General features: G+C 43.3%; 3 protein-coding genes and 1 long non-coding RNA gene across 6 annotated transcripts in view; 3 read left to right on the top strand and 1 right to left on the bottom strand.

The window, feature by feature from the left end:
- LOC109892947 (protein Jade-1) overlaps positions 1 to 15,980 on the top strand; it is a 144,731-nt gene extending 128,751 nt beyond the window's left edge. For both annotated transcript variants that reach the window (XM_031826889.1, XM_020485873.2), the window contains 2 exons: positions 3,107 to 3,238; positions 9,308 to 15,980. In XM_031826889.1, coding sequence (XP_031682749.1) covers positions 3,107 to 3,238; positions 9,308 to 10,263 — 1,088 coding nt within the window. In that variant the 3' untranslated portion in view covers positions 10,264 to 15,980. The remainder of the gene's footprint in view (positions 1 to 3,106; positions 3,239 to 9,307) is intronic.
- Positions 15,981 to 32,793: 16,813 nt separating this feature from the next.
- On the bottom strand, positions 32,794 to 47,284 carry LOC109892946 (GTP-binding protein SAR1a). The gene is made up of 7 exons (XM_020485872.2): positions 47,092 to 47,284; positions 37,352 to 37,427; positions 36,492 to 36,611; positions 35,345 to 35,410; positions 35,130 to 35,233; positions 34,691 to 34,822; positions 32,794 to 34,397 (listed from the first exon to the last, which is right to left on the bottom strand). Exons 2-7 carry the CDS (start codon positions 37,407 to 37,409, stop codon positions 34,281 to 34,283), a joined length of 597 nt encoding a protein of 198 aa, XP_020341461.1. The 5' UTR covers positions 37,410 to 37,427; positions 47,092 to 47,284; the 3' UTR covers positions 32,794 to 34,280.
- Positions 47,285 to 47,638: 354 nt separating this feature from the next.
- Positions 47,639 to 67,870, top strand: LOC109892945 (protein transport protein Sec24A-like). 2 transcript variants are annotated; one of them, XM_020485871.2, is made up of 23 exons: positions 47,639 to 47,744; positions 51,326 to 51,871; positions 54,801 to 54,932; positions 55,767 to 55,841; positions 55,969 to 56,141; positions 57,892 to 58,073; positions 58,222 to 58,324; positions 58,685 to 58,811; positions 59,144 to 59,253; positions 59,529 to 59,641; positions 59,886 to 60,004; positions 60,207 to 60,262; positions 60,457 to 60,663; positions 60,929 to 61,052; positions 61,284 to 61,442; positions 61,710 to 61,883; positions 62,255 to 62,365; positions 62,909 to 63,084; positions 63,743 to 63,880; positions 65,520 to 65,624; positions 65,884 to 65,976; positions 66,213 to 66,316; positions 66,690 to 67,870. In XM_020485871.2, the coding sequence occupies exons 1-23, from the start codon at positions 47,741 to 47,743 to the stop codon at positions 66,802 to 66,804; spliced, it is 3,246 nt and encodes a 1,081-aa protein (XP_020341460.1). In that variant the 5' UTR covers positions 47,639 to 47,740; the 3' UTR covers positions 66,805 to 67,870. The 2 variants fall into 2 exon arrangements, with proteins under 2 accessions (XP_020341460.1, XP_020341458.1); XM_020485869.2 differs by lacking the exon at positions 47,639 to 47,744 and adding an exon at positions 47,847 to 48,278.
- Positions 67,871 to 69,684: 1,814 nt separating this feature from the next.
- LOC116374408 (uncharacterized) lies at positions 69,685 to 71,417 on the top strand. Its single transcript, XR_004210329.1, has 2 exons — positions 69,685 to 70,019; positions 71,176 to 71,417. It is a non-coding gene; the product is annotated as an uncharacterized LOC116374408 (long non-coding RNA).
- The last annotated feature ends 316 nt before the right edge of the window (positions 71,418 to 71,733 follow it).

The following is a 71,733-nucleotide window of genomic DNA, read 5'->3' as shown; positions in this document are numbered from 1 at the left end:
TGAGAGCGAGAAGTGTGAGAGGGGGAGAAGTGTGATAGGGGGGAAGAGGGAAAAGTGTGAGAGGGGAAAGAGGGAGAAGTGTGAGAGTGGGTTAAGAGGGAGAAGTGTGAGAGGGGTTAAGAGGGAGAAGTGTGAGAGGGGGAAAAGAGGGAGAAGTGAGAGGGGGGAAAGAGGGAGAAGTGTGAGGGGGGGAAAGAGGGAGAAGTGTGAGGGGGGTAAGAGGGAGAAGTGTGAGGGGGGTAAGAGGGAGAAGTGTGAGAGGGGGGAAAGAGGGAGAAGTGTGAGAGGGGGGGAGAGGGAGAAGTGTGAGAGGGAAAGAGGGAGAAGTGTGAGAGGGGGTTAAGAGGGAGAAGTGTGAGAGGGGGTTAAGAGGGAGAAGTGTGAGAGGGGGTTAAGAGGGAGAAGTGTGAGAGGGGTTAAGAGGGAGAAGTGTGAGAGGGGGTTAAGAGGGAGAAGTGTGAGAGGGGGTTAAGAGGGAGAAGTGTGAGAGGGGGTTAAGAGGGAGAAGTGTGAGAGGGGGTTAAGAGGGGAGAAGTGTGAGAGGGGGTTAAGAGGGAGAAGTGTGAGAGGGGGTTAAGAGGGAGAAGTGTGAGAGGGGGTTAAGAGGGAGAAGTGTGAGAGGGGGGAAAGAGGAGAAGTGAGCGGGGGGAGAGGGAGAAGTGAGAGGGGGAGAGGGAGAAGTGAGAGAGGGGGGGAAAGAGAAAAAACTGATCTGACTACAACGTTTCCAAATGTCTCTCCAAGTTGGTCCGTTGCAGAAAATGAGTTTTTTTTCTTCTTTCCGACAGCACACATATTCACAAAAATAGCTAATACATCACTCATACATATGACCTTCTATCCTACACACACTTACCGGCAGTGTTCACGCACGCACACACCCACACAACAGATTTGTTGGAAACACCATGGACACATGTATACACACACACACCCAGGGTAGACTCCGTGTGAAGACACAGTAAGGTACCACTCAGCCCCCCCCCCCCCCCCCCCCTCCCCATGCATGTCCTGCTCCTCCATCAAGGGGAAGCGTGATGGAGGGAGACCCTCAGTGCCCCCACAACTCAACTCGGCCTCTATTATAACCAGCATGAGATGAAGTCAGGCGTGCACACCACCCGCTCCACTGTTGGTCTAAGCAGCGGGAGCGTGTTCAAACATGTCCCCCAACAATAAGTGTGGAAGGGGGGCGCCAACCCAACCGCACAGCTAGTGGGACGGTTCCTCAGCGGTGTGCTCTCCCTCTGTGTTATGTGTGTCCAAAGAGATGCTGCTGCAGATGTACAGTACCAGTCAACAGTTTTGACACACCTACTTGTTCAAGGGTTTTTCTTTGTTTTCTACGTTGTGGAATAATAGTGACATATGGAACCATGTAGTAGCCAACAACAACAACAAACATTAAACAAATCAAAATAGATTTTATATTTGAGATTCTTCAAAGTAGCCACCTTTTGCCTTTGACAGCTTTGCACACTCTTGGCATTCTCTCAACCAGCTTCATGAGGTAGTCACCTGGAATGCATTTCAATTAACAGGTGTGCATTGTTAAATAGTGGGTTTTCTTTCCTTCTTACTAATGGGGAATTCGTTTGTGTATTTCATTTCCTCTACATCATTGTATGACTCCTTTGAGCCAATTAGTTGTGTTGTAACAAGGTAGGGGCGGTATACAGAAGATAGCCCTATTTGGTAAAATACCAAATCCATATTATGGCAAGAACAACTCAAATAAGCAAAGAGAAACAACAGTCCATCATTACTTTAAAAGATGAAGGTCAGTCAAACCGGAAAATGGCAAGAACATTGGACGTTTCTTCTAAGTGCAGTCGAAAAACCATCAAGCGCTATGATGAAACTGGCTCTCATGACGACCACCACAGGAAAGGAATACCCAGAGTTACTGTGCTGCAGAGGATCAGTTCATTAGTTACCAGCCTCAGAAATCGCAGCCAAATAAATGCGACACAGAGTTCAAGTAACAGACATATCGCAACATCATTGTTCAGAGGATACTGTGTGAATCAGGCCTCCATGGTCAAATTGCTGCAAAGAAACCGCTACTAAAGGACACCAATAAGAATACGACTTGCTTGAGCCAAGAAACACAAGCAATATACATTAGACCAGTGGAGATCTGTCCTTTGTCTGAGTCCAAATTTGAGATTTTTGGTTCCAACTGCCATGTCTTTGTGAGACACAGAGTGGCTACTTTGAAGAATACAGTATAACATTTGTTTAACACTTTTTTTTTTGGTTACTACATGATTCCATATGTGTTACTTCATAGTTTTGATGTCTTCACTATTATTATACAATGTAGAAAATAGTAAAAATAAAGAAATTATTGAATGAGTAGCTGTCCAATTTTTTAAAACTGGTACTGTGTATTTACTGTAAGTGTGCTTGTTTGTGAGCATATTTGTAGTTGTGAGTGTGGGTGGGTGGGTTTCCTGTGCCTCATAGTCCCCAATGACTATATTCAAGAGCTGTGAATAGAGATGGTGAAGGTTTTGACTGTGAGGGAGTTCTTTGGTCTGAGCTTTTCTGAGAAGTGGGACAGTTTCTCAGTTTGGTCATGGTTCATTTCTCTCATCACAACGATTAGTCCAGCTGGTGGGGTAAAAGGTGCCATTCTGGGGTCAGATTGCTCAGTCTCTCGGTGTAAAGTTCACTCTGACTGGAGGAGAGGGAAACTTAAGCAGGAGGGAGACGAGGAGCCTCAGGGTACTGTTCACTGCTTAGTACTGACCCCCAATTTAGTTTAGGATAATGAAATCAAACATTGACTGCTACATAGCCTCCTCAGTATTTGACTGTGTTAACATTATGCAGCTGTATTTAACTGCTACACCGCATGTGTTCCAAATGGCACCCTATTCCCTATATAGTGCACTACCTTTGACTGCAGCCCTGCAGAATATAGGGAATAGGCTGCCATTTGGGGCGCACGCGGTATGTCCCCAAGGGCACAGCCAATCAGTTTAAAAACACCAGTAGTTGATCTAGCGCACACGAGAAGAAATATCCCGGTCTTGACCTGCCTCTCCCTGACTTCCTGCTTGTCTGGCTCCTCTGCAATGTTGCTCTATTTCCTCTGCAGAGGAAACCATGAAGGGCCATAAGGGAAGACAGAACGGCGTGAAGGAGAAGGGGAAGGAGCGGCGGAAAAGCAGTCCGGAGAAGAAGAAAGAGAGGTGGAAGTCTGACAACGGCTCCCTCCTCAAACAGCTAGGTAGGTCTGACACACCACGGGGGTTTGTGTTATGCGCTGTGAGTTTCCAGTCGAGTCGATGACGTGTAAGACCCCCCCCCCCCCCCCCCCCCCCCCCCCTGAGTTGCTATCACACCTCCCCCGACTTGTCCAGGCTCGCACCATCTAGATCTGGGTGCTGATTCTACCCCCTTCTTCTGAAGGGTGCACTTGCACAACACTCCCTGTCATGGATTTAATCATGTTGGAGAGCCAATGCCTACACCAATCCAAAGCATTCAGATCGATTACTGGGAGTGTGCAAGTGCACACTTTGGGCGAAGTGTGGTGAATCAGGATGCAGCTTAGGTCTCCTCTGTGGATACCATCTCTGGAGAATGTGTCATTGCTGAGCGATTAGTACATTTTGAAGTTGTTTCGGTGTGATTTTATATTTTTTAAATCGCGTTTTTCGGTTTCGATTATTTTGGTTGAATGCTGTAACACAGAATAAAATACTTTTAATAAAAGTCCCATGATGTTAGTGATGCCCATTACTGCTTATCACTTATTAACCATCATTTATTCACATGACTTTTTCAGCAAATATTTAATTTATGTATATATCTTTATTTTTTTGGTGACTTTATTATTTCATTCTAAGTCATCTCATCTCTACAGAGCTGCTGCCTGGGGGAAAAAATCACTATTTTAGTAGTTCTTCAAAGTAAATAAGGCATACTTTTTTATAACTACTGAATACCAACTATCAATCACTTAGATCATGTATTTTCAGGTAGAGAAACCTCCCGAAGCAACAGCTGCTCTCTATATCACCTCACGATCGCATGTTCTTCTGTTTCTTGAGTAGCAGACCTAAAAGAAACAAAGCCCGGACAAGTAGATGTGCAATGGATTGTGGTCATTGTAGTTAGTTTAGCACATAAAATGTAATTATGTCAAATATTATCCTGTTGGAAACTACAACTCCCTACTACATTGCACAGTTCAGGCTGGATCTGATTTATATCTAAGGAAACTGCATTGAGCTTAGAGAGAAAACCGAATTAAATGGAATACAAATAATTGAACCGACGTCGGTCAATTAGTTTTAAAAAATTATAAATAACCGACATTTCGGTTAATCCCTCGGCACTAATCAGTGTCCAAACTCTCTCCAGATCATGATGAAGATGCTTACAGTATCAACATTCAGGAGGAAAAGTCTTCCCACGGTTACACATACTCAACTAGAAGCATCCTTTATCCCCAGACAATCTGTAGAACCATTAACAGGGAATCGACTAGGAAACTGTTAGCCACTGTTGACGTCTGTGGTTGTCCTGCAATATTTCCCTTTCTGCGTCAATACTGATCTTTTAGCGGACATGACTACGACGCCGATGTGAGGCGAGTGGCTTGGCCCCTGTATTGGAGCTGAGAAGCGACATATGGACAGGGCCTGGAGGAGCCTTTATGTCCCCAGCCTTGGTGACAGTACCAAAGAAGAATTGTATCCCACGTGTGTCCACCGAGCCCTCGGCTCTCTTCAGAGCTCCCGTAGGACCGGTGCTTCCCAATGCCTGTCCTTATACTTCACTTTCAGCTTTTCGTTGTGTTACCCACTCCAAAACCAGTGAGCAGGTGGACCTGGTGGCGAACTTGCACATGGGAATCTATTGTTTACATTATAAGCAGTGCAGTATAGCACTACGGTGGTGCAAACACACACTTCAGGGTCCACCTATAGTAAGCCACACAGCGACGATAGAGGGTAACATCACGAGCGCTGACCTTTTTTGAGGTCAAGGTAAATAATAAGTCTAACAGTGGCTAGCTGGGGGTTTCTTCCTGAATGTCCTTCAGTTATGTCAATGCTCCACAGTGCTGTGATAACAGAACATGTAACAGAGGGCTGTTTTGTTTTTTCCCCTCCGCCTGACTGGTTCCTCAGATGTTATCTCCTCAGCCTACCTCATCGTGTTTTGTGTGTGACGGGCCTTTTTGCGGGCGACTGAGGACGGTGTGTGTTTTGAGTCCATCTCCTCTCTGTCAGACTGCTCAGTAGTGCTCTGACGACTCACAGGGCTGACTGCATGTGTACCATGTAGGTGCAGGTTGATATACACTCCAACTCTACCTTTTAAGCACTTAACCCCAAGTGTGTGTGTGTTTCTCAACAGAAATGGATGTTGTAGTAGTGCTGTTATTCTATTGTTCTTCTCGGACACTGTTTGCACTCTCCTGTTGGCTGGTGTGATATACCGTGCCATTGAGAGATGCCAGTTGAGTCCTTGGTGATGCCAGATGAGATTTGGCCAGGCAGAGTGTTACTGAGAGGAGGTGCAACTATAGCCATGGAAACGCATCTGTTTGCATGGCTTGGTGCAGGTGTAGCTTCTCAGGTGTACATAAAAACTCATTTAAAAAACAATGTCCATATTATTTTCAGGGTAAAAGGGGTAGAGGTTAATCCTCATGGTGTGGGCCCAGTGTCCCTGCCCGCCACCTTGTTTTTCTGAGCGCTGTGGGTGGGGTGCGTGGCGTTGCCTGCCCCCCTACTAAGGCAGAGCTGCTCTCTTAAATCCCCGGGCTTTAGCGTGTGTGACCTTCCCTCACGGAACAGGATAACCCAGGGGGTCAGAGGTTAGGGGAGAGCATCTCCTGATAAGGCAGCGGGACAGAGGCTGGGAGAGTCGTAAATAGCACCCCTTTCTCTATATAGTGCACTAGTTTTGACCAGAGCCCTTTGGGAATAGGGTGCCAATTGGGACGCGGACGGATACGGGCATCTGGCCACCGTGATAAGCCTGTCGTAACGTGACCCCTGGGTGGCAGACAGAGTGGAGTAGAGTACCTCTGAGTGTTGTAGTGGTGAAATAGACTGCAAGACCTTCTGGGTGTTGATATTGAGAGGGCTGGATAATTACTAACTCTCTCCCCAGACTGATACTTTGGGCATCATTTTAACACTTAATTTGTGTTTCCGCCTCTAAGTTCTTCAGGCATGGAGTTTACAGTGCTCTCCGTCGCTGACTCGCACTGCTCACTCCCCTCTCTTTCCCTCGCTCCGTGCGTATGCGGGGTTGTCAGGGCGACAGTTGGCACCTGAGAACAATTGGCACACTGTACCGGGGCCTGCACAAACACAAGTCTGGCTCTGCCCCAGCCAGCGCATTCCTGGCTCTTTCTAGCCTAGCTCAGCCTCCCTCCCTCCTGTCCCTGCCTATCCTAGCCTTGCTTAGCCTCCCTCCCTCCTGTCTAGTCTAGCTTAGCCTACCTCCCTCCCTGGCCCTACTTAGCGTAGCTTAGCCTGGTCTGGCCCTGTCCCAGCCAGCGCATTCCTAGCCCTACCGGGTCTCACCTAGCCTAGCGTGGGCTGCCACCATACCACATCAGCCTAGGCCCCGGGGCTGCTTTCACCGGGTCCACGGAGCAGAGCCAGGAGAGGGGCTGCAGCCAGCAGACATGCGCAGCGGGGTGGGTTGGAGATGAAGAGGAGAGGTGGAGCAGAGTGGGTCACGACCAGCCCCCGCCCTCCCTTCTCTTTTCCAACTCTGCTCCCTCCCTCCCTTTCTGTTCCCCCCTCCCTCCCTTCTCTCTGTTCCACCACCTCTCATTCCCTCCTCCCCTCTCTAGTCTCCTGTCTCCAGCAGAGGCGCTGGTGCTGTTGCTGCGTCATGGAAACGGCTGGCCTGGGGATGCTGATCCAATCACAGCAGCTCCTCCTGACCTCCTGGTGGGCACAGTGCCTTATGGACTGAAGGGGGAGGAGGGGGGTGACTGGGTAGAGGATGCATCCCAAATAGCACCCTAGTACCTATTTAGTGCACTACTGTGCCATTTCGGATGGACCCAGTGCCTTTCCAATCCAATGGGAGAGTAATCTGTTGCCGGGTGAATGACAACGGTGATGCATTGTCCAACAAAAACACCCAAACCGTCTGTCTTTTTACATAAGCAACTCGTCAGAGAATACTTGACTTTAGTTGTACTTTTGATGGACAAAAAAAATTGACAATGATGTCAGTCATAGACGCATGAACACGGATGAAATCGTTAGAGTGTGGCCATAGCCTTAGACGGGGGGCTAACAGGAAGATTTAACAGGTGATGACTCGGTCAGGAATGTTGAGGGTTGTGTTGGTGTGACCGCCTGGGCCCTATGTGGTCTATAGGAATCTGGTGCAGTTGATGGTAGTGGGGAGGGAAGATGTGCTGACTAGCATCTCAGTTTGCGGGGAGAAGTACACTTGTTTTCCAATCTTCTCTCCCTCCGTCCCCACACCCCTACCTCGTGTCTCTGTGGTAAGATGTTGACATGCCCAGCAGAGAGCGTCTCTCAAGTTGATCCTCCCTGCCTCCTCTCCTCCCTCTATCCCTCCCTGCCTCCTCTCCTCCCTCTATCCCTCCCTGCCTCCTCTCCTCCCTCTATCCCTCCCTGCCGCCTCTCCTCCCTCTATCCCTCCCTGCCGCCTCTCCTCCCTCTATCCCTCCCTGCCTCCTCTCCTCCCTCTATCCCTCCCTGCCTCCTCTCCTCGGTTGTGTTCCTCCCATACTTCAATAGGGGCTGTGGTGGAATTAGCCCTCTGTTAATGACTGTGATTTAAAAATGCTATTCTAAGTAGGAGCTTCATCTCATTAAACAGGCAGGCTGGGTGTGTGGAGCTGGAGCCAATTGCACCACTGCTAATACTCTGTCCCTATGCCAGCCAGCACCTTACTCATCACCTGAGGAGATAGACACCACTTCACACCAGACAGAGAGACACACATTTAAGGAGGTTATTGTAGCTCATTGAAACAACACCACACCTATAGGGTTTAAATGTATTTTCAGCAGGTCTACCTTTTTAAAGAGGTGTGTGTGTGTGTGTGTGTGCACGTTCAAGCGCCGTTGTTGGAAGGTGTGTGTAGGTGTGTGAAATCCTTTGTGAACAGTGGCTCATGATGTTTTGGGTTGACAGGAACCCAGTGTGTTTCTGGTTTAGGGGCAGGGTTCGGGGAGTGGGAGAGTGTTACCCAGCGTACTGTCCCCTGATGCATCTCCCAGACCGTGGGAGAGGGACTTCATGGGATTGGAATACGGGTGGTGGATGGAGCTCTGTCTCTAGGTGTGTTCTGAATAGCGCCCTATCCCCAGGCCTATGTAATGCAACCCTACGGGCCCTGGTCAAAAGTAGTGCACTACATAAGGAATAGGGTCCCATTTGCGACACCGCCTGGCACCAGTGTGTTTCCCTCCCCCTCTCCCGCCTTCTCTCTATTTCCTGTGAGAATCGGTGTTCCCGAGCTGCAGAGAGGCTCTGGCAGCCAACTCTGGGCCTTAATGACAGACAAGGAGCCATGCAAATCTCGTAATTATATACACACACAGCATGCATTGTCTCTAAAAGCTGCGTTTGACAGTGAACGTCCCTGGTGGTGGTGGTGACAAAGCACAGACAGACAGACCGACGCAGAACGGGGCTAATGCATTGTTTAAACTCACACAGGAAGTGGGGTAGATAGGGGGTTTGAGTCCCAAATGTGCCCTTTTCCCTATGTACTGCCCTACTTTTGACCTGGGCCCATAGGGGACTGGTTAAAAGTAGTGCAACATATAGGGAATATGTTGATATTTGGGACGCACACCCTACCGCCTGTTAAATGATTGATTCGTTGAAGGAAAGTCTGGTCAGGTTTAGCATCACGACTCCGACCACATATCCCCCGTACTGTACTTTGTCACCCAGCCCTACGCTGTGTCTTCCTATGTTTTACAGGTTTGTTCCAGACTTCCTCCCAGAAGGCTTTATGTTTTGGACGGAACAGTTGATCCTACTATCCATCAACAGACATTCATGAGATTTCAGAATCGTCTGTATAACAAGGGCGTCAAACTCTATTCCTGGGAGTGCCGTGTGCCTGCAGGTTTTCAGTCCTCCCTTGTTACTTAAGTGATCAGTTAAGGTCAAGGATTCATCAAGAACTCCCATTTACCTGGTTCTCTAGGTCTTCATTGGGCACAAATTGAAAGGAAATAACACGGCCCTCCTGGAGTTGAGTTTGACCCCCTCGCTCTAGACTGGTCCTCTATGGTCCTCTCACCTGTCAATCTCTTCCCCCCAGGTTTCCCCAAGACCTTCCCTCTGGACAACTCGCTGTTTGACAGCTGGCTGGCCCAGTCGGTGCAGATCACGGCTGACGACATGCTGAGCCAGTGGGCCCTGGACGCCGGGCAGCACCGTGACAAGACGGCCAGCTTGCTGTCTGACCAGCTGCTGCAGGGAGAGGAGAGCCTGCTCAGCCTTATGATGGACCACTCCATGAAGTCCACCTGGAAAACCCCTCAGCTGGGCCGCAAGACCCGGGGCAAGCCCAGAGCCCGGGCCCAACACTCCCCCGCCGCAGCAACCACCCCGCCTTCTGCCACTGCTGTCAGTCCCGCTGCTGCTGCCACCGCCTCTTCCACAGCCACAGCCAAGGGGACTCTGCTGGCAGATGACAGGCCAGGCCACGGGGCCCGTAGAGGGGAGAGGTCCCGGGGCTCCAAGGCTCTCCACCACCACCACCACCACCCCCAGACCAGGAGCACTGAGGCACCACTGGACCCGCCGCCGCAGCCGCCCACCTCCAAAATGGACTCCTGTCACATCTCGGAGGAGCGCGGCCCCTGGGACAGCCTCACTGGTACAGGGGCAGCGTCCGCCCCCACGCCGGCCCCTCTGGCCTCCTGCTCCCCCACACAGCCCTGCATTAGTCCCGGGACAGTGCCTGAGGGGAGGTCAGGGGGGGGTCTCGGTCACCGCACGGCCCTGCGTCTCCGCCTGCCCCGGCAGGGTAAGTCCCGGGGGAAGGGCGGGGGTGGAGGGGGGAAGGAGGTGGTAGAGCGTCCCCTGGAGAGAGAGAGGGACCCCCACCCAGTGAAGGAGACGTCGTCGCTGCTGGACCCCGAGACGGATGGCTACTTCTCTGACGCCGAGCAGAGCGACTCGGACACGCACTCCAGCGGCCGCAAGCTCCGCCTGGCCCAGTTGCATTCTGGGAGCGAGGACCTGCTGAGGAGGAGCGTGCTGGCGTTGTAGAAAAAAAACTGAGACGCTCTCTCACACACACACACACACACACTCACACACCATCGTCCAGAAGACACACTGATTTCTCAGACTGACCGGAGCTCCATCCCAGCTCCCGCTACCATGGCTACTGTCTGTCTGTCTGTCCGTCTGTGCTTTTGATATTATACATGCCGTTCTTTTCTCTCTAGATCGCTTTAATGAACCAAATCTCTGTACTTCACTAGTCCTAAATCAGTCTCTCTGCTCTGTTCTGGGGATTTGAACGTAGCTGTTAGTCAGATAGCTACATACACAACGAGACCCTAGATGTTAGTAGTGCTTGTTAAAGTAACAAATGCTGTATGATGACGTAAGAAGACAAAGAGGAAATGGATTTTGGACAATGTTACATTTGAGGTTTTATTTTGAAGTATAGCATGGCGGTGATCCATGCCATCAACCCTTCCTAGTGGTGTGGTCAGTGGTGACTAAGCCGCTAGCATTGGGGTGAATACTTTGTGGGCATTATAAGCTGGTTCAGACGAATCTCTTCCTTTCTCTTGACGTAAGATGGATCCCGCGAGGCGATTCCTGGGATCTGATGTTTTTAAAAAGCCTTTCAGTTCAGCATCATTCTGAGAAATGTACAGAAAATATCAAACAAATATTAGCCTTTTAAAAGCACAAATAGCTAACGGGAACTGTAACACAAACATTGTGGCATAAACACGCACACTCTTTCAGACATGCACACCAGACACATTACACACACACGCACACCAGACACATTACACACACACACACACACACACACATACTCTAAACGACTCTGTCTGCATCCAGCCGTTGTAGAAACACACTGGTTGATAATTACGTCAGCTCTTCACTGACTCCTCCCTCATCTTCCGTTTGGGCCTGAATCATTGGAGAAACAGTATTTTATTGTGTGCCTTCTGTCGCTCCCCCAAAATAAGTTTATCAATCACTTCTATAATCAGATTTGTTACAATCAAAAAAGGAACATCTGTTGTATTGGCCATCAAGCGTACTGAAACAGAGGGCTTCTCGGACCTTAATTGTAGTGCCTAAAAAAGATATGTAAATGCAGCTTTTGCCATTTAATCAACCCAACCGCATGCAAAGCCACACAGTTCTACCATATTTGTGCAAAGTGCTGCCCCAACAAAGCAACTTCTGGAGTCGTTGTTGCTCCATTCAGACGAATCGTATAGTCAGCTACAGCACAGAGTTCTGGATTCTGACTACTTTTTTGAGTTCTTTGTAAATTAATGTTTTTTTTTTTTTTTTTCGTCTCAGAGTTGTATTTTGTACTAAAAAGCGGTCCACAGTATTTTCTCAGGGTTTAAAAAAAAAAAAAAAAAAATCTAATAAAAAAAATGTTTTTGACGGCGACGAAAAGAAGGGTTGAAAATGTATTGAAATCAAAGTTAATCCGTAAATATATAAAACCATATACAGCCTTTTCTACATATGATGGGTATGTATAGAAAAGGTTCCTTTGGCAATGCTCACTGTTTAAACTCTGACTACTACTGTGCTGAGAGCTTTTCTCATGTCTCAGTCAGTACACTACTACTACCCACCTGGCTGTCTCCTGAGTTGATAATGCCAAAGAACAGTGTGTATAACAGACAGGGCACCATGCACTTACTCTGTCTGCGTCCCAAAATGGCACCCTATTCCCTGCTTAGTGCATAAGGTGCCATTTGTGACGCAGCCTCACTTGGGAGTTGTGCATTGCTCAGGCCTGCGCTGGCATGGTGTGACTCGGCCTTTTTAAAGGGGGTGGGGGGGGGGGGGGCGTCCTGACACCCACCACCACTATTCCACCTTGGACTCTCCCATTCCCTGCTCCCACAAGTGTGTTACTTACTGGCCCTCTGTGCCACTGACCTACTCTGGATGGAGTGGCCTACGTCCCCGTCCCCCAACCTGGAGAGAGTTGAATGCTGCTGAACCGTGTGTGGATGGGCGGCTGATGGCTGAGCCCGCTGACAACCCCCAGCGCTGGTATAACAGGGTCGTAATATAGAAGATGACTCGTTTTGTATGTTTGTTTTCCTGTCCCAGAGGGGACATAAGGATTCAGGATGAAACTTCCTAAAGCAGCGTATTGGTCAGGTGACACTGTCTGTCTACAGCCAGTCTGGCTCCTTCCTTTCCATCCACCGTAACCCTTGGAGGCAGACCATTACAACCATAGAAACAGAATGAGTAGCACATTATTCATTCGTATTCTACAATCACAATACCATAAGAACAACAGTGCTCATCGTTGTCTGCAGATAGGGGTGGGTGAGTGGGGTTCAGCACTGTAGCAAAACCCACAGAATCCACCCCACCACCTAACCATTTACGTGTTGCTAAGACAATGAAATGTAAACTTGGTTTCAATATTCAATATATACACAGATTTAGACTAGGCTGTGTTTTAGATGGGACCCTTCATATACGGCCCCCAACGTAGTAGAAAACAGGTTGTTATTATTATTATTGGAGAGGGGTGTCTACGCCCTCTTCCTCCGCTTCTTTTCAGAAACAGTAGGCTGGAGTTCTAGTGAGGTATTTCGGTCCAGCAGGCAGCAGGTGACAGCACTTTTCATGCAGACGTATGGATGGATGGTATTATCCTAGAGTATGGATGGATGTTATTATCCTACAGAGTATGGATGGATGGTATTATCCTACAGAGTATGGATGGATGGTATTATCCTACAGAGTATGGATGGATGGTATTATTATTATTATCCTCCCCAAGCAGGGTTTCTTTGCCCCATTCCCGACGACCCACCTGGTTTGCATGTTTTATTCCAGCCCTACACTAACGCCCATTATTCTGCTAATCAAATTGATGATCAGTTGAATAGGTTGCGTTAGTGCTGGGCTGGAACAAAACGTGCATTCAGACGGCGGGGCGGGTCCCCTGGAATTGGGTTGAGAAATGCTGCTTTGGCGTTTGCTGTGGATGAATGTCCTCGTGCTGTCTCCGTACCACCCAGCTGCTGCTGCTGTTGTCTGTAGCGCGACAAAGCCGTCGGCACACTAACAACACAACGGCGACGTCATTGAAAAGGATCTCCTCTTCTGTGTTAGTTGCTTTATCCCTTAGGGAACTGGTTCACGGCTGTAGTAGTTTGACTGCCGTTTACTTATGTTTGTTTATTTTTATGCACCAACAATAATGTAGAATACTGTACTAGAAACCCTTTTTGTTTCCGTGTTAAAAGCCTTCGCAAGCTGTTTTTGTAACGCTTCAGCCGCGGCTCATATAACTAGAATGCTGACTCATAATCAGACCGACTGCTTCCTTACTAGCGCTTCTCCGACCGTCGACTGACTGCTTCCACACTGGGAAGTATGGTTCCAATCCAACACCCGCCCCGCAGACCAGTGCTCTGTCTCACTTCCCTCCCCTTCTTCAGTGTTTCCGACGGCCCGCCTCAGCTCCTTCAGGGTTTTGAAGCATGGGCGGGTCAAAGGAAGAAGCTTTCAGGACAAATAATGACGTGCATGTGTTGTGTAATGGAGAGAGCGTTTGTCACTGCTACCGCTCTGGGCAGAAGAGGGGGAGAGAGAGAGAGAGAGAGAGGACAGTTTGTTCTTTCCTCTTAGTGTTTGCACCCTGTCCACAGTGAACTTAACAGACAGGGAATCTAAACAACACCCCTCCCTCTCTCTCTCTCTGTCCCTCCCTCCCTCTGTCCCTCCCTCCCTCTCTGTCCCTCCCTCCCTCTCTGTCCCTCCCTCCCTCTCTGTCCCTCCCTCCCTCTGTCCCTCCCTCGCTCTCTGTCCCTCCCTCGCTCTCTGTCCCTCCCTCGCTCTCTGTCCCTCCCTCCCTCTCTGTCCCTCCCTCCCTCTCTGTCCCTCTCTGTCCCTCTCTCTGTCCCTCTCTGTCCCTCCCTCTGTCCCTCTCTGTCCCTCCCTCTGTCCCTCTCTGTCCCTCCCTCTGTCCCTCCCTCTCTCCCTCCCTCTCTGTCCCTCCCTCCCTCCCTGTCCCTCCCTCCCTCCCTGTCCCTCCCTCCCTCTCTGTCTCACTCTCTCTGTCCCTCCCTCTGTGGGGTTCACAAACGTAAAGAGCAAACACTTCTCTGTTTTCACTGGAGCTGGGGATTATTTACTTTCTCTGGTCTCTGTTTTATATGCAGAACCAGAGAAGTTGATTTGATAGGTGGGAACTGCATAGCCAGTAGTGAGTGTGTTTGTTTTAGTGTCTGTCCGAGTCAATGCTTGTGTCTGCGTGCATGTTTGTCTGTGTCTGTCGAGTCACGAGTGTGTATTTGTGTGTGTGTGTGTTGGCTAATTGAAGTTAAAATGGTCAGGCCGGCTCCCCAGTGTGCTGATCAGCGTGCAGCTGAAGCCTGGGAGAGACCTTTTGTTCTCTCACTTCCTCCATAGAGAACACTCACAGAAACTAACCGCTGCTCTCTGGCAACACAGCGTCTGTATCTCAAATGGCATCCTATTCCCTATTATAGTACCTACGGCCCTGGTCAAAGGTAGTGCACTATGAAGGAAAAAGGGTGCCATTTAGGATGTACTCGAGCTATTTATGACCAGCAGGGTCACAGAATGTGTTCCTCTCATTAAATTCAATAGCATTTCAAAATGTTCAAGTTCCACAGTTCAAACAACTTGCTCCCATGTTTGTTTGCGACTGTCGTTCCGTGACTTGTATGAATACACGTATGAATCCATTTCCAGGAGAGAAGGTTTATCCATGACCATCGCTGCTCCTCCTAAGGTCGGGCTAATTTACCGGTTGTGTCTCTGCAACAGAGCCGAGCTCTGATGCTTAGCAGGTTTAGTTTTTTTGTAGTTGATCTGGCATCACTTTGCTGCCTCCAAATTCAGGCTACATCACAAACGGTGCCCACTTCCCCATATAGTGCGCTACTTTTGACCAGGGCCCCATAGGGCTGTGGTCAAAATTAGTGCATTATGTAGGGAATGGGGTGCCTTTTCTGCCGTTGACTTACACCGGCACTAATTGGTCTTTTGACCAATCACATCAGATCTTTTTTCAGAGCTGATCTGATTGGTCAGAAGACCAATTAGTGAAAAATATATATCAGAATCGGACTGCCTGTAAACGCAGCCAATATGCCTGTCCTGTATCTCCTAATGGTCACATTCATAATTTTGATAGGAGTACGTGATCGCTCTGATCAAAGCAGACTCTGACATGGTTCCTCCTCCCTCCACCACGTGGCTGTCTTATTTGTCCTTAAAAGGCGCTGAAATCTCTGCTGCCGTATACAATTCAATTCCACACCCAATTAGGCTCGATCTGCATCAGTTCTACAATACGATAATATGAATGTTGCAGGAGTTTATCCTTCTGTATTCTTTGTTTCAAAGAATGTTGTGCCATTTGTTAATAGCAAAGAGAAATATTGAACATATATTAAAAAGAAGAGCTATTTTAAATTATTTTTTGGCTTTTTTTGCAATATTTATTTTCTTGTATTAGAGTCTTTGTAGGAGGAAAAACAAAAAATGTATTTTTCATTAGTGCAAAAAACTATTTTTTTCCTTTTTGTACACTTTCAATGTTAAGCAAAACGTTAAAAAGCAATATTATGATGTTCCATGTGACTGTATCTGCATGCTGTTTGTGTTGCCTTAAAGACGGCTGCGTCCACTATGACCCCCCCCTCCCCTCCTCCCCCCGGCACTATGGTGTGGTTGACCAGTGTAGTCAATAAAGCAGTGCTTTCTGTGTACCCATGCTCTGGACCGTCTCTCTGTTCAGTTCACCATCCCAGGAGCTCATTTTTAAGGCAATCTGGGATTCAAATAACAACAAATATACTCTGCCACTTTTTGGTGAACAGTTGAGGGATGGGGTACGACAGTTGAGGGATGGGGTACGACAGTTGAACTAAGATCATTTCTAAGTGATATTCTTAAAGAATCAATGGCTGTTAATCATTGAATTAAAAGTATGTACTAATCCCAGATTACCTCTTATTTTTTAAGCTCTGTTCAAGGGTTGATTGATTCAGTCACACTGTGTTGAATCATTCTGGGTCTCTACAGACGGACCCAGAGGTAACTAGGCTAGATACTCCATTTTACATGTACTGTAGGTTGAGAGATAAAGGGACAGTAAAAGGTGACGCTTGTGCCATCAAACCCTTGAAATTTAACCAGAAGGTCGCAGCCTGGATTTAAACCTCCCCAAGTTCTCCCATGTCACCCTGCTCCTCCGCCTACTCCATCAGCTTCCAGTTGAAGCTCGCATCCCCTGGTGTTTGCCTACGGACCTGCAAGGGGAATGCCCCTCCCTACCTTCAGGCTAGGCTCAAATCCTACTCCCCAACCCGGGCCCTCCAACCTCTACAGGGGTCACCTCTGCCCAGTTAAAGCTTTTCTCTGTCCTAGCTGCCCCCCCCCAGTAGTGGAACAAGCTTCCCCTTAACATCAGGACAGCGGAGTCCCTGCCAACCTTCCTAAAACCCTACCTCTTCAAAGAGGATCTGAAACCCCAAGTCACCCCTGCCCCCTTCACCTAGCTATCTTAAGAGGAATGTACTAATTGTAAAACGCTCTATTATATATGAAACGTCCCAAGTTGTAGCTGAAGGCGATGAATAAATTGCTGTTAACACATTCATCTTCAGGTGAACATAACCAAAGTATCCTTATACAGCTAGTTCCTCTGTGTTTTGATAGCTCATACTGTAGCTCACTATATACCATGTGCCTATGTCAACCGTTAACATTTCCAAGTAACATCAAAACCAAAAACATGGCGTACTTTAAAGACTTGACGAAGCAGAGAGAATCTTTCTAACAAAATGTTAATGGACTGCTGCCGTGTTCCTGTCAAATGTACACCACTTTCAGACACTTTTACAACTCATTTCCCAGGACATCCAGTAAGCAGAATAACTGGGTAGGAAACATTTTCATCCCAAATGGCACCCTATTCCCTTTGCACTACTTTTGACCAGACCCCTATGCGCCACTGCACTATATAGGGAATAGGGTGCCATTTGGGAAGGACCCAAAGGGTAGTTTATCCAAATCATCCTTAAAGTATCCGACATCGTCTGTTCCCCTCCTCAAATGCCGAATGTTAAGAGCGTGACCTTCTGTGTTCTCTGGGAAGAATTAGGGTCTCCCGCTGCTCTTAAAGAAACAAGTGTTGACTTTGTGGAGGACTTGTTTAAAGTGTCCTACCCACCGGCCCGCAGGAAATGAAAGATAGTTTATTGTTGTTCATGGCTTGGGTCCAGGGCACTTTGCTGTAAGTGACGTACTGTATTACTTCCCAAGTAAATATCCACCATGACAGGACAGTGCTGTCGATCAAATCTACATTTTGAAAACTAGTAGTAGAGTAGAGCAGCTATGTTGGGGGTAAACTTGTGTGTGAATTGAAAAGACCAATTTAAAAGTTGGTTGATTTTAAAAAGTAGTGGTATCTTGATAGTCGCCCAAACGCATAAGGCCACCATTTAAATATTGTTTTTTCTTTTTAAATAATTATTTGATACCATCACTGCTAGCTAGACTCATTGCTACCTCTTAGCTATATCTGTCTATATGAACAAACAGTTGGTAAATGTGATATGATTATGTCACTGTAATGTGGACAGTTGCCATGTTGGTGAATAATCCCCCATGACCTCTTCTAACTCGTCTGTAACGTTCTGTCCAATACAGAAACAGATTGCAGTTGAGTCATCCTGCCACACGAGGGGGCAGCTGTCATTTTGTCTCCTGCAGGTGGACAGCTGGGAAAAAAAGTCACTTCTGAGGGGCATTAGTTGCCAATTTATGTCAATGCTATGGCTGGGCATCCCTTAACATGGCAGTGTGGGAGGAAGGGGCTGCTACCATGATAGGATGTCTACATCAACCGGCCTGACTTTATGGCCCAGCATATTAAACCATTTTGGAGGAGACGAGGCAACTAGAGAACACTGTTCTGCCAGAGCGGATCTGCAGAGTGGAAACCGGACAGGAGGAGTTGACAGTGAAACACTCAACGAGTGACCTCTTGTGGCCATATTAAATTACATCAAAATCAATTACTCACTAGGCCACAGTAACAGTACACGATTGAGTACAATTACAATCTTGTCCTAATTTTGAGTTGGGCTCTATTGACAATCACATCTGATACTGGATCTATATTGTTAACCCAAACTAACACTTTCAAAGATGGCTGTCCCTGTAGACTTAAGTTAAAGTGTTTATTAAGCTGTAGAGTAGTAGGTTAACAGGTCGTTCCACGAAGAGTGCCTTTTGAGTCCATTTTATATTTACGGGTTCAAGCAGTGAAGCTGGGTGAAACCCTATTTGTTGGTGTTTATTATTCTGGTTCTCCACAGATTTTGTGGGGGGAAAAAATGCTAATTCCTGTGAGATGGTAAGGCCTAGAAGGGTGCAACTTGGCCTGATGGTAAAGGCCCACGGGCCACAGCCTCTCATGCCGTTTGGCCAGATGGTGGTGCTATAACAAGCAATTTAAAGCAAACTATGAAAGGTCATGTATTCACCCCGTTTGACCTAGAGTCATGAAATTCGGTACATGGATCCCTCTCCTCACAAGAAACAAATTTCCCTCGTGGACCCATAAGGTCTGCCAAGATGGATCTTCTGCCATTAAACATTTTGTGAAAAGCACTTAAAACAGTACTATTCTGTCACTGAATGACCGATCTACACAAAACTTAACATATAGCATCTGTGGTCCAAGGTCTCTCACCACATCATTTTCCAGGTTAGCATCTCAAACAACATGGCCACTACATATGAATAACCACTCACGTGGGTGTGGTCGAGCACACAAACGCATATAAATCACACAGATATATAACAACACTAGATACACATGTTCCAAACGGTGTCAAGACTCAACATATGCAAGTACTTTCAGATCGATCACATGCTGGCGCTATAACTGGCACATGTTTATATCTCTTGATCGGTTTGACTCCGAGTGATTACATTTGGCACACATGTTCGATGATGTGTCTAGCTAACCTGTAGAGTGTCTTTCATTTTGGCCTTTTGGTGGCGATGTTAGACATAAAAATAAATCCTACAGACTCATTGGTTTGTAGCGGCCATCTTGGTTGAGCAAGAACATTGGAAGATATTGTGTTTAAAGACATGCATCCGTAGGTTAAACACACCTAATTAGGTCCAGCGGTTCTGAAAAAGAAGACGTTTAAAGTAGTCCACATCATAACATATTTAATGAAGTGCCCTTTAATATAGACCACATAGAGGATTCTGTTTTTTTTTACAGGAATAAAGACTTGCTTCAGTGCCAAAATTCAGCATTCTGACTTGTCCCTCCATGACATCTAGGAAAATGTTAACCCACTTAACCCCAAGAAGCCCTAGTTATTTTTTGGCTTTGACAAAGTCATTTCTGAAGATTATCATTTATGTTATTAGCGATTCATTTACGTCTGTCCCTCATTTTAAGGTCAACCCTGTTACGTGAACTGAACTCTCATTTTATTATGGTGACCCTATTCCTTTTTACATACGAAAGAAATATTGAACATTAATAGTAAAATCAATGTCAGTAAAATCATTGTGAAGGAAAAAGGAAACCGCACATTGCTCTTGACAGTGTCACTGATCTTTAATAAGCTTATGTATCTGCCTCACGGCCTTCAGAGCTTTTGTGAGTAAAATCAGTGGAAAAGCAGGTTTAACTGGTTCTACTCTTTTTGGCCTATTTTCTGGTGTTTTGCGAAGATTGAGCCGGAGGGTAGGGCTGGATGGAGCCGGAGGGTAGGGCTGCCATCTTATCGGCTCTTAACCAACTGTGCTATTTGTTTGTTTTCTCGCATTGTTTGTAACTTGTTTTGTACATAATGTAGCTGCTACCGTCTCTTGTGATCGAAAAGAGCTTTTGGACATCAGAACTGGGATTACTCACCTCAAATTAGACACAGAGTTTTTCATCAACGAGTTGGGCGTGAAGGATATACTACGGACACCCGACCAGGCCCAGATCCCCGTGATTCGCTGGAAAAGGAAACGTAGGTGTCGCGGAAAGAGATCAGGATGCCTTGTGAGGATCAGGCGAAGCGTGGCTATCTGCCCTTGCCTTCCGTTCTGCTAGCTAACGTTCAATCACTGGAAAGTAATTGGGACGAACTGAAAGCACTTATATCCTACCAATTGGACATTTGAAAACTGTGATATCTTATGTTTCACCGAGTCATGGCTGAACGACGACATTAAGAACAGACAGCTGGCGGGTTATACACTATCGGCAGGATAGAACAGCAGCCTCTGGTAAGACACGGGGCGGGGCCCTATGCATATTTGTAAACAATAGCTGGTGCACAATATCTAAGGAAGTCTCAGGGTTTTGCTTGCCTGAGGTAGTGTGGTCTACAGCGATAGAGATAGAGATACTCTATCTACCTAGAGAGTTTTCATCTGTATTTTTCGTAGCTGTCTACATACCACCACAGACCGAGGCTGGCATTAAAACCACATTCAATAAGCTATATTCCATCACAAGCAAAGCGGAAAATGCTCATCCAGAGGCGGCGCTCCTAGTGGCCGGGGACTTTAATGCAGGGAAACTTAAATCAGTTTTACCTCATTTCTATCAGCATGTTAAATGTGCAACTAGAGGGGGAAACAAATCTAGACCACCTTTACTCCACACACAGAGACTCGTACAAAGCTCTCCCTCGCCCTCCATTTGGCAAATCTGACCATAACTCTATTCTCCTGATTCCTGTTTACAAACAAAAATGAGAGCAGGAAGCACCAGTGACACGGTCTAAAAAAAAAATGTGGTCAGATGAAGCAGATGCTAAACTACAGGACTGTTTTGCTAATACAGACTGGAACAGGTTCTGGGATTCATTGTTCATCTCAGTTACGTCTGAGTTACTCAGTTACACCACATCAGTCACTGGCTTTATCAATAAGTGCATCGAGGACGTCGTCCCCACAGTGACTGTACGTACATACAGTTGAAGTTGGAAGTTTACATACACTTACAGTGCCTTGCGAAAGTATTCGGCCCCCTTGAACTTTGTGACCTTTTGCCACATTTCAGGCTTCAAACATAAAGATATAAAACTGTATTTTTTTGTGAAGAATCAACAACAAGTGGGACACAATCATGAAGTGGAACGACATTTATTGGATATTTCAAACTTTTTTAACAAATCAAAAACTGAAAAATTGGGCGTGCAAAATTATTCAGCCCCTTTAAGTTAATACTTTGTAGCGCCACCTTTTGCTGCGATTACAGCTGTATGTCGCTTGGGGTATGTCTCTATCAGTTTTGCACATCGAGAGACTGACATTTTTTCCCATTCCTTCTTGCAAAACAGCTCGAGCTCAGTGAGGTTGGATGGAGAGCATTTGTGAACAGCAGTTTTCAGTTCTTTCCACAGATTCTCGATTGGATTCAGGTCTGGACTTTGACTTGGCCATTCTAACACCTGGATATGTTTATTTTTGAACCATTCCATTGTAGATTTTGCTTTATGTTTTGGATCATTGTCTTGTTGGAAGACAAATCTCCGTCCCAGTCTCAGGTCTTTTGCAGACTCCATCAGGTTTTATTCCAGAATGGTCCTGTATTTGGCTCCATCCATCTTCCCATCAATTTTAACCATCTTCAAGTTCAAGGGGGCCGAATACTTTCGCAAGGCACTGTAGGTTGTCATTAAAACTCATTTTTCAACCACTCCACAGATTTCTTGTTATTAAACTATAGTTTTGGCAAGTCATATAGGACATCTACTTTGTGCATGACACAAGTAATTTATCCAACAATTGTTTACAGACAGATTATTTCACTTATAATTCACAATTCCAGTGGGTCAGAAATGTACATACACTAAGTTGAATGTGCCTTTAAACAGCTTGGGAAAATTCCAGAAAATGATGTCATGGTGTTAGAAGCTTCTGATAGGCTAATTGACATAATTTGAGTCAATTGGAGGTGTACCTGTGGATGTATTTCAAGGCCTACCTTTCAAAGTCAGTGCCTCTTTGCTTGACATCATTGGAAAATCAAAAGAAATCAGCCAAGACCAATTTCCAAAAGCCTGAACCACATTCATCTGTACAAACAATAGTACGCAAGTATTAACATCATGGGACCACACAGCCGTCATACCGCTCAGGAAGGAGACGCGTTCTGTCTCCTAGAGATGAACGTACTTTGGTGCGAAAAGTCCAAATCAATTCCAGAAAAACAGCAAAGGAACTTATGAAGATGCTGGAGGAAACTGGTACAAAAGCATCTATATCCACAGTAAAACGAGTCCTATATCGACATAACCTGAAAGGCCGCTCAGCAAGCATGAAGCCACTGCTCCAAAACCGCCATAAAAAAGCCAGACTACGGTTTGCAACTGCACATGAGGACAAAGATTGTACTTTTTGGAGAAATGTCCTCTGGTCTGATAAAACAAAAATAGAACTACTTGGCCATAATGACCATCGTTATGTTTGGAGGAAAAAGGGGAGGCTTGCAAGCCGAAGAACACTATCCCAACCGTGAAGCACAGGGGTGGCAGCATCCTGTTGTGGGGTTGCTTTGCTGCAGGAGGGACTGGTGCACTTCACAAAATAGATGGCATCATGAGACAGGACAATTATGTGGATATATTGAAGTGAAATCAGTCAGGAGATAAAGCTTGGTCTCAAATGGGTATTCCAAATGGACCCCAAGCATACATCCAAAGTTGTGGCAAAATGGCTTAAGAACAAAAAAGTCAAGGTATTGGAGTGACCATCACAAAGACCTGACCTCAATCCTATAGAAAATTTGTGGGCAGAACTGAAAAAGCGCATGTGAGCAAGGAGGCCTACAAACCTGACTCAGTTACACCAGCTCTGTCAGGGGGATGGGCCAAAATTCACCCAACTTATTGTGGGAAGCTTGTGGAAGGCTATCCGAAACGTTTGACCCAAGTTAAACAATTTTGAAGGCAATGCTACCAAATACTAATTGAGTGTATGTAAACTTCTGACCCACTGGGAATGTGATGAAAGAAATAAAATATTAAATTAATAATTCTCTCTAGTATTATTCTGACGTTTCACATTCTTGAAATAAAGTGGTGATCCTAATTTTTACTAGGATTAAATGTCAGGTATTGTGAAAAACAAAGTTTAAATGTATTTGGCTAAGGTGTATGTAAACTTCCAACTTCAACTGTACATTCATATTATTAAGTTGTTTTGTGACAGAATGTTATTAGGTGAAATTAAGTTAACATTTTTACACTTCTAAAAGTTAATGAATTGGTGGAACGACCTTTAACAATGAACAACAGTGTCTCTTCTTCTCAGGTTATTATCAGGGGAGGGTGTTTCAGCCGGTTGCATTATCCTATGTCATAGCCGGGGGCTTTCTCCTTCTTTTCGGCTCTTTTTGAAGTGTGTCTGAGCTGACAGAGCTCCGAGTCCCCCTCCACTATCACTGACTCCACTGTTTAAGTTTGTATATTTAGGGGCTGTGTCCTCTGGGAGTGTGTGAGTGCGTGTGTTTATTATTTTTTTTAATTTTACCTTTATTTAACCAGGTAGGCAAGTTGAGAACAAGTTCTCATTTACAATTGCGACCTGGCCAAGATAAAGCAAAGCAGTTCGACAGATAAAACGACACAGAGTTACACATGGAGTAAAAACAAACATACAGTCAATAATGCAGTATAAACAAGTCTATATACAATGTGAGCAAATGAGGTGAGAAGGGAGGTAAAGGCAAAAAAGGCCATGATGGCAAAGTAAATACAATATAGCAAGTAAAATACTGGAATGGTAGTTTTGCAATGGAAGAATGTGCAAAGTAGAAATAAAAAATAATGGGGTGCAAAGGAGCAAAATAAATAAATAAATTAAAATTAAATACAGTTGGGAAAGAGGTAGTTGTTTGGGCTAAATTATAGGTGGGCTATGTACAGGTGCAGTAATCTGTGAGCTGCTCTGACAGTTGGTGCTTAAAGCTAGTGAGGGAGATAAGTGTTTCCAGTTTCAGAGATTTTTGTAGTTCGTTCCAGTCATTGGCAGCAGAGAACTGGAAGGAGAGGCGGCCAAAGAAAGAATTGGTTTTGGGGGTGACTAGAGAGATATACCTGCTGGAGCGTGTGCTACAGGTGGGAGATGCTATGGTGACCAGCGAGCTGAGATAAGGGGGGACTTTACCTAGCAGGGTCTTGTAGATGACATGGAGCCAGTGGGTTTGGCGACGAGTATGAAGCGAGGGCCAGCCAACGAGAGCGTACAGGTCGCAATGGTGGGTAGTATATGGGGCTTTGGTGATAAAACGGATTGCACTGTGATAGACTGCATCCAATTTGTTGAGTAGGGTATTGGAGGCTATTTTGTAAATGACATCGCCAAAGTCGAGGATTGGTAGGATGGTCAGTTTTACAAGGGTATGTTTGGCAGCATGAGTGAAGGATGCTTTGTTGCGAAATAGGAAGCCAATTCTAGATTTAACTTTGGATTGGAGATGTTTGATATGGGTCTGGAAGGAGAGTTTACAGTCTAACCAGACACCTAAGTATTTGTAGTTGTCCACGTATTCTAAGTCAGAGCCGTCCAGAGTAGTGATGTTGGACAGGCGGGTAGGTGCAGGTAGCGATCGGTTGAAGAGCATGCATTTAGTTTTACTTGTATTTAAGAGCAATTGGAGGCCACGGAAGGAGAGTTGTATGGCATTGAAGCTTGCCTGGAGGGTTGTTAACACAGTGTCCAAAGAAGGGCCGGAAGTATACAGAATGGTGTCGTCTGCGTAGAGGTGGATCAGGGACTCACCAGCAGCAAGAGCGACCTCATTGATGTATACAGAGAAGAGAGTCGGTCCAAGAATTGAACCCTGTGGCACCCCCAAAAAGACTGCCAGATGTCCGGACAGCAGACCCTCCGATTTGACACACTGAACTCTATCAGAGAAGTAGTTGGTGAACCAGGCGAGGCAATCATTTGAGAAACCAAGGCTGTCGAGTCTGCCGATGAGGATATGGTGATTGACAGAGTCGAAAGCCTTGGCCAGATCAATGAATACGGCTGCACAGTAATGTTTCTTATCGATGGCGGTTAAGATATCGTTTAGGACCTTGAGCGTGGCTGAGGTGCACCCATGACCAGCTCTGAAACCGGATTGCATAGCAGAGAAGGTATGGTGAGATTCGAAATGGTCGGTAATCTGTTTGTTGACTTGGCTTTCGAAGACCTTAGAAAGGCACGGTAGGATAGATATAGGTCTGTAGCAGTTTGGGTCAAGAGTGTCCCCCCCTTTGAAGAGGGGGATGACCGCAGCTGCTTTCCAATCTTTGGGAATCTCAGACGACACGAAAGAGAGGTTGAACAGGCTAGTAATAGGGGTGGCAACAATTTCGGCAGATAATTTTAGAAAGAAAGGGTCCAGATTGTCTAGCCCGGCTGATTTGTAGGGGTCCAGATTTTGCAGCTCTTTCAGAACATCAGCTGAATGGATTTGGGAGAAGGAGAAATGGGGAAGGCTTGGGCGAGTTGCTGTTGGGGGTGCAGTGCTGTTGTCCGGGGTAGGAGTAGCCAGGTGGAAAGCATGGCCAGCCGTAGAAAAATGCTTATTGAAATTCTCAATTATGGTGGATTTATCAGTGGTGACAGTGTTTCCTATCTTCAGTGCAGTGGGCAGCTGGGAGGAGGTGTTCTTATTCTCCATGGACTTTACAGTGTCCCAGAACTTTTTTGAGTTAGTGTTGCAGGAAGCAAATTTCTGCTTGAAAAAGCTAGCCTTGGCTTTTCTAACTGCCTGTGTATAATGATTTCTAGCTTCCCTGAACAGCTGCATATCACGGGGGCTGTTCGATGCTAATGCAGAACGCCATTGGATGTTTTTGTGTTGGTTAAGGGCAGTCAGGTCTGGGGAGAACCAAGGGCTATATCTGTTCCTGGTTCTAAATTTCTTAAATGGGGCATGTTTATTTAAGATGGTTAGGAAGGCATTTAAAAAAAATATCCAGGCATCCTCTACTGACTACTACTGTGTGTGTTGTGTGAGAGAGAGAAAAAGCAGGCAGCATTGTTCCGAGCACCATCGCAGCTCTGTGACCGAACTCCCTTTCTCTAAGATAAGTTCCCTTCTCTTTTTTATTTTTTTTTAAGTCATTCTCTCCCGCTCCAGTCAGACAGCATTGCTCCAAGTCTGTAAACATTTCATGTCTATTTTTGGTTACCGTGGGGCAAAATCAGTGCCGCCCCTGGAGTGAATTAAGTTTTGTCTCTCTGGTTACGGCTCCCAGTTTCCAAATGGGTCCTGGCTTCAGCACATACCTCAGCACAAGGTGTACCAAACCTAGGAAGTGGAAGATAGGATCCCAGCCAAAAGGGTCCACTGTTGTTTTTTCTACACAGAAAGTAGGTGCTGTGTTTGTGTGTGTGTGCGTGCACGCATGTACTTTTCACCTAATGTAAAGTTGTAAAAGTCTGAACTTGATTCTGTCATTATGTTTCATTGCTAGGCAAGAAGATATGTCTTTATGTGTGTCGTAAAGACTTGGTCCGGCCTCAATGTCTTTGTAGTGTTGGCCCCGTATGCCAACATTGACTGCCAGCCTTCACTGAAATACAGTAAAGTACAGTGGCCTTTCCCATCAAGAAATAAGTATAGTATGTGCAAACTCACAAATCTCTTGAAATACAGGTTATAGTAATGGTTATCAGTTATTCAAGACAATAGGCTTTTTGATCCAATATGTTCTCCTACTTTTGCCTCAGCAAATGGTGAGGCTTAAGTCAAATCAAAGGTATTTGATAATGCCACAAAATGAAAGTCATGCCCACACTGTCAAGTTTATCAAAAAAATTGACAATGCAGAACCTAATTTAGCTCAATAAACCACAAGCTCATCATTACATTCCCATACAGAATTCACTTGTCATCACAAACCTAGACGGGACAATCATTCACACGAGTGTCATCTTCACATTTCGACACCATCTATTGCATTTCCTCTAACATTCCAGTCACTTGTGTTTGTGTCTGGTTTGTTGAACTGGGAACAAGGGACACATGCCAGAATTGCCTGTTATCTTCTCACCCATCAACTAGAACCAGATCAATCAGCTACTGTAACTGTGTGTGTGTGTGTGTGCGCACAGACTGAATCCAAACTTAAGAGTACAGTACAGAGGCACACATGAGGTCAATCAAATGACTCCCCAGACAGCAAAGCATGTCTGGCACTGAATAGTTGTCATCTCACTGGTGAGGTCATCCTATGTTATACTTGTATAACATATAGAAATAAAGTTGTAAGTAGGTACATATATACAGCATTCGCCAGCACAAGGAAAAAGAGGAACATTTAAAAGATGTATTAAAGAAATATAGATAATGTAGCTAAAAATGGCAGAAATATATCAAATGTGTATTTTACGTTCAACCATTAATGATGAGTCTCATGTATTCATGGGTTTCAAAAACTGTCATGGACAGTTTTTCGTAAGTTCATTAGAGATTACCTTTGTTATCCAATATCATTTGGTAATAAAACACAGACAGTGCGAATTGTGGAGGACGGATGGTGCTCTCTTCTCATTGTTGTTAGTATGAAAGTTGTTTTAATGCTGATTTGATCAGAAATGGGACAGAGGTAATGCCATCAGCAATTGGAAATCACTTAATGTCCTGTGCTGTCACCGTGAAGACAGCATCACAACAGCCACACTACGCTCCACAACAGAGCAGACTCGCAGAGGTCGGTGGGAATGCTTTTGGGTCTTTGTATAATGAATTTTCACATTTGAAATCATCCATTCTTATCCAGTTAAAACCATTTGAAATGAAAACATTTAAGGGTCCTTTACATGACATTCTGTAATAATGACAGAAATATTGTAATCACAAGTTTGCACACATACAAGGTTATGTACATGAAAAGTCATGTGTATAGAGATGTTAGAGCTGGTTTGGGAAGACAATGAAGTTATAATTGTGTTCTGTTTAATCTTCAAATCAAAACTTTCAACATCATTCAACCATCAACAGCTGAGCCATTCTCAGTTGGTTCTGGAAGTGGACAACATTGCCCACAGTCTTGCCTGGCCAGAGGAAGCAACTGATCCATTCCCAGACCAGAGATCATCCTCTCTGCGTACAGGTGAGACCGAGGCCAGCCACACACTTGAGCGGTATAACACAGAAGTCAACCATCAGGGGATTCTGCATCAGACCAGCCAAAGGAGGAAAGACCACCAGGGTTCCCATTAAGGAGAGCCAGAAGTGTCGAGGACCTCCATCTCCCACCCCAAAAACTGTCCAACCCTGTGAGGGGGCAGTGGAGTTGGTGGTGCCGCTGTGAGTGGAACTGTGGAGGGGCCTGGAGGTGGCAGGGCTGAGAGGGACATGTGCCCAGAATCAAATCAAATTTTATTGGTCACATACACATGGTTAGCAGATGTTATTGCGAGTGTTGCGAAATGCTTGTGCTTCTAGTTCCGAAAGTGCGGCAATATCTAACATGTAATCTAACAATTCCACAACAACTTCCTAATACACACAAATCTAAGTAAAGGAATGGAATAAGAATATATACTGTACATATAAATATATGGATGAGCAATGACAGAGCGACATAGGCAAGATGCAGTACATGGTATTTAAAATACAGTATATACATATGAGATGAGTGATGCAAGATATGTAAACATTAACAAAGGCCAGAGGCGATGTGGGACGTGTGGCCTCATGGTCCTGATGCTAGTCCCGGCTGTTTTCTCCTGTCAGTGGGAGTCTGCATGGTCAACATTGTTAAAGGGGAATGTTGTAAGCTGGATGAGAAGGACACATACTCGATTGATGAATTCATTTGAAAAGAAAATGAATGTGATTATTTTAGTGATAATGCTCGAGAAGACGGTGTTTGGAGGATATATTGGCACGGGTGTTGTTTAGGCCCGAGACGAGGTCGACACACTCCGGTTTCGAGGGCATTATCACTTTACATATTTTCATTAAACACGTTATTTTTATTAATTTATTCATACTATTTCATCCTTCCACAAGATATAGTCCCGACACAAATATAGGGTTGCTACCCAAACTGGCTGGTCGTTCTATCGGTTCGGTTGCCAGAGACCCAGGCTAAGTGTTTTTGTTCTGTATCTATAGACGTGACACAGTCATTCCTTTTAAATGTTCTATTGCCATACCGGCTGGCAACGTTATTTTCCTTTGCTTGCTAGCTAGCCAGCCAACCTCTGCGAATTTACAGTCAAGTCAAACAGTGCAGCCAGAATAACAACAAATTAGCTTCATTTGCATTTGTTTAAGATGTTTTATTGTGACATGTGAGATCATGTCTAGATGCTTTTCATAGTGGAGATCAAGTTTATCAATTGCCTGGCTGGGCTGACGACAATGGATTGCCAGTCAGACAGAGCAGAGGAAATATGCAAATTTGGAATAGACACCGGTTGGAATGCGGTTTTGACCAATCAGCATTCAGGATTAAGACCCACCCAGTTTATAATGCCAATTATGGTAACGGTTAGAAGGGATACCGATACTGTCAAATTACGTCATATTCTCGTTCACTACGAAAGTTTGCGTCATGGATAGAAGGGATACCGATTTTGTCATTGTCCTGTTCACTACGAGTTTGCGTTTTACACATCGTCGAGTTCTACAGCAGACTGGACTTGATTTCCACAGGATCGCTAGCTAGCAGAACTATTGGGGTACTTTCTACGGAGCACATTACATTACTACATGGGCTCCAGAGTGGTGGAGTGGTCTAAGGCACTCCATCTCAATGCAAGAGTCGTCACTACAGTACCTAATTCGAATCCAGGCTGTATCGCATCCGGTCGTGATTGGGAGTCCCATAGGGCGGCGCACAATTGGCTCAGCGTCGTCCAAGTTTGGCCGGGGTAGGCTGTCATTGTAAAGAAGAATTTGTTCGTAATTGACTTGCCTAGTTAAATAAAGGTTCAATAAAAAATATATTTATTAGTGTTATCAGCTAGTAATTTTGCCCTTGTGGAACTTAAGAGGACAGTGGTTAGAGGTCCATGTAGAGTTTGAGTAGTTTTTCTGTTCTACTTGATTATTATTGCACCAACCTGGTGTCCCAGCTCTACCAGTCCGTGATGTGAAGAATGGAAATATTGTCTTATTCTTTCTTTTCATTTACTAACTGGCCACCAGACTACAGAAACTACAGCAATGGAACTGAAGTAATGGAATAGCATTAACTATAACTCTAGCATCAGGAATATGGCATGAGAGATGCCAAAAAGAAAGTCATTGGTTGCTTAGATTTAATTTATTCTTATTTTTTCTATTAAAAACACAAAATACAGCAAATATGCAGAACTTTAAAAAAAAGTGGAACCCTCACTCTCCTAACATAAAGTTGAACCCTATCCTCTCCCCTCTACCGTCTGCTCTCCCTTTTTTTCTCTTCATCTAACCTTCCCTCCCTACCGTCTTGTCTCCTCCCCTCCCCTCTCTACCGTCTCCTCTCCCTTCCATTTTCTCTTCTGTCTACTGTCTCCTCTCCTAGAGTGTTTGCCATTGTTTTGTATGTTTGGATGTGTTTTGATATTTAGCGTGTGTGTTAACGCTCACTGATGTTCCTTTGTTTTTTTTACTTTACCTTGTTCCCAGTGTCTGGGTTTTTGTGAGTTTTTTTCTCTTCGGCCTCATGTTCTGACAAACCACACCAAATGTACCGTAGATAATCACAGAAAACAATCTTCATTATGATTGTATTCTGGAATAATCTCAATCTCATTAGGGGTAGGCAGACCCAGTGGAGGGGGGAGGAGCTAGGGCTAGACACACCCAGGGGAGGAGCTAGGGGTCCTCGGCCACAGTCCAGGATCAGCAGCATGTCCAGGTAGGTGTAGGGCCAGGCATGTCCAGGAGTTATTAGATGTAGAAAAGGACAAAAGGGGGCTACTGGGAGCATACTTATGTACATCAGATAAGACACAGTACAGTACACCAGATGAGACAAGCTGACCATGGACCCTAGGCAAATAAAAACTATTGCAGCATAAACACTAGAGACTGGGACAGGGGGATCGAGAGACGATGTGGCCCCGTCCAATGCCACCACTGAGTGCTACAAGCCAGGGACTCCCCCATAATAGTCAGTGGTATGGTTCATCAGTCCAGTGCAATGGGACCTGATGCTTCTCTGCTTGGCTCTCAGCTTTAAGGAATTAGGGAACTAGCGTCCTGTCCAGGGGGGGGGGGGGGGGGGGGGGGGGGGGGGGGGGTCCATATGGGCCGTTCATGCTCAGACGAGGATTATTTGTCCAAGGCTTACGTACGTAACGTCACTTACAAGACTGAAACCAAGTCTGACTCTCTCACATAAAAGAGGAACTCTGTAGGAGAAAGCCCAGTATCCATCTGTTTTCTTGGATATTTGGGGAACAAGGAGTCCTGCATCTTGTGGTTCTCTTCCCTTTCTAACACATACCCGCCTCAACCTCTCACCTCTCCCTTCCTGAACGACATCCCCTCCTCACAACATCAGTCAATCATAATCACCTTTACTGTGCCTCTTTGTAAAACATTAGCTAACGTACCATTTGTGTTTCCCTCTTACTATCACTCGCATTTTTATCCTTGCCATGGTGGCAGGCGTACAGTAGGTTCTCCTACCGAACACCAGGAAGGTTGTTCCATCATGGGGAACATGAGTTCTCGATGCAAGTTTTTTCACGATGCGAGATCTGAGGTGTTAAACAAATGACAAGTTAGAATAGCAGTTACTCTCTATGGCTAATCTAAATAACACACACGTCTGTCTACTTCTTGATTAAATTCGAACTCCTCAGCCTTCTGTCCAGATGCTGTATCCTTTTTGTTTACAATACATGTGGTCCTTGTCTTCTGTTTATAATGGTTTAGATGGTCTTCAAAAGCTTGTAGGCTAGTAAAATACTGAAGACCAGCAGTGTTAACCACCATCGTTGTAAATGAGTCATTACAAAATTCCTGAGACAACTGAAGCTACGAGTGGAGCAGACGGGACTATGACGCCATTTTAACACAATCGGTATCCCTTCTAGCCCAGACCGAAAGGTCTATTTCCGGCAATAAATTCTGTTTCAGCCAATTACAACTGTTGACGTGGCAGAAACCTTTTTCATAAATCACACCGCAGCGGAGTAACGTTCAACTCGATTATATCGAGGCGGGGTTGAGTTTGGACGCTGAAGTTGCTAGCAACAACAACGAGCCACCATCAGTCGATTCTTGTAAAAAAATTAAACTTACATGTACCTCTTTGTCATATACAAGTGCCCTCTTCCGCGTGCTTCTGAAATGTATACTTTTAATAACATATTTTAGCGATTACAACCACCAATCCCTTGTTGCTCGTACAACGTAAAGTGAGATTCAATTAGTTCCGGGATCCTTGGGACAGCCCCACCGTAAACCCTTACCTACCCTAACCATTTAAATGGTCAACTTCCATTATGACAGCCCAGAAAACGAAGGTGTCATTTCTAGTGACAGTCAAGCGACCGAGCCACTCCAAAATAACTGTTGTTTACGGACCACTGTTAACCTGTTATTCATTGCAAACATTTATTACAATTTATGATGCAAACAGTCTCTCTCTTACCGGAACAGCTCATGGAATACGAGAGATTAAAGAGACGCAAAGGGACAGAACAAAAAAAAGTATTATGCGCCATTCAATTATGGTTCTGAAAGAAAAAAAACACGTTTTGAGATAAGCACTCAATTCTTAACATTGTAATTTGGCATTTCCTCCCTCGTGTTGTACTTCTGTAGATGGTCATTCAAAATCAAAGAACAAGGCATGCATAATAGTTTTTTTTTTTATAAAGCACATTGATCAAGGAAACCGCTTATAAAAAAAAAAAATCTATGGTGGGCATGTACATTCTTTCTTATAGGTTTTCATATGCCTATCCATTCCCACTCATGGACTACTCCTCATATCTTACTTGGTCAATATATTCATCCTGTTCGTGTCTGCTCAGGGAACTCATCAGTAAAATGGCTTTATAACATTGACAACTACTAGATGTTACATGAAACCAACCACTTTTTACTGCATGTTATTTTCAATCATTTAATTCACAGTTAAATATCTTTCTGATCTTGTCTGCTAGCTAAGAATTTCAACTTCGAACCTCAGACTCAAAGAGATGGTTATATAGCCAATAGTTACTTTCCTTTTCCTTCTTCTGAATTAAAATGTACCTTCCCATTGTGGTCCCTGGTCCTTTCTACCTTCTTCTCACACCATACGAGAGGTCCATGCTGCCTACAACCCGTTGGCCTACCTACACTCATGTCTTGGAGCCTGGGAATAGTCATTGCAGTGTTGATGAAATGTGATCTTGAAATACCATTAAGTGACATCTTAAGGAATTTAACTTTTCCCCCAATACATTAACGTAGATCAATGCAGGGCTCTGCATTATAAGAGTATGACAGAGCCACAGAAGGGCGAGTACTGCGGTCTACATTTCTTTCTATGTTTACTGAAATAATGTAAAAAAATATATATAGGATGAAGAAACAAAAATGAATGAAACATGATTTAAACACGAGTCACATCTGCATGTTTTCTTTCAAGTTTAAAAAAATATGTATTGCGACGTGTACAACTACTCAGCTCTGTCTCACTGCTCAAAATGTGTCGGAAGGGTACGGTGGGCCTATACCATTAGATTAATTTACAGATTTAGAGTTAGAATGCATTTACCACACCAACAGATGTCATGGGGGAGGTGAAAAGATTGAAACAAAATAGAAAAGATTCATCAGTTAGAATTTTTTTTCAACGGTTCTGCAGAATCAATGCTATGTTAATTCTTAGAAAAAGAGAGTAAAGGAAGAAAAAAAAGCCACACAAAAAATGTTCTGGAGACCAATAAAAGTCTATTGGGTTCAAGTTGTACTGTTTTTTTCTGATAGTGGAGGCAGACTTTATAAACCAAACATGGGACTGAGTGTGGTGGCGGTGGTGGTAGAAGTGGGGAGTCTCCCTGTCGCGCCTCCTCCTGCCGGGGTTCTAGTCGATGTACTGGGAGAGCCAGCGGAAGCCCTCCCCGTAGCCCTGCCTCTTCAGCACGCTGCACATGAACAACTCCAGTGGTCTCGTGTTCAACTCCTTCATGGGAATGTTGCCCTGGAGACCAGACAAACAACATCAGGGAACATCATTCAAATGCATGGTTGTTCTAATCACCTGTGGCTCTGTTTTTGTTCTTCCTTTGTTTTAAAAATCATATCTATGTTAGAGGTAGGCTGTTCAACAGGATATTGCTTTGGTTACTGCTAGGGCCAAGAGTTCCCCAACATGACCTGACAGGGTGAAACTCTTGTGATTTGTTGTACAGTTCAGTAGTTGCACTGTGAGGAAAGAAAAGTGGGTGGCACAGTAGTATCAGTAGATGTGGGTTAGTGCAGTGATCTCCTCACCTTGCCCGTTGTCTGTCCATACAATCCAAACAGCTCACGCAGTTTCTCCTCGCTGATGGCTTCGTGTCTGTCAATCTTGTTGCCAAGGACCAGGATCGGCACGTTTCCAATGGTCTCATCTGTCATTAGTGCCTGTGTGTACCACAAGACGGAGATGTCTGGTTAGTTATCACATTAATCCACACCAAACATGTCATGATGTAAGACATGATCTACCCATGAAACTTTTAGCAGTTACGACTTTGGAAACGGTAAAGAAACCATTATTTCGTCGCACATATCCAAAGAAATCCGTACAAAACTGATGAACTGCTTATGAAAAGGCCATTTGTTTGGATAGAACATGTACGGTGGGTTTTTAAGTTGAAATCATTTTCAGCCCCATTTATCTCATTCATGGGGCCTTTTCAATGTCATTGTGAAATCCATGATTACGCACATCAAGTTCTGTTTTGGACTCGGCCAATCTCGGGATGTCCAAGCAATCCACAAGGAAGACGATGCCGTTGATGGCGGGGAGGTAGTTTTTCCACACTCTGCGAGCTGTTTGAAAGCGCGCACAAAGCAAAATAAATTAGTGCAGTACCGTTTTGCTGGGAACCACAAAGGAACAGATCGACGTTCTCTCACACACAGACAGTCACACATACATACCTTGTGCATGGCCTCCAAGGTCAAAGGTGGTGAAGGTCATGCCAGCAATCGTCAGCTCTTCCGAGGCTGGTGGGTAAAATGGGTCATAGTTACATTGGAAAACTACTACACAAGCTCAGTCAACTGGGTAACCATCAAATGGGTAGGACAAGAGTAAAATTAGTCAGCGGTAGCTTTTTATGAACATCTGAGGGGCAGTGTTCATTTTGGCACTCTTTTGGATTTAGTCGTCTTAGTCATTTTGTCACATTTTTGTCATTTGAATTATGATTTTGTGTAGTTGTCAAAAGCGTGCCATTTTAGTAAACTAAATGCCCTTTCATTTTAGTCACATTACATGTGTATGCCTCAATGACCGAGAGTAAACATAAATCACTGACTTCCATAGCCTTGTCCTACCAATATTTTTCTGCATAACATCAGATTCTCTTCCCAACAGCAGAAATATGACAAATATAAGAAAAATCTGGTCATGTAAATTCCTATTTTAGCCTACATAGATAATGCACATCACATACAAAACACACAGAGACAGACAAGAGAGAGGAGCAATCACCAGATGGCAAAGTATTGTGTGACTGGTTTGCTATGGGGAAGCAAGAGAGTCGCCTACGCAATGTGTCTAATCGGAGGCCGAGTGGAGCATGTCTGCCCATATTCATCGCTTGCTCCCCAGCCGATGTAGGCTGTGCACGTCCTTCCCACCGCTGAACAGAACTGCGAAGCACATCTGTGCTGCTAAAATCAAAAAAATTGTACTCATCACTGAAAAGCTCTTAATCTCTCAGAAAAACTCCTGTCCAGTCCACTTAGTAGTCCGATTTTAGTCATAGAGAAGTTAGTCTCGTCTCAGTCAACTGATAGGAAAAAAATCATTTTCATTTATATTTTTGTCAGTCTATTTATTTAGTCAGTTAGTCTAGTCAATTAGCACAAATTATATAAAAAGAATATTAAAAAAATAGGTGTTTGACAAATATTTTAGTCACTATTTTTGTTGATGAAATTATCACTGAGGAGAAGATCATACTTGGGATTGATTGTTGAACTATTAGGCCTGTTCATAAGCAACTGTCTGTTTCCTTAGCTCTCGATGGGTACGTTTATAGGAAAATTACACAAATGTGACTATAAAAGATTTACTCACTTGGATGTAAAGTTGGCACATGCTGTCCCAATCTGTCATCTTTGAGCATGTGCAGTAGCGTTGTCTTGCCAGCATTGTCCAGTCCAAGAAATACTAACTTGCCCGATTTCTTGTACAGTCCTAAAATATAATAAATGTATCAAACAAATATTTCAGAAATGTTTTTGTACATTGAAAGTGAAGAAGCTGCGACTTCATATCACCTTGCCCTGTCAATAATTGTTGACTTTCCTTTGCCTAACAATGTATTCACAATGAAACCAAATCATTGGAAACTCTTCTCAGCAACAAAATAAGTCAAACTTGAAAGTGTTGAAGTAACAAGTTTAGACTTGATGTCAGGTATGCATAACCTATAGTGAACAAGCTTTGTCATTTCTATCCGAGTGAGGTCTGAGGCCTAGCCGTCATCATTACTTCACACCACTGGAACATCAGCACTACCTGTTTAACAAGTTAAGCAGGAGTGTCACCACGCCTCTCGGGGATGAGAGCTAGCTAGTGTCACAGAAACTAGAGGGCTCTGGAGAGGGAGGCTAAAGCGAGCTGTAGCAGCAGCCTCTTGTTTGTGTTTCACTGTAGCTTGGCAGTGGGCACGCACACTGTCAAACACCTAGGCCTAGTCATATACTACTCAAAATCAGTTACCAAGTTCAACCACAAGAGGGACAAGATGGATTTATAGGAACGACAGACAGTACCACACTCGTTGGCATTCTTTAGAACAGGTGGCGATTGGGAAAACCAAGAAATAAACAGAAAAGATATCAGTACTGAGTAGCTTAAAAACCATCTTCCTATACAAGCCATTCAGAGGACAGTATTGAAAGTGTAATAAGTAAAGTTTAGATAGTACTTACCTAGAAACTGCAGTACGCTACTGAAACCACTATAAATCCAATCAAATATGAAGGACATATCCGGAGCTGGTGAATCCTGTAAGACCGCAAGAACAGAGGCTATGAACAACAGGCATGCAAGAACAGTACATGCTAAAACGTTTGATTAATTACTTGGCCCTGATCTTTCTTAGACACAAAAAAATATTAAGCTCTAGGCCTACTGGAAGCTAGAACACAAGAGCAGTTTCCCCAATCTTAAATAAGGAGCCATTTTAGATGAACAATAAAAAAAATTGTTGGTGCTTTCAAGACAACTGGGAACTCTGGAAAAATACATGGTCAAATCATGACATCAGTGATCTTTGTCGGAAAGCTTGACAAAGAGGCCCGAGTACCCGAGTTGGAATTCCGAGTTAGATAACCGTTAACTACTTTCCCCCCCAGTCTGAGCTTGTTTTATTCAGAGTTCCCAGTTGTCTTGAGTTGTTTTGAATGCGGCATGACCCAACAGTGAAGAGATGTTGATCAACAATCTATCAGTCATGGGCACCTTCCTAATATCGAGTTGTGCCCCTTTTGCCCTCAGAACAGCCTCAAGTCATTGAGCATTGACACTACAAGGTGTCGAAAGCGTTACACAGGCATGCTGGCCCATGTTGACTCCAATGCGTCCAATAGTTGTCAAGTTAGCTAGATGTTCTTTGGATGGTGAACCATTCTTGAAACACACGGAAAACTGTTGAGCTTGAAACCCAGCAGTGTTGCAGTTCATGATACACACAAACCGGTGCGCCTGGCACCTACCACCCTACCACGTTCAAAAGGCACTTTAATCTTTGACTTGCCCATTCATTCTCTGAATGGCACACATACACAATCCATATCTCAATTGTAACACGACTTAAAAATCCTTTAATCATCTGCTCCCCTTTATCTACACTGACTGAAGTGGATTTAACATGCGAGATTAATAAGCAATGATAGCGTTCACCTTGTCAATCTGTCATGGAAAGAGCAGGTCTTCCTAATGTTTCGTATACTCAGTGTATAAGACACCATTATTATAATGTATGTAAATGGAACATATTACAGAATGGGGGAGTGGCCATATACAGTTGAAGTCGGAAGTTTACCTACACTTTAGCCAAATACATTTAAACTCAGTTTCACAATTCCTGACATTTAATCCTAGTAAAAATTCCCTGTCTAGGTAAGTTAGGAGCACCACTTTATTTTAAGAATGTGAAATGTCAGAATAATAGTAGAGAGTGACTTATTTCAGCTTTTATTTCTTTAATCACATTCCCAGAGGGTCAGAAGTTTACATACATTTAATTAGTATTTGGTAACATTGCCTTTAAATGGTTTGACTTAGGTCAAATGTTTTGTGTTGCCTTCCACAAGCTTCCAACAATAGGTTGGGTGAATTTTGGCCCATTCCTCCTGACAGAGCTGGTGTAACAGAGTCAGGTTTGTAGGCCTCCTTACTCGCACGCGCTTTTTCAGTTCTGCCCACACATTTTCTATAGGATTGAGGTCAGGGCTTTGTGATGGCCACACCAATACCTTGACTTTGTTGTCCTTAAGCCATTTTGCCACAACTTTGGAAGTCTGCTTGGGGTCATTGTCAATTTTGAAGACCCATTTGCGACCAAGCTTTAACTTCCTGACTGATGTCTTGAGATGCTGCTTCAACATATCCACATAATTTTCCATCCTCATGTTGCTATCTATTTTGTGAAGTGCACCAGGTCCTCCTGCAGCAAAGCACCCCCACAACATGATGCTGCCACCCCCGTGCTTCCCGGTTGGGATGGTGTTCTTTGGCTTGCAAGCCTCCCCCTTTCTCCTCCAAACATAACGATGGTCATTATGGCCAAACAGTTATATTTTTGTTTCATCAGACCAGAGAACATTTCTCCAAAAAGTATGTATCTTTGTCCCCATGTGCAGTTGCAAACCGTAGTCTGGCTTTTTTTAATGGCAGTTGTGGAGCAGTGGCCTCTTCCTTGCTGAGCGGCCTTTCAGGTTATGTCGATATAGGAACTTGTTTTACTGTGGATATAGATCATTTTGTACCGGTTTCCTTCAGCATCTTCACAAGGTCCTTTGCTGTTGTTCTGGGATTGATTTGCACTTTTCACATCAAAGTACATTCATCTCTAGGAGACAGAATGTGTCTCCTTCCTGAGTGGTATGACAGCTGCGTGGTCCCATGATGTTTATAATTGCATACTATTGTTTGTACAGATGAACGTGGTACCTTCAGGCACTTGGAAATTGCTCCCAAGGATGAACCAGACTTGTGGAGGTCTACAATGTTTTTCCTGATGTCTTGGCTGATTTCTTTTGATTTTCCCATATCAAGCAAAGAGGCACTGAGTTTGAAGGTAAGCCTTGAAATACATTCACAGGTACACCTCCAATTGACTCAAATTATGTCAATTAGCCTATCAGATACCCAATAATTTAATTTTCATTTCTCTACCATAAGATGCCTCTGTCAGTTTAGAGAATTTGTCAATACGATCAACTGGCCTCAGACCACACAAACCCAGGCCCTTTTGGGCGGGAAAACTCATTCTGATTGTCTGTGCCTGGCTCCCAAGTGGGTGGGTCTACGCCCTCCCATGCCCCTGCCCAGTCATTTAAAATCCATAGATTAGGACCTAATTAATTGACTGATTTCATTCATTGTAAATTGTGTTTATATTTTTGTTCAGTATAGAACTTGTATATTTAAAAATATATATAATAATTATGTGGACACCTGCTCATCCAACATCTCATTCCAAAACCATGGCATTAATATGGGGTTGGTCCCCCCTTTGCTGCTATAACAACCTCCACTCTCCTGGGAAGGCTTTCCACTAGATGTTGGAACATTGCTGCAGGGACTTGATTCCATTCAGCCACAGAGCATAAGTGAGGTTGGGCAATTCGGCCTGGCTCGCATTCGGTGTTCCAATTCATCCAAAAGGTGTTCGATGGGAATGAGCTCAGGGCTCTGTGCTGGCCAGTCAAGTTATTCCACACAGATCTTGACAAACCATTTCTGTATGGACCTTGCTTTGTGCACGGGGCATTGTCATGCTGAAACAGCAAAGGGCCTTCCCCAAACAATTGCCAAAGTGTCACATTAAGATTTCCCTTCACTGGAACTAAGGGGCCTAGACCGAACCATGGAAAACATCCCCAGACCATTATTCCTCCGCCACCAAACTTTACAGTTGGCACTATGCATTGGGACAGGTAGCTTTCTTCTGGCATCTGAACAGATTTGTCAGTCAGACTGTCAGATAACGGATGGCCATTGACAGCGACAGCGCTAGCAGGGCACAAATTTGATGAACTGACTTGTTGGAAAGGTGGCATAATATGCCACGTTGATAGTCACTGAACTCTTCAGCAAGGCCATTCTCCTGTCAGCAACAGGTTTCATTCAAATAGCCAAATCCACTACTTTGAAGGGGTGTCCACATATAAATGAAAACATACTTGCGTATAAAGGCCTTTCACAAAAAGTCCCACGGTACCGAACATAATTAAAAAGCATACAAGTTACCTCAGCCGGTCTTAGGGATTGCCAACTATGGAAATTCCTCTACCGAGTTAGGTAAATCAGCTTTTAATTTCCTTCACCTTATTTAAAATGTTCCTAAATTTGATGTTTCGGTGCAATTCAAAATTATAATTGAGGACTTTATTATTGATGAATGTGTTCATGACCATGTTATTTTTCCCACTTGTATTTTGATGCGTGTATTTTCTTTAATTTATGTCATTCAGGCCTCATCCACAAGAGACCTTAGTGTCAGTATGACTCCCTGATAAACTAAAGGTTAAATAAAATATGGTATCTGAGTGAGTAACGGTAATTCAACCATGATCACCTTAGATTGATGGTCGCTAAACTAAATTTAGCCATCTTAAAAAATGTTAGCCAACATGGGCTAATTAACTGACAGTCAGTGACTGACATAAGAGAACAACTGCTGATGCACAACAAAATTCCACCTTGTTCAGTGTTAGAATAGAATACACATTAAAATGATGAGTTCCCCCAAATAATATTGTGATCGGAGGGCATTAGGACCACCAATTGCCCATCCCTGATCTATTATAATTCTGGAACCAGGGGAAGCATCAGTGACACAGGCAAAGTAATATGGCATAATTAGTCTATTAGCCTATATTTGTGTTTCCAAAAGTAGACTAACAACCATCCTAGAATCCAGGTCCTACAAGACTTTAGAATCCCTGCAATCCAAGTACAGCATGTGGAACGCGGTGCGTGTCACATCGTCGCAAGGAGAGAGTCTCATCTGAAGGATTTAGCAACATGTGATAAGAACAATGACAATCAATGGCAACCCTCAGGAAGTATAATCTTGTTCCAGTGAGATTCAATGGACAGAAGTACAGGCAGTTCAGACCAATGTTCATAGTCTCTTTCCTAACAGCCAAGGCACGTGCTCATAAACATGGCCTCAACGACACTGACTCAGAGCCTGATGATGTGGACCATAGGCTTTGTAAATGGATAATCCCAATCAGGTTTAGTTTGCTAACATTAGCCAATTGTACTTTACATTAAAAAATACATGCAAGATACAAACCTAATGTTCTGTCATAATCATTCTAGCATGGAAAGGCTGCACAGGGAACCTTTTAAACTTAATATTTAACATTAACAATTTGACTAAACTAACAAACCAATGGCCATCTATGTGCATGCAGCTTCAGTAATGCAAAATAAAATGCCATTCACAGTCAAAAGGTAGGCTCCCAACACCTCTACATAAATACCTCCAGTGAGCACTGAGCAGGAGATTTCTCTCATATATATATATATATATATTTAGAGAAATCTCCTGCTCAGTGCTCACTGGAGGTATTTATGTATAAATAAATATATATATTTATATATATATATATATAAATATATATAAATATATATTTATATATAAATATATATATATATATAAATATATATAAATATATATTTATATATATATATATATATAAATATATATATATATAAATATATATATATATAAATATATATATATATATATATATATATAATATTTTTTTTTTTTTTAAGGTCAAAATGGACACACCTACTCAAGGGTTATTCTTTTTTACTAATTTTCCACATTGTACAATAATAGTGAAGACACCCTAACTAAATAATTACATGGAATCATGTAGTAAGCAAAAAACAAAAAAAAAAGTGTTAAATCAAAATATATTTGAGATTCTTCAAAGTAGCCACCATTTGCCTTGATGACAGCTTTGCACACTCTTGGCAATTTCTCAACCAGCTTCATGAGGTAGTCACCTGGAATGCATTTCAATTAACAGGTGTGCCTTGTTAAAAGTACATTTGTGGAATTTATTTCCTTCTTAATGCGTTTGATCCCTTCAGTTGTGTTGTGACACGGTAGGGTGGTATACAGAACTGTTGGCTCAAACGCATAGTTTTGAAGTCTTCACTATTATTCCACAATGTAGAAAACAGTAAAAAATAAAGAAAAACCCTTGAATGAGTAGGTGTCCAAACATTTGACTGGTACTGTATATTTGAAATAAAAAGAGGCCTCAGTGGCCTGACTGGCTGAGCTGGTAATTTTACTGTGACTTTTGTCTCAGACTGTCTCCCCGTCTAGCGTGCACCACAATGCGCCCGGCAGGCTGGCCGACCTGTGACCAGTTATGCAACGTGCAAACAGCTCCAGGGCTAAAGTATATGGGAGCCAAAGGTCAAGACCATGCAAATACAACTGAACTACACATCAGCAGGAGCTCTCCCCTTTGCCCTGGCTGCTGCTGACACACTGTGGGTTGGAGGATGTGTGTGTGACGTGATCCAGTGGAGGCAAAAGATCTACTGGCAAAATTTATGAATTGGAGTGCCTGTGTAAACACAGCCAAGTAAATACCCTACTCTAGAACAGTTTAGCAGGGAAGCCAGGATATTTGGTAGAGATGTACCACACCGGCTTCTAGTATTTTCCAACTATCAAAGCAAGAGAGCAGAGCCCTACGCTAAACAACCTCTGATTTATCATACCAGTCTGATTTTACATGATTACGTCAATGGATGCTCAAAAAAGTCACAGCAGTAGTCGTCATGGAGATAGTATTCTATGGTGTTATATGTTCAACTTCATTCTGTTAATTCCCCTGAACATCAGTCCTTTTAAACATGTAATTGATCAATCAGTATCTAGCCTAGCCAAAAGAAAAATCAGAAGTAGTGACACCTCTGCAAAATGTTGTATGATATTTCAATATTAAGGCCAGAGGGCATTGAGGTGCAGGAACGGAAGTGCACTAAGATTATAGAAAAAAATATACTTCCAGTAGGACATCAGACTACCTGACAGATCTATTTGCCAGGCCAGCTGGCTCGTGTTCTCACCTTTTTCCTAGAGTCCCTTAAATAGGAGAAAGTGTATTCAACTCAAACATAACCTACAGGTTATGACAGCTAGAGATAACTTACAAACACTGATCAATCAAGTCACTGTTATCAGCTCAAAGCTTTCTATCCCTAACAGAAGTTGATGTGAGAGCAGATTGCTCTAGAAAAGCCGTAGCTACTAAATTTGTGAGGGAAAGAAAATATAATAAATAAATCCAGATTATAAAACAGGTTTTTGGGATGCTGATTACCATAACTCCAGCACAGAGTTATGGCACCACAATCTCAGCCAGTCAATTTATAAACTTAATCTCCCCTGGAAAGAAGCATTGAGACAATATTTCTCTATGCTACTAGGCTAACATTGTCTTAACCTTGCTGTCTGCTTCTCTGACCTGTGGAACAATGTTGCAGTTTTTTTGACAGCTTCTCTGGCCAGGTGAATTCATTTATCAGGATAATTATTTAAACATTTTACTAGGCAAGTCAGTTAAGAACAAATTCTTACTTACAATGACAGCCTACCGGGGAACAGTGGGTTAACTGCCTTGTTCAGGGGCAGAACGGCAGATTCTTACCGTGTCAGCTCGGGGATTCGATCCTGCAACCTTTCGGGTTACTGGCCCAACGCTCTAACCACTAGGCCGCCGCCCCAGACATATTTCATTATAAATAAACTAAAGCGCACATATCTTGCTGTCATTTCGGCTGCTTGAGGTGATTGTGTTAGCTTTAGTTGGCAAGCTAGCAAAAGAGAAGTAGCTAGCCTGCATAGCTACATGTTAATGATTTGTTTACTATAACAACAATTGCAAATACAATGGATAGAATGAACGACCAACCCATAGATAATTTTCCTGACATAGTCAGCTAATGTGCGTGAGCGCATCCATGGGGCAGAAGTCAGCGTGTTGTGATTCTCGGTGGCTAAATTGCTAGCAAGAATGACAAGAAACTGCCATTTGGGGAATCATAAGTTGCTCGTTTCATCTTGTTCTTGATACCATGTCTTGTTTTGACAGACTTTTTGTTGATAAACAACCAACCAGTCTATTTGGCTAGCAACTTGAGAATCTGTAAACTAACGACTGGCTTTTGCCCAGACTATTTTGTATGGTGGAAGGATAAAATAAAATGAATTTACTCAATATAATAATGTTTTTCATATTAACGATGTTCACCCTCCAGACATTATTTCCTAAAGGACTTAATGATGAAATGCCTATGTATGTAATGTTGTGAATTTCAACATGAATTATGTGCCCATTTAAGATTACTCTGTTTTTCGTACGATGATTCAATGACTTATGAAAACGTTCTATGTCCTCATATTGGTTTTACAGATGTGTTTCATACATCTTATTTATACACTTTTGTAATATTTATGAAATGCATATTGTTATATTTGGTAGCACTTATTAGTTTTTCCTTTGCCTCCAACCCCCTACGATGTGTGGAACGGATGTGGGTGGGACTAGGTCTACATAAGGGTGCAAATTACAAAAAAATTCACAAAAGCTCTGACGGAGGCCGTGAGTCCGATACGTAAGCTTATTAAAGATCAGTGATACTATCAAGAGCAGTGTGTGGTTTCCTGTTTACTTCATCGTATGGTGGAAGGATAAAATAAGAACTAATTTACTCAATATACTAATGTTTTTCATAAACATCAAATCTTTGAACATGTTGGCAAGCGTTTTATAAAAGCAATAAGGCCCTCGAACACAGGAATGATCAAAAATAACACCCCCTCTAAGGGCTCTTTACACGGCCCTTGGCTTCGCCTCAGGCCTAAAAACAGCCTATAGTCAGGAGTTATTCACACGATAATTCCCATGTTCTCATTCCTTAATGCTTTAAGTATAATCGGTATCAATCTAATATGAAATGCTTTACAGTCATGGTTATAATCAGAAGACAAAAGACAATTGCACAGTGCCAGACACTAAACATATTAATCTCAAATGCCCACTAATTAATAGTAGTTGTCATAACATTGTTGATCTCACTCCTATCTAATCAATTAAATCATGTAATCAATCATCATTTAGAAGAAGTGGGGGGGGGGGGGTCAATATATGGCCAATAGAATTCAACATGGAGGAGAATCTGGGGTTATTTGACTGATTTAGTTATTTCTAGTTTGGTGACTAACATTACTAGGAGAGGATATGTCTGTTAAGGTATCAACGAGTCAGACTTCAAATTAAAATACACATTTTGGCTTAAAGGTAATTGGGTTCAACATTGCCTAAGTACCCCGCACCTCACAAGAATTCACCAACTCACACACCTCAAACGAATCTTATGTCACCAATACATATTGAGTTTGATTTTATTGACTACAAAAAAATAACATTTCAGCTCGAAGGTGATCATAGCTATCAGATTTTTACGGCCTATTGTGATGCTCCATTATCCGCTACTGGATATGTCCTGTTTGAATGTAGGAAATGTTTCATTATGAAAACGAATCCCTTTTTTGTTCAATGACGTAAACCAACAATGTGTATACACCACTAGGTGTTGACACGTTTAGCCGAATCGAGAACGAAGATACTGTAGTATAGCCAAGTTAAGGTTGGTCGAAAGTTCTGTGTTGTGCCGAACAGTAACTTACTTACCAATGCTGTAACAGCATCACATTATCCCGTTACAATCCGCTAACTACCTGACATTAAGGCATTTGTTTAATTGATGGTGCAAAATCACCATGATGAATAATATAGCAAGGACCACTATGACCAGTTGGCTAGCTAACGTTTGGAAGCAAAGCTAAAAGGATAGCGAGCTGTGAAAGTCACAAATTGTATTATTACGTTTAGCTGGCAGCGGAGGAGGAGTTGGTTTTCTCATTTAGCTAACTGGTTAACATTCAAATCAAGCTAACGACAACGTTGACATACACACGTAAGTTGCCATAGTGATTGGTTGGCCCTCTAGCTAGCTAAGTGGATTTGAATTCATAGATACGTGTCATTTTCAAAGTTAGCTACAGACATTAGCATCGAGCTAGTAGTGGGAGGGAGAACTAAAGTTAGCTGTATTGGCGTTAACAGCGAAGCGGTTTGTTACAACTAGAGAACATTTCTCAAGATAGTAAATCAAATACTACTAATGGGCCTAATTTAAGGTTACCACATTATATTTCAAAATAAGACAAAACGTTAGCTAACTAACGTCAGCCGTAAACTACACACTTTGTTTTAGGCTTCCTGCTCAAATGACGTTAGCGTAAAGCTAACGTTAACAAGCAGTGTTGCCGTACGTTCAAATAAACTCACTGGCGCAAACGACATATTTGAAATAATTAATGCGAAACACTTACCCGTTAGCTATCTAAGTGTATATCAATTGACTAAATATGTTTTCTCTTAAAATCATGAAAATCGGCCTTCTGGTGAAATGAGAGTCCGCAATTCGCTTCTTCCTCTATACCTTCGTGTTTTGTTACAGAGCCACGACACAGTAATGGCTGTCCTCAGGCCTAGCCGCTTCCTGTTTATGTTTCACAATCATCTTTCCGGTAGGGGAACAACAATATTAATAAAGTTCGTGCTCTCCTGTAATGAGAAGGTGTTAACATTTCAATACTCATGTTCATCAGGCCATATTGTACAAACAATCTGACGGGGCAGTTTGTATGTCCACATTTCTGATCTGAACAATAACGACTTCCAGTCCAAAATCTTCATCTCCAGCAAAAATCGCACTGGAGATAAGTATTTATTAAAACGTTAAGCATTAGTCTGGTTTTATATAAACTCATTTTATTTGTAAAAGCCAGTCTGTCACCGTGTATTGAACTGATCCCATGTTTTTGGACTCAAACATCAAAGGAAGCGAAGGCAGTACAAAATTGTGAGCGTTTCACTGTTTCCAGTACTGTCGAAATCAACTATGCACAGGAAGTGCCACGTGTACCAACTGCGCATGCTTGAAGAGGTTTGACGTTGTGCCTGCTGGGTGGGACTAGAATGGGTACAGTTTATGTCATAATTGACTTTTAATATAATTTACACTGCAGGTTTGGATAATTAATCGTAACAGGTTCTGAGAATTAGGTTAAGGTTATGTTAAGGGTTGGCTAAAATGCAACACAAATGATTTTGGACATAATCTGTACCCCATCTAGCCAATGTCTACTGGGTGATCCTAACTTCCTGTGCAAGAAGATAAGTGATTTCAGTGGCCTCACAAGATTGTCTTGACAAGTCCTCCACCCGTAGTTGAACGGGGAACTGCCCAATAATGGTCCTGTGATAGCTAACAAATGGGCTAGCTAATTAACTTTTTGTTTTACTTGAAAGTCTGTGTGGTGAAGTCGCTCCGTTAACCAAACATCTAACGTTACCCTGCTAGCTAAACAGCTAATTTAGCCAAGTAAGACGCAGTTAGCTATTCGTCAACCAAGCATTTCTGCAGTATATTTGATTACGGTTGGTGTCTATTTCATAATGTCAAGTACAGATTTTAGTTCTCAGAATGGGGCAGGAGGACCGCCGTACGCAAATGGTGAGTACTTTCGCCACGGGTTAACCAACTTTTGGCTTTCTACCTAGATAAATTTAACGTTAACTAGCTAGTAAGATAAGATTTTATCCGACCTTATCTGACTTGGCTTGTTAGCAAGATGGCCAGATTACAACATTAGCTTGCTGCCTTGGTAATAATGCTAGCCATGAATGATGGCTGCTAGTAGTGGGCTAATTTAATATTGCTCTTATCGAGACCACCATCACACATGTTCATATAGATGGCTACGTTATTTGGATAGCTGTAAGTTAGCGTTTTGATTCCCCAACTACGACAGGTAGCTAACATTTATCTGGATCAGAATAGTTGAGACAAGTCAGATAAGTTTGCTAACAAGCTAACGTTAGCTAGCTTAACTTGGTTATCCTCTAGAGACACAAATTTCAGTTAGTTGGCAATTCGAAATCTAATTGTATTTTTCACATGCTTCGTAAACAGACCTGTGTATACCAATGGTGTATATAAACCCTCGATTGCTTGTACTACGTATTGGCCAATAAGAGGCTTGAAGCCACCTGTCGGCCATATTGGCACTCTTCAGAAAAGCAGTCCTCCATACGAATGAATAGACTTCTGCAGTATTTCGTTTCAATGTTTGTAGATGTATCTTTTAACTTATGGTAGCGAAATTGGTGTTCCCTTTTCTACCATAAACTGCCTCCAATGTCGTTTTTAGAGTTAATCCATAGATTATGGCTTATAAAATGTATTTCAGTTGACTGATTTCCTTATCAACTGTAGCTCAGTAAAAATGTTGCATTTGTTATATTATTCAATATACAATGTTGATCCATCCTCAGTTTTCTCCTGTCACAGCCATTCAACTCTAACTTACTATTAGCCTCATGGTGAAATTCTTGAGTGGTTTCCTTCCTCTCCGGCAACTGAGTTAGGAAGGACACTTGTGTCTTTGTAGTGACTGTATTGAAACAAAATCCAAAGTGTAATTAACTTAACCATGCTCAAACCTCACTGGTCTTTGTGGTTGAATCTGTGTTTGAAATTCACTGCTCTGAAGGACCTTACAGATAAATGTATATGTGGGGTACAGAGATGAGGTAGTTATTCAAAAATCAGTTTCAACACTTATTGCACATAGACTGAGTCCATGCAACTTATGTGACTTGTTAGACACTTTAACTCCTGAATTTATTTAGGCTTGCCATAAAGGGTTGAACACTTACTGACTCAAAACATTTTAGATTTACATTTGAAAAATTAAACACAATTCCACTGACATTATGGGGTGTTGTGTGTCGGCCAGTGACAGCACATCTCAATTTAATCCATTTTAAATTCAGGCTGCAACACAACAAAATGAGAAGTCAGTGTGTGTACTTAATGAAAGCACTTTGTTGTGCTAGCTAAACATTTGGCGATGAGCTAGCACTGGCATTATGGAGACTGAATTAAATTAAGTAATCTTGCTAGGTAGTCAGCTAGCTGTGGCCATCTGGCAAGTATCAACAAGGGCTTTCTGCAAAATAGCAACATTAGCACAGCTAGCTAGAGAACATCTGAATCTAGACCATAGACTAAGCAACACACATGGGCATGTATTGCCAAACAATGCTGCTGCCACCTTCTGGTTTGGAGTATTTAACAAGTCTGAGTGGCTGGCGACTTTAAGGTCTTTGCTGTGTGAACATGCAATTCTGATTGCTGACACTGTTCAGAGGTGCTAAGTGTTGTCAAATGTTTGACAATCCTACTGGTGTATGAGCTATTACGATTAAATTGTATTCACTTAGTCTATTTTATGAGCTGGAATTATATTTATTTAATGTCATTACCCCCGTGTTATATGCTCCACAATCCCTCACTTATGAATTCATATTGTTAATCAGATATAATAAAATAGTATAAGTTTACTAAGTTACAGTTCTACTTGAAATGGGGATATTGTTTAGTCATTTATTAATCAAATTCCTAACAGCATTCGAGGCAATTAAATGCCTCAACTCCAACATTGGACTTTCAACTCTGATCAAACCATGATGCTTCAAACATCCATCTTACTAAAAGAAGGCATTCCGTATGTTCACTAAATTCCTGTCCTATTATGTTGGTAGCAAAAGCTAGCACTCAAGTGTTAAAGTTCATGCCAAAGTGGATTTAATCTCTGCTTAATTCATCTAACTTCGCTTACTGTTTCCACTTCAAACGATAGACCTTCGTTGCTTTCCAGGATCTACTTCCTGTGACTCCATTCTTTCCTGTCGTGCTCATTTGCCTTGTCTTACTCTTTAATTGGTTGAGCAGTTGTACTCTGCCCAGGCCAGGTTCACTGTTATTGGAGGAAGCCCTCAACATGACAGCTGTGGCCTGCCGTTAGCTTCATTTTGGCCATTTCCCCGGGGCTGCTTAGAAATGCTGGGATTATGGGTTTTTGTCTTCACTATTGAGATTTTCTAATCAGTCTGTTCCTCTCTGTTCACACTCACTGTCAGTAAAGGAGCAGCATGCTTTAAATCCAGGTGAGAAGATTATGTCCTTCTCTGTAAGTGTGTTGAGTAAAGTTATTGCTTTGTCAGTCTGTTCACAGATTGTTTTCCTTATTTTGGAGGCCTGGAGTCTATTTCAATCCTAATTTCCCTTGCTGCATTTAGCCTAATACTAATGCTGCTGTTCTCAAAGTTATCTAGCCTATATCTTCCTTAAGAGATACAAACGATTGTAGGCCGAGTCAATCAGTACTGCCATGCAGTTCATAGTGTAGTAATGAAACATTGGTTGTAGAGTGAGATTTTCTTCATCAGCGTTAACTGGCATGCAAATGAGGCAGTGGCTATTATTGATGTAGTTTGTTTTGCATGTCCTGGGGGTGGAGATTTCACTTAAGGACCAATGGAATGGTCTAAAATGTGCAGACTCTGCCTACCCTAAGCACTGTGCCATGCAAAATGAACCTCCATGGTTTTAATGCAGATTATAGGGACATTCACGTGGGATGTCAGAGTATGGTGCTTGTCTATAAGTGAAACTAGCTTGGAGTCATCTAACCTCATCATTTTCCTGTCTTCCAGGTCCCTCTCAGAATCCAGTAGCGCTGCAGCCACCGGGACCGGGTTACATGGCCCACCAGACTCCATACAACCCAATGCAAGCCAAGGGCCCTATGCCGCCCGGCCCTGGACTCTATAACTCCGGTCCCTACCAGCCCATCCCACCAGTCAGCTCTAACCAGGCCCTTCCAGGTCAGCCCATGTTAAAAAGGCCTCCTATGGGACATCAACATTCCATGACCCCACCTCAGTCTGCCAGCCCTAACCCAGGCTCCAGGATTCCCCCAGCGCATGCCACCCCTCCACCTGTGTCTGCTAACAACTACCAGCATGCACCAGCCTGGCAGTATGGGGGGACTCCACCGATGGGAGCTCCTCCATCAATGGGGGCACCGCCTCCTATGGCCATGCCTCCCCTTCGGCCTGTGGGTAATCACATGACCTCCTCGCCCAGCCTGGCAACCCCCCAGGCCTCCTCGGCAGAGTACCGCGCAACGCCTCCTGTCTTCCATAATGCCATGCAACCCCTAGGTCCTCCCACCTCGCTCCAGGGATACACCCAGCAAGGTAAAACAGTGCTGGGGGGAGCATTACAAAGGCTGCATGATTAAGTGTTAGCTATTCCACAGCTGTTTGTTTCCACAATGAAGAACACTTTGTTGAAAACTTGAGATATCATTATGATCTTATGACATGTTTTATGACATGTTATCGTTGTTTTGTCTGTGTAATGACACTCCACGTCGGTGGCACCGGTGGTGGTTCAGCCTAAGATATTTTAGAACTAACCCAAGACAGACCACAGCATGTCGTTTCCAGTGGGGGAAAAAACAGTGGCAGAACAAGCAAGGAGGTGGGCGGAGCCAAGCACGAGCTAGCAAGATCCTATTGGCACTTTCTAGCATGGCATGTCCAGTAACTATTTACCCTTGCACTCCTAAACCACATTTAAAAATATAAAAAAATTGGCAAAGGGTGAAGTCTACAAAACTTAGTTCACTCCGTTCGTAACAGATTCTAGTTTTGTGAATAGCACTCTATTGAGATGAAATGTTCTATCGATGAGCAGAATGTCGACTGAAGTCAATCTCACTCCATCTTCTCCCACTGTCGGCCACTGGGCTTCCCCTCAGCCATATTTTGTGGGTAGTGGAAATGCCTGCCTGGATGCTTCAGATTTGCACATCCGGTGAAACATCTGGCTCCTTGTTCTGTGGTCGAGCTAACTGATGTTGAAAGTGGACATTGCCCCCTCCTGCTCCCGTTCCCACATGAACAGATCAGTTTGGCAACACCTATCTCCTTGGCAGACACTACTCAGAAATACTTGTTCACAGGCCAAATTAGTTTTAGTAACTTCTGGTGAAGTTATTGGAAATCTATCATTTCCAGAGTTCTGAGTTTAGTCACCACTTACCCCCCACCACCACTGTAGCGGTATTTGTGGTGTGTGGCTTATTTTTGGTCAGAAGCCATCAGTGATTCATGACCAAAGCCATTATTGAATTATATAACATTGTGTTCTAAGAAATATCACATTATCTGGCTGACATAACTGTCTTCCTGACTTTAATTTGTCCAGTTTACTATTTTCTTTGAAGTTGATTTGATTGAGTATTTATTCATACTTGTAATATCTGAATGACAGATCTTTGATATTGGAAGCAACATCAGATTGCTCTTATTTGGAATGTGTAGTCTCAGTAGTCACCTAGGGGTGTCTTCCAATTCATTGACATTAGCTAGCTCTGGGTCAGCCTCATCAGCTGTCGTCAAACCTGTCACCTCCGGTGTAGGGTTATAATTAGAGGTTGACCGATTAATCGGAATGGCAGCTTTAATTAGGGCCGATTTCAATATCAATCAATCATTATCACTAGTTAACTAGTTGATGATATTCCTAGTTTATCTAGCGTGTCCTGCGTTGCATATAATCGATGCGGTGCGTATTCGCAAAAAAGGTCCAACGTGTACCTAACATAAACATCAATACATTTCTTAAAATCAATACAAAGAATTATATATTTTTAAACCTGCATATTTAGCTAAAAGAAATCCAGGTTAGCAGGCAATATTAACCAGGTGAAATTGTCACTTCTCTTGTGTGCAATGAGCGCAGAGTCAGGGTATATGCAACAGTTTGGGCTGCCTAATTTGCCAGTATTTTACGTAATTATGTCAACATTGAAGGTTGTGCAATGTAACAGAAATATTTAGACTTAAGGATGCCACCCGTTAGATAAAATACGGAACGGTTCCGTATTTCACAAAGAATAAACGTCTTGTTTTCGAGATGATAGTTTCCGGATTCGACCATATTAATGACCTAAAGCTCGTATTTCTGTGTTATGTTATAATTAAGTCTATGATTTGATAGAGCAGTCTGACTGAGCATGGTAGGCACCAGCAGGCTCGTAAGCATTCATTCAAACAGCACTTTAGTGCGTTTTGCCAGCAGCTCTTCGCAATGCTTCAAGCATTGAGCTGTTTGACTTCAAGCCAATCAACTCCCGAGATTAGGCTGGTGTAACCGATGTGAAATGGTTAGCGGGGTGCGTGCTAATAGCGTTTCAAACGTCACTCGCTCTGAGACTTGGAGTGGTTGTTCCCCTTGCTCTGCATGGGTAACGCTGCTTCGAGGGTGGCTGTTGTCGATGTGTTCCTGGTTCGAGCCCAGGTAGGGGCAAGGAGAGGGACGGAAGCTATACTGTTACACTGGCAATACAAAAGTGCCTATAAGAACATCCAATAGTCAAAGGTATATGAAATACAAATGGTATAGAGTGAAATAGTCCTATAACTACAACCTAAAACTTCTTACCTGGGAATATTGAAGACTCATGTTAAAAGGAACCACCAGCTTTTATATGTTCTCATGTTCTGAGCAAGGAACTTAAACGTTAGCTTTCATACATGGCACATATTGAACTTTTAATTTCTTCTCAAACTTTTTTGCATTATTTAAACCAAATTGAACATGTTTCATTATTTACTTGAGGCTAAATTGATTTTATTGATGTATTATATTAAGTTAAAATAAGTGTTAATTCAGTATTGTTGTAATTGTCATTATTACAAATAGATTTGTAAAAATCGGTCGATTAATCGGTATCGGCTTTTTTTGTCCTCCAATAATCGATATCGGCGTTGAAAAATCACAATTGGTCGACCTTCTAGTTACAATGCTGCTTGTCACGGGACGTTTTCCCTCTTATGCACGGTAGTTCTCATATACCCCCATGTCTTATAGGTTACTTGTCATGATGTATTATGTAATAGGTTAGCCTTGACCACAGCCATTGTGCCACAGCCAGGTTGATGTCTGGGCTGGCAGCACAATACTATGTAGGTGCCATTTATGTAATATCCCAAAATGTCAACCAAACAATTGTACAACGTTTTAGTTGATGGGTGTTGTGATAGGATACTGTGTAAGAGATATGTGTAGCTAAATGTTGTTGTCCAGGCTCTGATCCTCTTCTGATGAACCCCATAGCGGCTCCTCACTCATACCAGCCAGGTATGAGAGCACCTTACGGCGGCCCCCCACCCTCTGTGAGACCCACCCCACCCACTACTGGACCCCCCATGGGCAATGCCACCCCTCACCTTGGCCCCAAAACTGATGGTAAGGAAATATCAGTTTTGATACTGCGTGAAAGGTTTGAGTAGGAGTGCTGATCTGTGATCAGTTTAGCCTTTTAATGAATAAGAGGGGAACCTGATCCTAGTTTGTTTACCTTACTTGTTGAATTATCCACATATGTACTGTGTTTTATTTGTTTTTCAGTAGTTGTACAATAATTGTATAAATCGTTTTTTTCCTCTGGGGTGGCGTGGTCTAACGTGGGGTTTCTCAGTAGTGGAACTAGCTCCCAACAGCCACCCCCTTTGGGTCTCATAGCCTTTGTCTTCCCACCATGCCAGCTCAGTGTGGGAGTGATGCTAGTGATGCTTCCCACACTGAGTACGAGAACCAGGAGAATGATTTTGAGTGTCCAGGTGTGGTTTCGTCAGTGTGTTGTGTCTCCTGTGCAGTTTTGATGACGATCACATTTGATCTATTGTCTTCTATTAGATTTGTTAACATGGTTTCGTAAGGAACAGAAGGCCTGGAACTTCCATGGATATTTCCGATATCACCTGTTTACATCTGACACTATTTCCAAGTTTGTCTGTCCCCCCCCCCCCCCCCCATGTGTCCAATTTATCACGTTGTCTTACTGTCTGTTATTGTGACTGTGAATTGGGTACCTTGAATGCATAATTCATATGTTCTCAACCCTTTGGCAATGAAACAAAGTACGACCACAACTGACCTGAAACATAACACAAACATGTATGCTAATTACTATGCTAATTACAGATTGTGCCTTGTAAGTGCTTACACAAGTAGTAGTGTTTTGTTTGTTTTAATGCATCTTTATTCTGACCCCTAAATGTTATGTTTGCACTGTAACAGGACACATGCCCACACCTGGTAATGGTGCTCAAGTTCCCAACAGCTTTGATCACTTGGAGATGGGCCCTAAAATGGGTCAGTCCTCCACTACATTATAGTTTCATCAGAAATGAATAACTAATGTAACCTTATAGTCCCAGAGATTTACTGCTAGCAACACTAAGAACTGACATGAGGCCTGTTTTGGTGCTTGTCCCTATAGCTGGCCCACTCCCACCCCAGCAGCCAGGCCCCCCTACTCGACACGTGGGTCTATCCTACCCCTCTTTACCCCCGGGGTACCAGAACACCTCGGCACCCCCTAATGCCGCCACCATGCAACATCCCGTGCAGCCCTCGACGCAGCCTTACAGCCATCCTCAGCCATACCAGCAGGTAAGTGACCAGACTTCCATCTCTATGCTTTGCCAATTCAAGTCTTGGATTTTGTTTGACAGTGTTTGAACTACTTTGCAGATATGAAACAGACAATCATAATATCCGTAATAAAAAAATATCAAAATCCCAGTTTATGCCTCAACCAACTTTAAGCGATGTTAAAAATAGAACCTATCTATTTCATGATGTACGTACTGTAAGGCATTGTTGGGAGAGTAGGTGGATGCAGTTATAGCAATAATTTGTGTACTACTATCCATCTATCATTGTAAATCATAGCTGGCCTGGCATTCAACCCCACTGGTGATCCATGCAGTGCAAAAAATGAAAAACATGTTTAAATGTTGCAATAAACCTATAGCGACGCTTTGATTGTTTGGAGTTACTAAATACATTTTTGATTAGGGCCGCAGTGTATTATGTACATCTGCAAGCATAACAGCAAAGGCTGGACATCTCTTTAGTTTCAATATATTAAAGTGCTGTATACAGCATCCAATAAGTGGACATTACAAAGGGCTGTATTTCCAATAAAACAATGGGCAGTTTCGGACACAGTTGCTCTGTTTCTTTTAACAAATAGGCTGTCTAAACTGCAAATTCACTTTTTTTCAAAATGTCTGCGCCGATTGAGTTCGACTCCCCTTAGCTAGTGTATCTATTTAGTAAGCTAAAAACCCTGTGCCTAACACTAGCTGCTGGGAGGATGTCATGTCATTGGAGGTGTGACTGACCTTTTCCCCTCACATTTTTTCAGTGGCTACAGCTAGAGGCAGGTGTCATTTGGTTAGCTAGAAAGAAATGTACATTGCTTTCCCAGGTAGCTATGCTGAGCTTGAATGAATGCTAACTGTGGATAACAGATCTCTTGTCAATCAAATGTATTTGACATCGATCAAATGAGAGGGCAAGCAAGTTTCCCATTCAGTTATCAAAAGGTGGGTTGGTACAAGCATTAATTGGCAGGCAACTATTTTATTTTATTTTGATTTATTTTTTTAATGTTTGAGAGGGTTTATCATGTTCCCTTGTTAGATTTTAGCTTATCTCGCTCTGGCTAGCATTAGTGGCTTTTGACGAATGCGTTCTGATCTAAAATTGCGCTGTTGCTACTGCCTGTAATCACAGTCCAGTTCAAAGTGATTGATTGAAGGCACGGATTGCAAATGGCTTATTTGCATATATGCCTACTGAATCTCTGATTGGCTATGGTGCACCGGTCTGCGTCGACTCCGGTTCTGATCAAGACGATGTTTTTATTAGGTTTATTTACTGCAGTGTCTGTTAATTGTCCAAATGCACAGCTGCTTTCCCACTCTATTGCTATTGAATTTTCACAAATGCCTTACTTACTATATGTCATTCCCAAACATTCTATACATTTGTGAAAGTGACCATATCGAAGTGCTAAGATAAAAAATTGTTTTTATCCTGGGGGTATATATGAATTTATTTGAATATTTCATGATGCTAAAATGCTGTCAGTTCCACTTTAAATTCTACAGTTCATAGCTGAACCTTCTGTATGATATTCAGTCAGAGCTTAGCGCATGTCTGACTATTGAACACATTTAAAAAATTAACTCTATGTTGAAATAGGACATGCATAGACTGAAATATTGAAACTGACCGGGGATGCACCACAAGTGCACACATTTTTTTAGCAGACCTTCAAGGGTGCACCCAAGTTAAGTGCTGCCCTCGTTCATTGTATTCACCGGTTAACTGTCCTAATTTCCCTCCCCAGCCCTCTGCAGGTCCAGCCCAACTGAGCCCCTCCTTGTCTGGTTTGAGTCTGCAGTCTCAGACCCCAGAGGCCCTGAGGGTGGTCAACCTGCTGCAGGAGAGGAACCTGCTCCCTCTGGGCCCAGTCACCCCTCCTACGCCCTGCCTGCCCCAGGACCTGCAGAAAATCAACTGCCACCCAGAGTGCGTAGTAGTTTGTCTGGCGTTGTTTCTCAACATCAACTCTCCCACCACAATGTTGAATATTTTGTGTTAATGTGCTTGAACTTGGCCCTACATGTAAATAATATGTACTGGTTCTGACCTGTTGTGCATCTCCCTCTCACTACAGGGTCTTCCGCAGTACCCTGACCAGCATCCCCCAGACCCAGTCGCTGTTAAACAAAGCCAAGCTCCCACTCGGCTTGCTCCTCCACCCCTTCAAAGATCTCTCGGTAAGACATTGCCCACTCACTCCATGCAAAACATGCCCAACCTTCAGTATAATCTTCCTTCTACCAATCCCACTTCTGGTGAAAGATCAAAGGATACATATAGCCTAGAATAATTGTCTTCAATCTACACATCTGTGTTCATGTCTGAATTGTAATTAGATTTTTTTTTAAAGATTAGTGTGGTACTTGGCATTTGATAGGCTATGACAATCTTATTGTTTCTCTGTGCACTGCAGAAACTAGTTGTATTATAAGTTAAATTATTCAAGAGCCGATGGGTGCATATACAGTATTTCATTTAAATGTATGTACTAATCCCAGATTGCCCCTTAATTGTTTTGGTTTGTCTGTGCACTGCAGCAACTGCCTGTGGTCACCTCAAGCACTATAGTGAGGTGTCGCTCCTGCAGGACGTACATCAACCCCTTTGTGACCTTCCTGGACCAGAGGAGATGGAAGTGTAACCTGTGTTACCGGGTCAACGACGGTGAGGACCACAGCCACCAAGCTCCTCTCAAATGACACCCTATATATATATATATATATGGCACTTCCTTTGACCAGATCCAATGTTCATTATTTAAACACTAAAATTAGGTTCCAAGTGAGAAGTTGGGCTGGTCTGAAGCTGAAAAAAGAATGGAAATTCACACGAGCACCACAAGGACTAACTTCACCCATGCTCTATCAAGGTTTTCAAGCACACCGCTGTGACCTAAATGTCCAGGATATCGTTAACCTGCCGATATTAGTACTGATGGACAAGCCTGGTGCTGCTCTTTTCTGACTGAAGATAACCTCCGTCTTTGTTTGGTATAGTTCCAGAGGAGTTCATGTACAACCCAGTCAGCAGATCGTATGGCGAGCCACACAAAAGACCTGAGGTCCAGAATGCTACCCTCGAGTTCATTGCACCATCAGAATACATGGTAAATTCACATATGTAGTCTTTCAAGATTGTCTATATTCTGCCTGAAAATATTCCTATCTATGTGGAATGTTAACCCCTTTAATCTGCTAATAAAATGCAGATGAAGTGAGCTGGGTGCTACTGCTGCTGTGTTCATGAAGTGATTCCATCAGACTTTATGATGCTCTTAAGTTTTAAATAATTTGCTGCAGTTTTTCTAGCAAACATTTACGTGTTTCGTCTGCGTGTTTGTGTTAGTCTATGTATTGACGTGGTGAAACCTGTCATACTCAGCTGAGACCCCCCCAGCCTGCTGTTTACCTCATCGTGCTGGACGTATCCCACAATGCCGTGGAAACAGGATACCTAGATGTCGTCTGTCAGTCACTGCTAGAGAACATCAATGCGTATGTATGATCAACGTCATCACTGAGACACTAACAAAAAAGCTGATAGGCCTTTGCAGCATGGTCCATATTCTTATGTTTTGGGCTTCATAAACTAACATTGTCTGGAAGTTTTAGTCAAAACTTGCTAGCTTTAAAGTGTTTCGTCTCCAATAACCCCAAAACAATGTAGCTTTTATGTAAAAAAAATAGTGTCCTGTGACTGTCTGCTGAACAAGTCCTTCTGAATGCCTGTGTGTTCCAGGCTCCCTGGGGACTCGAGGACAAAGATTGGCTTCATCACATTTGACAGCACCATCCACTTCTACAACCTCCAGGAGGGCCTGTCCCAACCACAGATGCTCATAGTCTCCGACATCGAAGGTGAGATAAAAATAGAGAAGTTTGTGAACATGGGCCGGAGCTCTTTAAATTGCGTTGTGTGGGGTCTGTTCAATTTGTGCTCGGTCTTGTAAGAAAAAAACGAGGAGGCGCAAGGGTTTACAAGCTTCATCTGTAGACTAATTCACTGCCTAGAAGTTATCAAATACTGAAGAAATGGTCTTCTGTGCTGTCTTTTCTCCAGATATATTTTTACCGACACCAGACAGCCTTTTAGTGAACCTCAATGAATGCAAGGAGGTAAGGAGCTAATATTCCCCAGAGACAGGCTAATGTAAAACGAAAAGGTTGTGACTCAAATCTGTCTAACAACTCAGCACATTGCCTGAATTAATCAAAAGACACTCGCATTGGATAACTTAGTTTTGCCTAAGCCTCTCTTTAGCTCTGTTTTGCATTTCAAAACTATGTAAATGCGTTATTTATTTTTGCAGCTGGTGCAGGATTTGCTGAGGAGCTTGCCCCAGATGTTTGGCAAGACCATGGAGACCCAGTGTGCTCTGGGCCCGGCCCTGCAGGCAGCGTTCAAGCTGCTATCGGCCACCGGAGGGCGTGTGTCCGTCTTCCAGACCCAGCTGCCCAGTCTGGGTGTGGGGGCCCTCAAGTCCAGAGAGGACCCCAACCAGAGGGCTTCTGCCAAGGTGGAGACTAGAGAGACCGGTTCACACTGGTTTATACATTTTGTATCTGAAATTGCACCCTAAAATGTCCCATATGTAGGGAATACTGTGCCATTTGGGATGCACACATTTCTAGTTGTATAACATGTTGCATGCCTGTTGTGCAGTGATGGTTGAAACATATCAATCCCGAAGATAGGGTTTCAGGAATGTGTTCTGCATACTATACCCACTTAAAATTTTTTTACAACTATTGTCTGATGCTCGTTGTGTGGTGATTCCCCAGGATATCCAGCACCTTTCTCCTGCCACAGACTTCTATAAGAAGCTGGCCCTGGACTGTTCAGGACAGCAGGTGGCTGTGGATCTGTTCCTACTGAGCTCCCAGTACTGTGACCTGGCCTCTTTAGGTGAGTGGCGCCTTCAGCCGCATACACCTGCACTAAAATGTGTGATTGTTTACGAAGTCACCTTATTCCACAAGCAATCAGTGCCCTGTGCATGTCTCTGATGTATGTTACAGTATGCGTATGTTACTGTATGTGTCTTGCTGGTGACAAATCTAATTTCTCCTTGTGTATAGAACATCATACCTTGGCTGGATTCATGTGTAATCTCTCAATCTTCTCTCCTCCCGTCAGGTTGCATATCCAGGTACTCAGCGGGAAGTGTGTACTACTACCCCTCCTACCACCAGCAGCACAATCCAGCCGGGGTAGAGTGCTTCCAGAAGGATCTCAAGAGGTACCTCACCCGCAAGATCGGCTTCGAGGCTGTCATGAGGATACGCTGCTCTAAAGGTGACAACTTTTTTTCACTGTGCTGGTTTTATTGTATTATGTGAAAGCAGCAGCACTTTAATTGTCTGAAACAAATTTCCCTTCAGGGACAATGCATCTTATTTCATCTGAAATCTGTAAATTATTTGCTGATCATCTCAATGCTCATTGATGGAGGATAATATTAACCCTGTGAACTTGTGAGTCTGTCCCTGCTCCAGTAGATTACTTTATCTGGGAGGATGAACTTGGAATGAATTCAACTCAAACCCCTTAACCTCCATGTAGGCTTGTCCATCCACACGTTCCATGGGAACTTCTTTGTGCGCTCCACGGACCTGCTGTCTCTGCCCAACGTGAACCCGGATGCAGGCTTCGCTGTGCAGATGTCCATTGAAGAGAACCTGGTGGACATGCAGTCTGTCTCCTTCCAGGCTGCTTTGCTCTACACGTCCAGCAAAGGTATACTGTCTGGAGCTGCTGTGGTGGGCTGGGGTTTACCAAAAAGCGTCATTATTTTTCTGTGGGATTTACTTGGTTGAGACTCATTGTATATGTTAAAAATATCACACTATTCCATGCATAGTGCCCTACTTTTTACCAGGGCTTAAAAGGCTCTGGCTATAAAATAAAAAGTGCACTATATAGAGAAGTTCCATTTGGGATTCTGATTCCACGTTTGTAAACGTGAGCCATGAAAGGGTGAGATGGAACACTTTAAACTGAATACCAAATTGTTAACATGCTCTTTCTGAAGTGCAATTGAGTTAATATTTTTGTTTCCATTGTAATGCTGAAACAGTAACTTGTTGCTTGGTGTTGTATTTCTACAGGAGAGCGACGAATCAGAGTCCACACCATGTGTTTGCCTGTTGTCAACTCCCTATCCGACATCTTCGCTGGGGCTGATGTCCAGGCCATCACTTGCCTGCTGGCTAGCATGGGTAGGTAGTTTGTTGGTATTTGTGTGGTTATTAAAGGCATGTTTATTTCCATCACGGTGAAGTCCTTAGTGTGTTCCATCATCCCGTGATCGTTAATGTCTCATAGTGAGAGCAGGATTGTCATCCCCACCCTACCATAGCTGCCTAATTTGCATGGACAGATGGTTGTAAGTGATATCAGATGGTTGCCTGGTTACCGTGACCTTTGTGGGATCCAAGTGGCGACATGAAACTGACTGTGGACTAATCTTCATATAGTGTGTTGATGGGGGTTTTACCCAGGTCTATTCCTTCACTGATGAAATGTTAGTCTTCTAAAGAGAACCTACTGTAATAATATTATACCATTTATTATTGATAGTTTACCCTAACATAAAGTAACAAATGATTTAACCCAACGGTTGCTCTTTTGTAATGAAGGCCATGACTACAAACATGTACTCTACATTCATGTAACTTGTGAAGCACAATCCCTGAGACAAAAACGTAGCTGAGGTTTGAATTTGGTTCTTTTTTCCTGATGTGTGTCCTCTCGCTCTCCAGCTGTGGATCGCTCTGTGACGGCCAGTTTGAGTGACGCCAGGGACGCGATGACCAACGCATCCATCGACTCTCTGACGTCCTTCCGCACCTCTGTACTCACCATCCAGCAGCCTGGCCTCCTGGCCCCCGCCTGCCTCAGACTGTTCCCCCTCTACATCCTCGCCCTGCTCAAACAGGTACGCTATCCACCCACTCACTCCCTGGCTAGTCGCCTGGCAGTCTACGGCTTCGTCTCAAATGGTACCCTGTTCCCATAGAGCTCTAGTCAAAAGCAGTGCACCATTGGCCTCCCGAGTGGCGCAGTGGTCTAAGGCTGCACCAGGCTTTACTCCAGACCTGGGTTCATTTCCCAGGCTGTGCCTCAACCGGCCCAGTGTTGTCCGGGTTTGGCCGGTGGACCTTTACTTGGCTCTAGCGACTCATTGTGGCGGGCCGGGTGCCTGCGTGCTGACCCCGGTCGCCAGTTGAACAGTGTTTCCTCCGACACATTGGTGCAGCTGGCTTCCGGGATAAGCTGGCGGGTGTTAAGGCGGTGTTAGGTGGGTTATGTTTTGGAGGACTCATGATGCCACCTTCGCCTCTCCCGAGGCCTTTGGCGAGTTGCAGCGATGAGACGATTGAAAAATGGCCCCAAAAAAGCAGTGCACCTTTAAGAGGATAGGATGCCATTTGGGACGGAACCTACCTCCCACCAAACAGGCTATGGAACATAAACCAGCTTCAAGACACCAGAAGAAATCTAGTCATATCAACTGATAAAGTAAGACCCAGCTACTGCGATTTGTTTCTCCTTCATGCTTTGCTCATATATCGTTTTTGTTCTCTGCTCCACAGAAAGCCTTCCGAACGGGTACAAGCACCAGGCTGGATGACCGTGTGTTTGCCATGTGTCAGCTGAAGTACCAGCCCCTGGCCTACGTCATGCTGATGATCCACCCAGCGCTGTACCGTGTGGATGATCTGACTGATGAGGTCAGGGCTAGGGGAAACCCTGTTCACGCAGATAGATAATGCCAATAATGAGAGAAGCTATATTTTATTGTAGTTTATACAATGTTATATTTGAGCATGTCTTAAATTATATAATGCATACACCACATGGCCAAAAGTATGTGGCATCTCATTCCAAAATCATTGGCATTAATAGGGAGTTGGTTCCCCCCCCTCATTTGCTGCTATAACAGATGTTGGGACATTGCTGCAGGTACTTGCTTCCATTCTGAGGTCAGGGCCCTGTGTAGGCCAGTGAAGTTCTTCCACATCGATCTCGATAAACAATTTGTATATGAACCTCACTTTGTGCATGGGGCATTGTCATGCTGAAACAGGAAAGGGCCTTCCCCAAACTTGTCACAAAGTTGGAAGCACAGATTCATCTACAATGTCATTGCTGTAGGGTTAATATTTCCTATCAATTAAACTAAACAGCCTGAACCATGAAAAACAGCCCAAGACCATTATTCCTCCTCCACCAAACTTGACAGTTGCCACTGCATTGAGGCAGGTAGCGTTCTTCTGGCATCCACCAAACCCAGATTAGTACGTTGGACTGCCAGACAGTGAAGCGCGATTTGTCACTCCAGGGAACTCCGCTCCAGAATCCAATGGCGGTGAGATTTACACCACTCCAGCCGGCACTTGGCATTGTGCATAGTCATATTAGGCTTGTATGCAGCTGCTCGGCCATGGAAACCCATTTCATGACGCTCCTGACAAGCAGTTAATGTGCTGATGTTGCTTCCAGAGGCAGTTTGGAACTCGTAGTGAGTGTTGCAACCAAGGACAGGTTTTACAAGCTTCAGTACTCTGATCCCGTTCTGTGAGCTTGTGGCCTTACATGCTGACCAGACCGGACATGTCGCGTGCGCGAGTGTCGCAAATTACATTTAGAAAGCCATGTTATTCAATTATTGCACCCACACTGCTAGCGCCCGCCAACGAGCGTCTGCGACACCAAGGGCTAACATAGAACTCATTCCTATATCTGATGCAGATCGCGCTGAAAGTCCTGCCTCTCCCATCTCATTGGTTTATAGAAGCAGGTACCCACTTGCCATCTCATTGGTTATACCCACGTGGGTGACTGAAAGACTAACTGTTTTGCAGGTAGTTGTGGTAATACAATGAAAGTTTAGATGCGATCACCATATAAGTTAAACGATGAAAAGGCCTGGAAGGAGGAGAGAACTAGAAACAAATAAATGTATGCACGAAGGCTCACGCGCCCAGCTGGTTTGGGTTCCGTGTCACGCTTCGACTGAGCCTTTTGTTGCTCTTAGACGTTTCCAATTCACAATAACAGCACTTAGTTGACCGGGGCAGCTTTTAGCAAGGCAGAAATTTGACGGACTGACTTGTTGGAAGGGTGGCATCCTATGATGGTGCCACGTTGAAAGTCATTGACCTCTTCATTAAGGTCATTCTACTGCCAATGTTGGTCCATGGAGATTGTCTGGCTGTGTGCTCGATTTTATACAGCTGACTCCACTATTTGAAGGGGTGTCCACATTTGTCTATCCATGGTTCTGCTTCCATCTGACATGTGGATATATTGTACGTTTCCCCTTTAAACTTTTATTTTATTAGCTTCTCCCCTCTTCTCCCACCACAGGGAGCCCTGAACGTCAGTGAGCGCACCATCCCCCAGCCCAGAGTCCAGCAGTTGTCTGTGGAGAAGCTGAGCAGAGATGGGGCCTTCCTCATGGACGCTGGCTCGGTTAGTAGAATGACCACGATGCATTTATTTGTTATGGGCAGATGCAATTCAAACATTGACATATGAATAATCCAGAGTCTGATGCATTACACCATCATGCTTTAGCTTGCCCTCATTTACATTTTTTTTTTTAAGGAATGTCATTTGGCGAACAACCTAAAATAGACATGCAACCATATCTACAGTGGATTTTTCTGGAGAAACGGACCGATGGATAAAATGAACACAATCTTGACTGACTTCTCCTTTGTCCTAACAGGTGATCTATCTTTGGATTGGAAGAAACTGCAACCCCAACTTCCTCACGCAAGTCCTGGGGCTCCCAAACTACGCTGCTGTGCCCCTGAACATGGTAAGGAACCTAAACACCTGCTCCCATTTTTCACTCTTAGCCCAGCTCCTCTGCTCCTGTCAAGGTTCTGTATTGTTCACCAGGACCTCTGTGTATTATACTGTATTTACATGTGGTAGTATCTTTTGTTTGTTATATATATATTTTAGTAGTGCATCTCATTTAAAACAGCACAACAGATTTCCTGAAAGGGGTGCCATAAAGATATTTCATTATAATGGTGTTGAATCTCCCAGAACATGCTCCCAGAGTTGGACACTGCAGAGTCCCAGAGAACCAGAGTGTTCGTTGGCTGGCTGAGGGAACAGAGGCCCTTCTTCCCCATCCTGCATGTCATCAGGTAGGCATTAGGAACAGTGGTGTGGCTTTACTAGACCAGAGCACTGGTAGAGTTCAGAGGCCATGTCTGCGTTCCAAATTGCACCCTATTCCACTTAGAGTTCACTACTTTTGACCAGGGCTGTTGAGCTTTTGTCAAAAGTAGTGCACACTATGGGGAATAAGGGTGAAATTTGGTTGCATACAATGTTTGATGATTTCCTTGGGTAAACAAAGGCCAAAATAGAATGCGTATTACTTAGATCTGGTTGAACTCATTGACAGGGTTGACAGCCGACGGAGTTTTGTTGAGCTGTCAACCGGCTCAGGTCAATTCTGCAAGAGACGATGCGTTAATGTTGTGGATCCAACCTTCCTTTTCTGTTCCCGTTCAGGGATGAGAGCCCACTGAAAGCCAGCTTCTTGCAGAACATGATAGAGGACCGGACAGAGTCGGCCTTGTCTTACTATGAGTTTTTACTCCACATCCAACAGCAAGTCTCCAAGTAAACCCAGTGTATTGAGTCAGTCCTGGGAACATCAGTGTGGGAACCTGTCAGGGACTGCTTGCTGCCTCACAGGATCTTCGGTTGTGGCTCACCATTTTTGTGTGTATCATTGCCTTTCCTGAAGATTTCCCCCAGCTGCAGACTTTCAAACGAATCGAACTTTGTGTGGTAAACAGGACAAGGACAGAGGTGACTAAGCGAGGTCTGCTTTCGCTGCTGGTTTGACTATTTTCAAGCTGGAACAACTTGTCGAAACCAGGGAACTCATGATACGGTATGTACGTCAATGATTGAGGACATCAGTGTTTATTCTCAAAGAACAAGGTTTTCTTAGATCTTTTCATATACAGTTCTGGCTATGGATGTCAAGTCTTTTGATCAAAAGCATAGTTGTATTTGCTAATAAAATAATAGAAGTATCATTGCTAAAGGCAATGTTGGAGTGTCGCCTGCCCTTAAGGACTTATTATTGGATGTCACCTTGATTGAGCGTAAGAATAATATCTCAGCTACAATAATAATGATCTACTGATTTTAGTTGTGAAGGACAGATGTGTGCTTTATTTTGGTTGTGTCGAACAAATCTAGGATTAATGCAAAGGCAGAAATGTAGACGTTTGAAGGCGAACTAACCTTGTTATAATTTGCTGCCTTTTGAATGTTGACGAAACAATGCAATGCTGTCATCTCTTGTGTCTGGTCTGTTCTTCTCTCAACCTTTCTTTCCTGTCTATTTTCTCTCTCACTTGTCATGGACATTAGACACCTCTGAAGACGTTGCTTTGTTAAATATGAGAATCCCGATCTGATTAAATCCTCTAATTGCCTTCTATGGGACATTTTTATTATTAAACCTCTGTTTAAATACAAACACTATATATGACATATTTTAATATAATAGGATATGGGACATTCTTGAATAGACATAAAGCCATTGTGATCTTTTAATCATGCTTATTGATACTTGTGTATTGAAAAGACTACATTATGGTAAAGAATTGTTGATTTTAGTATGAACATTAAGGTGACATGACGCTAATAAAATGTTCTGAACTTTTTAAACTTAATTGTGGTTTGTCATGAATGAGCAGGGTACGATTAACATGAATGTTGTTTCAAATGGTATACCTTTTCAAATTCCACTGTCGTAACATAGTTTGTGTGAAAAGGAATACGAACATATCAGTTTTCTGATGCAAAGAGAATATCTAATATCTTAGAAGTAATGACGAATAAATAGTGGCTGTAAAGGTGTCACTCTTATTGTACTTAACTGCAGGAACGGTATGAATTGTTAACGTTTATACATTTGACAATGCCAGAGGATGTTGCTGTTCTGGTCTCAATCGTTCTATGGTTTTAAGATATTTATTTGTTCTTGTGGAAGTTTCCAGAATTAAACAATAGTCATATAAAATGTTTGCGTGTTTTATTCCTAATAGATGTTGAAGTAGTTTGCCTGAGAAACGGCAGGTAGGCTAGTGGTTAAGAACGTTGGGCGAGTATTGGAAAGGTTGCGAGATCGGGTCTGACAAGGTAACAATCTTGTCTTTCTGCCCCTGAACAAGGCAGTTAACCCACAGTTCCTAGGCCGTCATTATAAATAAGAATTTGTATTAACTGACTTGCCTAGTGAAATAAGAGGGATCAATTGATAGAGTACCTACTTAAAATATTTCCTTTTGACTGATTGTTGCATGAGTTAGAATTGATTGATTTTCACTTGAAGGGGAATCATGGATCTCGATACTGGAATAGTTTTATAACCAACCATTGATTTGACCGGCAGCCGTGATTCTTTGGCTGAACTGACCTCAACCATTTCCCATGCATTGTCAATGGGGTTTCTAAACCAACCCGGCTGTAATAATTCTGGAAACTGGTTAATTTTGTGGCTAGTCGGATTTCCCCATGGGGAACACTGTAAACCGAAAGGTGTATATTTCTTTGCCCAGCACCGGTCACTGAGTTAGCAAGCTGAAGTTGGCTAGTGAGTTACAGAAATGTACGTTCAGCCTATTCGTTATTTCAGTCCGATTGGCCTTAAAGTAAATTAATCAGCATGGCTTAACATAGCACTGTTGGCGGTCTAAACACAACCATTTCGCTACACCCGCTAAACATGTGTATGTAACAAAACATTTATTTGATTAATTTCGTTTTTGACCTCGACATTCTTGCTGGATAGACACTGATAGCTAACATGCTAGCGCTGCTAACTAGCTAATGCTAATGGCGCTAGCTAAACTCCTATGTTAGGCTGGACACATTGCATTTATAACAATGCTTTTTTTTCTAATAAAAAGTGGTTCATTGCATCCGCGGTGGAGCCCAGTTTCATAATATATCCCAGCTGCCTGTCGTAGTTGAAGTAATCACGAAAAAGCAGGCCTTAATTTAGGGCATTTTATCACCCTGCCAGCTCCTATTAGTTCTATTGAGCACCGTGGTACCAACTCGCCTTCCGAGCGTTCGTGTGATGTGTCCAGCCTAACATAGGAGTTCAGCTAGCGCCGTTAGCATTAGCTAGTTAGCAGCGCTAGCTATCAGTGTCTCCAAGAAAGAACAACAAATGGGACAATGGTAGTTTCGCTATAGTTGGCAATGGAGACCTGCTCACGTTAAGTTAAAATGTAAAATACAGATTACTCATGTTACTCTTGAGGTCGTCCTATTGTTTACTATAGGGAAATATAGGTATGGCGGTCTTATTTTGCCAAATCTCTCGCTATGTGTGTGTATATATATATATTTATTTATAAAACAAAAATTGTTATTTCGGACACCATGTTAATCATTCTTTCTAATTATGTAAGGCTGGGTATTGTATCTCGTCATCAAACGCTAGACCATAAATAGTAAGTTGCCATTTTCCACCCTACTTCCTCGCTATGCAGACCAGCACAATTGGCTCCACTGAGGTGCAGATGTTTCCTTTATACACTAGTTATTTTTCAGTTTCGTCCTAAGAACAGATTGTAGTGTTAAAATAAAATGATACTTTTTTGGTGCCATTTAGGCAAAATGGGAATCTAAGCTTCACTTCAGTCAACGGGCTCTGCGAACGTTCGATTCCATTCATTTGATATGGGCTCGCGCTAGTTTTACCTTGGCCAACGTTCTAAAGCCGTTTTCAGCCTTGGGTGAATTTTGACTCGTTCTTTTGTCCAGCCGACCTATGCGGATGTTTATCTAGTTCCCAAGAGCAGCAGACCGGTAAGTCAACTTTTCTTTCCAACTTTAATCATCTGGAAAGTTGTTTTACATGCAATCATGTTAGCTAGCTATATCTTGACACGTCTGCACCTGCTTCACCGGCAATGACGGGTGATGCAGGTAATTATCACATGGATACTCTCTCTCACTTCGGGCTCTATTCAATCACATCCGCATAGCGGATGTTTTGGTGCTGTCGGAGGTGGAACTATTAAAGCTGTCAAATTAACAAGCGGCTCCTGGCGTTATACCTAAAACGCACATTGCCGTTGGCGGCAGGGAGTCCCATTAACATCTCATGCAGCCCTGTTTACAAGTTAGAACAGTGGAATTTGACATGTAATCTTCACCTCGATGAGGATTTATATCAGCCTAATTTAGTTTACTTTTGAATTTGAGCGTCGTATTTATATATAACCTACACTTTTTCGTTTACGGTGTAGATTCGTGACAATGACCAAGAGCAGCTGCTTGCCGATTTGACAGATCCAACATCAGACACCGATAAAACATAAGCAATGTTGGTGTCAGCTATCGCTGTCAGCTTTTAGATCTGCCACCCCCAGTAGTTCAGCTGTAGTCACAGCAGTCCTCAGCTGTGGTTTTTAATTTACCGGCTGCACCAATTCTTACTTCACTGGCCTTGAAGGGAGAAACTTTAGAGGATTCAAATCAAATGTTATTTGTCACATACACATGGTTAGCAGATGTTAATGCGAGTGTAGCGAAATGCTTGTGCTTCTAGTTCCGACAATGCATTAATAACCAACAAGTAATCTAACTAACAATTCCAAAACTACTACCTTATAGACACAAGTGTAAGGGGATAAAGAATATGTACATAAAGATATATGAATGAGTGATGGTACAGAGCGGCATAGGCAAGATACAGTAGATGGTATCGAGTGCAGTATATACATATGAGATGAGTATGTAAACAAAGTGGCATAGTTAAAGTGGCTAGTGATATATTTTACATCAATTCCCATTAAAGTGGCTGGAGTTGAGTCAGTGTGTTGGCAGCAGCCACACAGATTCCCAACTGGATACAGGTAATTCAGAATTATATTACATGCATATATGCTCAATCCCACCAACCGATGTGCACACAAACATGTTGAGCTGTATACTTACTGCCACGTTGTGTCCTTTTCAGATCTGTAATGCACTCCACCACTGCCTGACAGCCTCACCCAGAAGTGCATACACTGGGCCTATCAAGACTGACAATGCAGAGATGGGTGGGTGACAAGGAAACTGAAAACACAACATGCACACACACTCCCTCTCTCTCTGTCACACACACATAATCTCCAATGTAAATACATTGTAGTTTATTTTATGTATGCTCCATTTTATTTGAGTTAAATGTCTGCAATAAAGTTTGTTCACAGTTAAGCAATGTCTTTGGTTTATTGTATATTTCTCTGTATTAAATGTGACCAATAGAAAGTCTGCAGACCTGCAATCCTTGGAATGTGTGCAGGTTTTGTCATCTGAGCCTGAAACTTAGAGATGAAGAGTGCAGTTTAAAGGTTTATCGTTAACTGACAATTCTATAATGAATACATATGTGACCAGTTACTGTATCATGATTTAGTGTTTTTTAATTACTCAACGAGTAGTGGCTCAAGGTAGGATTGAACCGTTTCTCAAAAGAAGCAGAACAGGTCAAATAAGGTGGCCAAAAAAACACGAGGTGCATATTACTTCG

This window comes from Oncorhynchus kisutch, linkage group LG6 (assembly GCF_002021735.2).
Source record: "Oncorhynchus kisutch isolate 150728-3 linkage group LG6, Okis_V2, whole genome shotgun sequence".
NCBI lineage: Eukaryota > Metazoa > Chordata > Actinopteri > Salmoniformes > Salmonidae > Oncorhynchus > Oncorhynchus kisutch.
This window is presented reverse-complemented; position numbering and strand designations above follow the sequence as displayed.

Bases quoted from the DNA above. Each gene is read 5' to 3' on its own strand.
- LOC109892945 (XM_020485869.2), top strand. From the start codon at position 48,221: ATGTCAAGTACAGATTTTAGTTCTCAGAATGGGGCAGGAGGACCGCCG. The intron at 60,263-60,456 runs GTAAGGAGCTAA...TTATTTTTGCAG, and splicing joins ACCTCAATGAATGCAAGGAG to CTGGTGCAGGATTTGCTGAG. The intron at 65,625-65,883 runs GTTAGTAGAATG...TTGTCCTAACAG, and splicing joins TCCTCATGGACGCTGGCTCG to GTGATCTATCTTTGGATTGG.
- LOC109892946 (XM_020485872.2), bottom strand. From the start codon at position 37,409: ATGTCCTTCATATTTGATTGGATTTATAGTGGTTTCAGTAGCGTACTG. The intron at 34,823-35,129 runs GTGCGTAATCAT...TGGTACACACAG, and splicing joins AGTCCAAAACAGAACTTGAT to GCACTAATGACAGATGAGAC. The intron at 34,398-34,690 runs GTGAGGAGATCA...TCTGGTCTCCAG, and splicing joins ATGGACAGACAACGGGCAAG to GGCAACATTCCCATGAAGGA.